The sequence below is a fragment of the Python bivittatus genome, unplaced genomic scaffold (assembly GCF_059951505.1).
Source record: "Python bivittatus isolate LINGU-HERP-01145 unplaced genomic scaffold, Pbiv_v1 ctg000570_np1212, whole genome shotgun sequence".
Lineage (NCBI taxonomy): Eukaryota > Metazoa > Chordata > Lepidosauria > Squamata > Pythonidae > Python > Python bivittatus.
In genome coordinates, this window is record NW_028277097.1 from 10,084,192 (window position 1) to 10,156,280 (window position 72,089).

At 39.6% G+C, this 72,089-nt stretch overlaps 1 protein-coding gene across 1 annotated transcript; it reads left to right on the forward strand.

Moving 5' to 3' along the window:
• Positions 1-6,916: 6,916 nt before the first annotated feature.
• GOLPH3 (golgi phosphoprotein 3) lies at positions 6,917-31,476 on the forward strand. The gene is made up of 4 exons (XM_025171857.2): positions 6,917-7,533; positions 18,627-18,758; positions 24,194-24,308; positions 29,390-31,476. The coding sequence occupies exons 1-4, from the start codon at positions 7,297-7,299 to the stop codon at positions 29,812-29,814; spliced, it is 909 nt and encodes a 302-aa protein (XP_025027625.2). The 5' UTR covers positions 6,917-7,296; the 3' UTR covers positions 29,815-31,476.
• The last annotated feature ends 40,613 nt before the right edge of the window (positions 31,477-72,089 follow it).

Sequence of the window (72,089 nt, forward strand, 5' to 3'; positions counted from 1 at the left end):
AATGGGGAGAGGGAAATTCTACTTTTGTGTGATTGGCCAGGAAACATGTATCTTCAGGAGTAATTAAACTTTTGATGCTTGCCATGTCTAGCATGAAGTTTTCCAAGTTACTTGAATACAATCAGGTTTTAGATCAAAGATCTTACCAACAAAAATTACCTAAATGCTTTATGTCAGGTCCTTTGTCCTAAAACATTATGTTGCTAAGAAGCAGAACAGTATGTAAAACAATTCTAAGATACTCATATTGTTTGCTCGATAAAAGCTTCTGTCCCTATGTGTTTTAATCAAATATTTCAAAACTCATTTATTTAAATAAATATTTGTTTTACACACATACACACAGAAACCTAAGAGTTAGTGTTATACAGTATTTGTGTGTATACATGTGTGGTGCGTGTGTGTGTGCACTGTCATAATCCGTATGGACTCCTGGCGACTTACATTCATAAAAACAGACAAACATCTACAACAGCAAAACTAAAACATAAAAAATACTAGTAAATTGCAAAATCATACATAGCTACAGGTAAATAGAGATACAAGGGGTAACCATTCTTCAGTCTACAGCAGTGTTGTCCAAACTTGGCCACTTTAAGATGAGTGGACTTCAACTCCCAGAATTCCCCAGCCAGCATGGCTGGCTGGGGAATTCTGGGAGTTGAAGTCCACTCATCTTAAAGTGGCCAAGTTTGGACAACACTGGTCTACAGCTATCATCCAGAACAATTTCATTTTCATCAGTTTCTGGAAGGTCAATAGTGAGGATGCTTGCCTGACCTTAAGAGAGAGGCTATTCCAAAGTAGAGGGACCACAAGTGAGGACCAACCACCTTTACCTTGCAGTTCTGGGGGACTACCAAAATGTTTTGCTGGGATGCACTTCCCGACTAGGTTGGCCAGGATACTTCTGTACAATAAAGATGGTCCTGCAAGTAACTAGTCATTTTATGTGCTCAAGCCAGCACTCAAGCCAGAAACCTACTTGCAGCCATGCAGCTGTACTCAATGGGTGTTATGTGATACTGCAGTATCAGTGTTATGCAACAATGATTCACCAATTTGCAAGCTGTTGCATTTTGAACTTATTGCCATTTCCAAGTGGTCTTCAAAAGTAGCCCCATGTACAGCACATTGCAGTAATCTAAGTGGGTGACAGTGCATCAGTTACTGTCTTCTAAAGTCATCCTTCCCTTAAATTTAGCATTTTTATTTATTTTACAGGGAAAAAATCTTTTGCAATTTTGTCTACGTGCATCAACACCTCACCAAGAATGGAAGATTTTGAGGTTGGGTTCACACATTGAATTAAGCCATAATGCTTTTAATGTGGTGCACACCTGTTAAACTGAGATTTTCCATATATGTGTCCTAATATTCAAGGAATCAATGCATATATGTAACATGTTTCTCATGCTGTGTTCATTTGTGATTTTTATTTCAACAACTTTTGTTTATTTTGAGTGTTCTAAAAGTGTCAAGGTTCTTTATGAATTTCCCAGCTTTATCATAATTACTTGAGTTTGTTCCCCCAGAGAAAATCAGTGAAGGAGAAGTCATAATCATGGTATTCCCCCTGCCAGCTAAGTATATGAAGGAGAATATAGGCTATATTGTGAGAGATTAGTCCTGATATATTAGAAATCTCCCTTGTTGAAAAAGAAACTAGATTCCCCTTTAGACCAATGTCTGCTGAGCAAACAGCCTACTTTTAGAAAGGCTTCATTACTAAAAATTACACTGGTAGTATAATTACTAGTTGAAACTGATCATTTCTGGCTGAAACAGAGATTAAGACTTGCACAGATTTAGAATCATCCCTGATTAACATAAAGAAACCATGTCTTCTTGCCTCTGACACAGAAAAGGTTTATACTGATAATATATTCATTTTTTGCAAGTGCTGACAGTAAGCATTTTAACTTTTATATATTGTGGTGTCAAATAAGACAATAGGAATCTATCTTGATGATAAAATCCTTCAGCAAGCTAATAAAATGCAAGAATGCTTGCTCCGCAGCAATACATCTCATTATGTAATCCTACCATTTCTTGGGTTATTCTGGAGTATATTTTGCTGACATCTTGAAACCAGACTATATATCTGTTAGTGTTTAACACCAGAAGACTCTTGTGTTTTTGCTGCAACCAACTTCTGGAAATGTTATTAACAACTGCAGGTTCACAGAATAACAGCTCTGAAGCAGTACACCATATAAACATATTGAAAGGTTTGGAGGGTCACCATTTCTGAGGAAGAAACCACCAGCGGCTAATAAAGACCAGGTTTGATGGTGCTGCAGTTAACATTACTCCACATTCTTGACACTGATGGAACCCTTACAATTATTTATGTATACGTACAGATGTAAACAGTAGGGATATCCATTGCTTCAAAAACCATTTGGAAGAATTGCAATCACAGCCCTTCTCCGCTATTCACTTAAGCCACCCCTCTTTCGTCAGACTGCTCCCATAAGGTTCAAAACATTTTCACAATGCTGATAAACAGTACTTTATATATAACATGTAATACAATCCTAACTAATAATAATAATTATTTCACAAGTGCATTAACTTCTGCATGAAATGTAGGATACAAACTTAATAAATCAATAAATAGAAATAAATCCCTAAATAAAAGTATACACACATGGAAATCTTCTGCATGGCTACTCAGAGATAACCCTCAAAAGCTTCAGTTGAGTTTAACAATAAGTACATGTTGGTCTTTATTTTTAACGTTTATTTTTAACCTTTTGTAGCACCTAAAATGGTAGTTCAATGGAACTACATCTTTTCAAATGTGTGCTTAGGTACTGTGTTTCTCAAAGCTGCTGGGACAAAGGTTGCAGATGGAACTAAATGCAGCACGAGATGAGCCAATTTGAATGTCTACAATGAACTCACATTCCAACTTTAGACTGTAATTAACTTGAATTGCTTTGTTTATCCTCTTTCCAGAAAACATTATGATGAATTCAGAAGCCTGCATGCTATTTTTGTAGCAAGAACTCTGAAACTATTCTTTGCATCTTTTGGACGGCATCCTTATGCATAATCTTTACTTAAGTCAGTCTGCTCAGTGAGGTAACACTGGAACCCACAGTGATGGAGCTTGCATATAAATCAGGTTTAGTCCCATGAGTGTCTATATGTCCTTGAGAATATGAGCATATACATGTATGCACATATGCAGGAGAGGTTATAATTTGGTTACTTATTAATTATAATTAATTACTTATTAAGGGCTAGAATATATTACTTTACATATGTAGAACTATTCAAAATGAAACACAAACTGTTTAGTTGAAAAGGGCTTACAAAGATAAGAAATTTTAGTTAATTTAATTTTCTAAGAGTGTTCAGGAAGGGGAAAAAATCAATTGTGACACTAACTCTTAGCTGCAAAGTTATTCTAACTCACCAGAACAAAAGTAGTTCAAGTAATGAAGAAGCCAAAAATTGATGATTGCTATACCAACTACTTGTTTCTCCTTCAGCTGCAGTCTGAGAGAGTAACTGCTGATGGAAAAGTATAAAAGAAAAAAACTACTATCATAAGTTTCTTTTTTTCTCTCTGCTATAATTTGATGATTTAAAATCAGAGTTAATTTATTTTATGTACATATCATTTCAATTTCTATGGCCTTCCATTTGCCAATCACTGGTCTATCTGGCCTTTCCATGGGGTGCCAGAAACTGCCCATCCAAAACATTTATATGCTTTATATTTATATGCAATAAATAAATGCATATTTGTTATATTTAATTTTAATTTAAATATAAAGTTAAACATAACTAATTTTATTTACAGTATTTATATGGCCACCCAACTCAAAGAATGTGACTCTGGGTGGCATATGAAAGGGTTTTATTATTCTCTGGTTCAGTTCATCATTTTCCTCCTTTTGGGGCTCATATTAAAAGTTATTATTGGTATCAGCTTTTGGAGTCTCTGGAGGTACATGGAAGTCTTTGGGGACCATAGATGGATCTTACACTGCAAGTGGTATATTTCTGGTTAACATACCACCTTCAACTATATTGTCCAGCTATTTGAACTACAACTCCCATGACACCAATATAAATATAGCCCTGATGGTTGAGGATGGCAGGTATGAGTCATCAAGATCCCACTAATGTATTTACCTGATTCATTTATCTTAATGAATTATTTTCTGAAGTAGCTAGTTTTTGTTATCAGTGTTACATCTCTGCAATTAATTTTTTTATGGAACCAGAGTGAAATACTTGGAAAGAGTACATGTATGGGCACCCCACCACTGATATGGAAGATTTCAGGCAGAAGTGCTAAGCCTTCCAATCTTTACCAACTACTTTACAATGACCCAACACATATACTGTACATGTAACTCAGCCACCAAACTCAGAGCAGATAAAATGATATCTACAGCATCTGCAAACTTGCTCTACTTCTTGCGTCTTTATTCATGGTTGTCTAATTCTTCCTACACTGAGTCCTGAAATGGGGCTCAAAGAGATTAAAAAATATCAACTGCTTGGAAAAGACAGTGGAAGAGGCCCAGCATTCTCCTGTCCAAAGTTGTGAATTTTCTGGATGGCTTGTGTGACACAGGATGTTGGACTAAGGAACTCTTGACCTGACCCATCAAGGTTCCTATTTGTTCTTATTTTCACTGCATTAACTGGCAAAAATTTCTGTGTTTTAAATCAAATAATAATATTTCTGAAAGTGTCAAAGTATTTTTACATTAATTTATGGTGGTCTATGGCTGTAATAAAGATTTGATTTACATTAATTGTATAGTTCCTTATAAGAAAATTATTGCAGGTAGACATATTCCTGACGATGCAGTCAGATATTGAAATATTCCAGTATTTCCTCTACAAATAAGAGTTTACACCTGAGTTTGACCATTAGCTCATCAATATCACAATTTGATATAATCAGCAAACACCGTATTTACAATAGATGGAAAATCTCTTGAACATTTATACCAATAGTACAGTATGTAGTTTCCTGACGCACATAAATTGTGCGTATTTTCCTTTAGTAGTATTCCACAAATAACACCGGTAGCATCATACCTTTGAAAAATATTGTACTGAATAAGGAACAGAATCCACAATTGCTCAAAATACCTTTAATCAAAATAACAGGATTTTTAAAAAAGAAATCCAGTTTCAAAATATTTTTTGATAGGCTTTGGAGGTTGTGCAGATTTACAAAGATGGAAAGATTTGGCAATACCTACAATGGAGGAATGGTTGGTGAAGATGACAGAACTTGCTGACATGGCCAAATTGACCTGTTTGATTAGAGAAAAGACAATTATCTATGTTTATTGCTGACTGGAAACCCCTTATGGACTTTTTGTGTAAAACAGAAAAAAGTGAACTTATGATTTATGGTTTTAATTATCAGACAGGATACATTATAGAAAGAAGAGTCATGATGTAACTTTAGAGAAAGAGGTAAATTTATAATTGTACTTATAACTGCTGTAAAGATCAGAAGCCACTTGTTTTTTTTTCTTTTCTATTTTTCTTTTACCTTTTCTTTCTTTCACTTTTAGCAGGTGGACTCCATTCAAGGTGTAGAAACAGCTCAGCAACGATCAAGAGAAACCTGAGCTAAATTTCAAGTGCTGTTGCAAAGGGTCTGAATACTTATGCCAATGTGATATGTCAGTTTTTCCTTTTTCATACATTTGCAAACATTTCTAAAATTCTGTTTTCATTTTGTCATTACGGGGTACTGAGTGTAGATTAATGAGAGAAAAAATGAATTTGAACGATTGCAGTATCAGGCTGCAACATAACAAAATTGAAAAAAATGGTGTCCGAATACTTTCCGAATGCACTGTATAAAAAATTAAAAGACCCTGAAGATTTGCGTCTCACTCAGATGCTTATCCTTGTCCTATTTAGGCGCTAATAACTACCAAATCTGGGACTATTGTGGCTGGGTGCCTGAAAACAGGTGATTTCCAGTGGATCCCATGTAACAACTAGATAATCTTTAAAGAAAAATAATAGTTTGATTTTGTAGAATCTTAGCACTCAAAACTGCGTATGTCATTTTTCTCTGCTGAAAATTTGGCTTGATGAGATTTCAGGCAAATGGAGTGAAAAAACAAAAGGATTCATAAAAGCCCAGTCCAAATTCTTCGGGCCCTGGTGATGCCCCGCAACTGTGGTGGTAATTCTGGCTGGTTCGGCGCCGCGGTCCGTTTTTCTGATAGTGATTTCAGCTGGACTGGATGTCAAAACCATCCGTGTCTCACATCCAAATTTTCGCATCGCGGGGAGGCTGAAGATGGTTGGGTCTGGGGTGGCAACGGCTCATTATGTGCGGCCAATTCTGTTTTGTGATGTGGCTTCATGTGGATGCTCCGTAAAAATGCAAAAACTGCCTCATGGCAGAGCCCGGAGAAGACAAACCCGGCACTGCCCTGGCCTGCCTCAAGATCTTTTCCTTGGGGTTGGTTTCGGGTCGTTCCCGGGTAAAAATCGTAGGAAATCAGGGGGACCCGTGTTGGATGACGAAGACCCCTTTACGCTTTGCTGATACTTAAGCAGAACCATTACAAAGGAACCCCAAGAATTACCCCGGACGGTATTCTGAATTCCGCCCACCGAGACTCACTGGCTCCGCGGACAAAGGAGAAAGAAACCGCGTCCCGTTCTCTTCTCGGCCTGCTCGGCTTCTTCTGCTCGCTCGGCCCGCGCTCCTTTCCCGCGCTTCGCGTCTCTCTCGCGCGGCTGAGGGCCCGCGGGGGAAGAAAACGGGGACCGGAGAACGAGAGCCCGGGGCCCCTTCGGCTTCCACGGGCCTCGCCAGCCCCGCTCCCGCGGAGGAAGGAAGGAAGGAAGGAAGGGCGGAGCGATCCCGCCACGTCCGCCACGCAGGGCTCTCCCTCCGCGGACCGCCTCTGTCGGGCCGGCGGGCGGCGCTCTGAGGAGCCCGGCCTGCCTCCGCTCCTTTCCTCTCCGCCTCCTGCTGCCACATCCTCCGCCTCCGCCGCCGCCGCCGCCGCTGGCGTCAGCCGAGCGAGCCCGCGCCGCCATATTGGAGGAGAAGCCGCCGCCAGTGCCGCCGCCGCCGCCAGTGCCGCAACAGGCGTAGCCGGCCCGCCCATCCCGTCCCTCGCCTCCCCGGGGTGCCGGCGGTGGCGGGCCTGCGCCCTGCCTGCGGGAGCCGAGGCAGACGGCCGCGGCCGCTCGGGGCTCCCGCCGCCTTCCGCCCGCCGAGCGGGCCCTCCGCGGTCGCAGGCTCCGTCCTCTTGCCGCCGCCGCCGCCGCCGCGCCATGACTTCGCTGACCCAGCGCAACTCGGGCCTGGTGCAGCGCCGCACGGAGGCCTCGCGCAGCGCGGCTGACAAAGAGCGGGGGGCCGGCGGCGGGGGCGGCGGGAGTGGCGGCGGCGGCGGGCCGGAGGAGGAAGGCCGGCGAGACGAGCAGGGGGACGAGGAGAAGGGCGACTCCAAGGAAACGCGGCTCACGCTCATGGAGGAGGTGCTGCTGCTGGGCCTCAAGGACCGGGAGGTGAGGGGCCCTCCGGGAAGGGGGGGCGGCCCTTGTCGGATTGTGAAAAAACGGGGGGGGGGGGTGAGGTGGCCGTAGGGTGGACATTCCCAGCATAGTGCCAGCCAGATGTGTTGGACTAAAGCCTGGGTTCCCCAGCCGGCCTACTTGGGGAGGGTGGGAGTTGGAGTCTCCTGGGGCATTAAATGGGGAAAGGCTGTGGGGGAGGGGCTCGAGAGCCGTCGAGGGGCAAGAGATTTCTTGGGGTAAAGGCACAGGCTGGCGATTCGGAAGTCCTCGGGCCCAGGTTGTTTCTGTTTGCATAACATAGTTGACTGGATTGCCCAAATTGCTTCGTTCCGCACAATTCCTGGGACCACAGGCGGGGCGGGGGGGGGGAGTATATGCTGTGCCACAAACTGGCCACATTTTAGCCGCTGGACCCGGCGGATTTGAGTGCCGGTCTCCCTTCAAAGCCATCCTCTTCCCTTTATTGCTTGTAACAGTGAAATCATTCAACAAGAGATTAATCATTTCACGGGTTTTAAAAAAATGAAGGATAATTATAAAAAATAATGAAATAAATGAAGGAAGTGGTATAATGGTAATAAGATTTGAAGGGAGGAGTGGGTATTACTTAAAGGTGAGGGAGCTTCTATTAGCATACCAGGAGAATGCTCACGGTTGATAGAGCTTTTTTCAAGTAGCTATAATTGGCTGGAATTGAGAAAGCCAGCAATTTAGAAATGTCTTTAAAGAGATTTTACAATGGGTATAAAAGGGTGTTTAGCAATACATTGGGGAAGGGGATTCCAGCTCTAAGCTTTGGGATACAACAGGAAAATTCAGCAGGTCTCTAATTAGGAGGTCATTTAGCCTAGAATTTCCTCAGAGGAGCTTTTACTATTGTGTGTGTGTATGTGTGAGATGGAGCTCACTGGTTATTTTATTTGGTTTCTTATTTTAGTTGCCTTTTAGAATATAAAACTGACATGTCAATTTTTGCTCTAAGATGCTGCTAGTGTAAGTCATAACACTGAACCATAAATCTGCCATTTGTATATTCCTTTCCTGTTCCCTCTCTTTTATTCATATAGGCCCCTTGGTTTATGGGTTAGAAGTTGGCAGGGGTTGTGTGTGTGTGTTACACTAATGTAATTAGTCTGCCTAAGAAAAAGAATGGAAAAGTTGTAAATTATATGGAAAAAATTGTTTCTTTTAAATTACTATTAGATATATGGCTATTTAGAAATGTAGAAAATGCCATACACAACATATAAAGGCAGTTTTCCCCAGAAAGGAAAGGTTTATCAAGTGTGTTTACAAACTATTAAAAATTATCTTTGAAAAAGCAAATCTGGAACCTGTTGCATCAAACCAAAACCAATAATGTCTTGTGGTACCCTAAACAATAATACATTTTATTATGGCACAAGCTTCATGGGTAAGAATCAACTTCTTGTGATGAAGTAGGGTGTAGGCTGCAGTTTTATGCTGTGATATCATTTGTTGTTAGGAAATTCAACTCCACTTGAATAAAGGCAAACAGTATGTCTTGTCGTGTCATCTTGTCTTGAAGTTGGTAAAGCATTTCAAAATCTAAGGTGGAAGATTCAGTTGTCTCCTCTGAATTACATCTTTAGATTAATGTTCTGTAGCTACCAACTGATAGTTCTGTTGGAAAGAGACATTCAGATAAGGTACAAACTGAAGGAGAGATTTTACAAAAAGTATTACCTTCAAAGAGCTGTTACTCTCTTGCTTAAAAGGTGACTGACTTACCAATTGTTTTCTGCCTACAGATATTCTCAAAGATAGGGAAACTATAAACTAATGATACTCACAGAATATGTTATGCAATATGTGCAGCAAAACTACAGTTGTAATCCTTTTTTTTTTTACAGTTCTCATATGAGTATTTAATTTTGTTTTGTTTCTGATCTGTTGATTTGCAGGACTAGCTGCAGAACCATTAATAAAAGATTCACAGTCACTCCTGGCAGTGCAAAAGGCAGGTGGAAGGCAGGGTTTTCATCCAGGTGTGATAGAAGGATTCATGGTGTTAGCCTTCTCTACCTCTGATGAGCTTAGCAGTGATTCTGAATATGCAATCGGAGAGCTTGATGCTATTTGGTTAAAATTTTTAGAGAAGGAACAGCTACATAGTGTTAATGCAGCCATTTTTGCAGGATATTGAGGTACATATTCTGCTGGAGAATAGAAGAGAAAAAAATAAGAAATCTAACTTTTGTGCAGGCAGGGTACAGTTTACCATGCTGCCTCATATATAGAGAGAAAGTTATTGTTAGTGCAGTTCTGCCTCAAAATGAATTGCTCTGTAGACATTTTAAAATATTTAAATGTAAAGGCTCCTTCTCGGTCATTTTTCTTAAAGCAACTTACAGTTAAGTAGCAGCATTAAAAAAGCATAGTTAAATATTTCAGAGTTCAGAATTTTAAAAGCATTTGTAAATGAAAATCTTCAACAGGCACACTTTTAAGTACAGTTAGTCTTACTAATCTTCCTTGGGACACACTTTATGGAGGCAGGCAATAAGAAGAGTTGTCCTTTTTCATTCATGGTGTTTGAATTAGCTATAGAAATTCTGGCTTCCATAATTCAGAATAACCCTGAAATGGGGAATAGTTATAGTGAAAAACAGAGTATCAGCTAGTTTATAGATTATAGACTTAATTTTTTTCAAACCTGAAGATCATTTTGGAACTAAAGAATTTTCAGTTTCAGGCTATGGCAAGTCAGCTGTATAATTCAATATCATTGTCTGTTAATACTTGATGTATTAAATAACAAAAGGTTTTAAAATCAGTGCTTGAGTATAACCCAGAAAATAATAGAATAATTTTAATTTGCATCTAAGGCAAGCCATTCAATATTACGTTAATCCAAGACTATACTTCAGCCAGTGCAAACTGAAGCTCTGTGATGATTTGAAACATTTTTCCAGCACAACACCCAAAAAAGATGTTATACTAATTATGTAAGATGGGAATACTATAGTTGGAAGTAGAATAGCATCTGGACTAACGGGAACATTTAGCCTCAGTGTACAAAACCAATAGAGCTTGCCAAAAAAATTCAGTGTTATAGCAAATACCTTCTTCCAGCAAACTGCACTGTGACTCTACACACATATATTACCAGATGGACAACACTGAAATCAGATTGACTATTTACTCTGCAAGCAAAGATAGAGAGGCTTTATTCAGTCAGCAAAAATAAGACCTCAAGATGACTGCGGCTCAAATTATGAAATCCTTCTTGCAAAATTACAGCTAAAGAAAATAAAGACTAAGATACAATTTCAGCAAAATTCTGCATGATTATCAATTGAAGGTAAAGAATAGATTTAATAGATTAGATATGACACATTGAATGCTTGAGGAACTCTAGATTGCAATTTAAGACACAAAAATGAAGCAAACAAAAATATCCCAAAGGAGGAAAAAAGAGGAGAAACTGTTGTCTGGTGGCCTGTTGAAAACTGGTGAAAAAGGGTAAAAAGCAAAAGAGAAGAAAATTTGCCTAATAATTGAGTTTCAAAAGCAACATGAAAGGTGTTATATTTAAATATGCAATGTAAAGAAATTGAGGATAGCTATCAAATGGGAAGAACAGAAATTTTTAAAAAGAAAACGATAGAAATGAAAGAAGGCAAAAACCTACTGGAAAAAGAAGATATAAAGAAGAGATGGTATTAATATATGGGAGAATTGTACAAAGATGGTCTCAGAATTAATAATAGGCGCAAAGCTTTATACACTGACTAGAACCAGACATTTTGAAAATTGCAGTTAGAAAATATTGCTAGCAACAAAACAGGAATTGATGAAATACCAGCGTATCTGTTTAAAATCCTACAGTGTGATGCAGCTAAAGTGCAATATTAAGTTTATGAGCACATGTGGAAAACAGTTACCAAGGGTCTAGAAAAATAAATGTATATTCCTGTTACAAAAAGGGACAGTGCTAAGGAATGCTAATCCTTTATAGATTATATGTAAGATTTTGACTCTGTAAATGACAACAAATTGTGGATCACACTTAAAAGCAAGGGTATACTGAGCCATTCCATCTGTATACTGAAGAATTTATATGATGGCCAGGAAGCATATCATGAGAAATGCTGGGCTAGAATAAACAAAACATTACAATCAAAATTACTGGGATGACATCAGCAAGTACAAAAGTCACTCTACTGTTCATTGTTAACAAACTAAGATATCAACAGGCAGTGCCAACCCAATGCAGATAGGCAGAGAAGAAGCTGAACTGGTAACAGATTTTTCTCTTCCTAAGCTCTAGATTCACAAGGGATGGCAGCTGTAGCCATGAAATAAAAATACATCTTCCGTTTGGGAGAAAGGCTATGACAGATCTAGACAAAATATTAAGTGCAGAGAAATCACATTAACATTAGAGGTATGTATTGTTAGCTTTGAATAGTGGTGCTGCAGAAAATTGTTCAGAATATTTTATACAGTGGGGCAAAAAAGTATTTAGTCAGCCACCAATTGTGCAAGTTCTCCCACTTAAAAAGATGAGAGAGGCCTGTAATTTTCATCATAGGTATACCTCAACTATGAGAGACAAAATGAGAAAAAAAATCCGGAAAATCACATTGTCTGATTTTTAAAGAATTTATTTGCAAATCATGGTGGAAAATAAGTATTTGGTCACCTACAAACAAGCAAGATGTCTGGCTCTCACAGACCTGTAACTACTACTTTAAGAGGCTCCTCTGTCCTCCACTCGTTACCTGTAGTAATGGCACCTTTTTATCAGTATAAAAGACACCTGTCCACAACCTCAAACAGTCACACTCCAAATTCCACTATGGCCAAGACCAAAGAGCTGTTGAAGGATACCAGAAACAAAATTGTAGACCTGCACCAGGCTGGGAAGACTGAATCTGCAATAGGCAAGCAGCTTGGTGTGAAGAAATCAACTGTGGGAGCAATAATTAGAAAATGGAAGACATACAAGACCACTGATAATCTCCCTCGATCTGGGGCTCCATGCAGGATCTCACCCCGTGGGGTCAAAATGATCACAAGAACGGTGAGCAAAAATCCCAGAACCACACGGGGGGACCTAGTGAATGACCTGCAGAGAGCTGGGACCAAAGTAACAAAGGCTACCATCAGTAACACACTACGCCGCCAGGGACTCAAATCCTGCAGTGCCAGACGTGTCCCCCTGCTTAAGCCAGTACATGTCCGAGCCCGTCTGAAGTTTGCTAGAGAGCATTTGGATGATCCAGAAGAGGATTGGGAGAATGTCATAAGGTCAGATGAAACCAAAATAGAATGTTTTGGTCTAACCTCAACTCGTCCTGTTTGGAGGAGAGAGAATGCTGAGTTGCATCCAAAGAACACCATACCTACTGTGAAGCATGGGGGTGGAAACATCATGCTTTGGGGGTGTTTTTCTGCAAAGGGACCAGGACGACTGATCCGTGTAAAGGAAAGAATGAATGGGGCCATGTATCGTGAGATTTTGAGTGAACACCTCCTTCCATCAGCAAGGGCATTGAAGATGAAACGTGGCTGGGTCTTTCAGCATGACAATGATCCCAAACACACCGCCCGGGCAACGAAGGAGTGGCTTCGTAAGAAGCATTTCAAGGTCCTGGAGTGGCCTAGCCAGTCTCCAGATCTCAACCCCATGGAAAACCTTTGGAGGGAATTGAAAGTCCGTGTTGCCCAGCGACAGCCCCAAAACATCACTGCTCTAGAGGAGATCTGCATGGAGGAATGGGCCAAAATACCAGCAACAGTGTGTGAAAACCTTGTGAAGACTTACAGAAAACGTTTGACCTCTGTCATTGCCAACAAAGGATATATAACAAAGTATTGAGATGAACTTTTGATATTGACCAATTACTTATTTTCCACCATGATTTGCAAATAAATTCTTTAAAAATCAGACAATGTGATTTTCTGGATTTTTTCCCCCATTTTGTCTCTCGTAGTTGAGGTATACCTATGATGAAAATTACAGGCCTCTCTCATCTTTTTAAGTGGGAGAACTTGCACAATTGGTGGCTGACTAAATACTTTTTTGCCCCACTGTACTTCAAGAAGAACAAATCAATATTAAATGAAATAAAACAAGATTGCTTGTGAGAAGCACTAGTAATGAAACTAAAACTTAAATTATTTGGGCATATAATTGTGCCCAACTGAGGCTGGCAGAGAGAAATAAGGCATTTGCAAGTTTGGGTGCTTTAATTGGTCTCTCCTAAATTTTTTCACAGAAACCAAGGCAGAGAGAGGGACAGCTATTAGACAGAAATTCTTGTTGTGTAAATTATGTCAGTGGAGCAAGGTTGCTTGCTGAAAGGGATTGATGGCAGAAAAGCCAGGTCACCAATTAACAGTCCATGGGTCAGGAGCCAGAGAGATCCACAAAAGGCTATCATACCAAGGTTCATTCATAGAGCAGGGGATAGGAAGTCACAGAACATACACAGAAATAATTAGTTATAAGAACTCTTAATTTCTTATCACATAAATGGGCTTCAAAACCCCTTTAAAAGGCCATCAAAAAGCTCCATGAAGTCTTAAAACAAACATTTGCAGCCCCTTTATTACTTTTCACCTGTTTCTGCATTGCTCCTGTAGTGAGTGGGCAGGCAAGCATTCATCTCACATTCACTGATAAGTACAGTAGCCATATCAGTTCAGTCCATGTTCAAGGAACTACCAAGCTGCTACCCAAGGTAGAAAGTGGAGCTAGTGTAAACCCAGAGGGCTTCTGGAAGAGGAAGTTTGAGACTTCCAACCCTACAGGCTCAGTCATTCTGCTGCACTCTCCATTTATAAAACCTGATAAATTCCCAGCATATGAACAATGGAAAAGTAGTATGAAGCTGTGCTAGGAGGAAAACCTAAGTATGAAGGAAAGAATTAGTGAACAGCTATGGGGATATAAGTTCTCCTTGCCAATGTACTGGCTAAAGGCTCAGGTCTAATGTTGATGGCATAGGACAGTTGGGTTTTTGAACTGAGACAAATAATGGTAAGAAAAAGTGAAGTTATAAGTTTAATTGATACATTAAAAATAAATCTCCAGGTATATAAAATACCCATCCAAGGATTCTTAAAATAATTATTTTATAATAATTTAATTATTTTAAGAACAATACTTTTAATAATTTTAATAAGTATGTAGACTGGGATGAACCCATAGGCAATGCATAGTTGGACTTTTAAAAAGCCTTTGATGAAGTTCCTCAGCAGAGGCTTCTGAGCAAACACAGCACTCATGAAAAAAAGATGATTGCTACTCATGGATTTGTAACTGGCTGAAAAACAAGAAAGAAAGATAATGAATTTGTATTTTTTCAAAATGGGTGAGGTTCCTCAGGAACTGGTACTTTTTAATTTGTTTATCAGTAATTTGTATGTAAAGGTTTGTGTGTGTGTGTATGGGTGTTTAATTTTGGTGATGTTTTAACAGTATATAGTTTGATTATATTAATTGCAACTGTATTGTTTAGAAATACAAAAACTAGAGACAGTTCTGCAATTTTCTGAAAGCTAGTTTATAAATGATAGCTTGCCTTGTAATTTCATAATTCTGGGAACTTTTGAGAGAGATAACAGAACTTATATTTGAGTATTTGAATAAATGTGAAATCCAACACTTCAATAATGTAATAAGTTGTTTTGATTTTCAGCATCCTGTTTGTGATACTTTATTTATTATGAATGGTACTAAGAGAAATTAAATAATTCATCAGGGACCTAATTTTGGATAAGACCATGGCTGTTAAGAAAAGGAAGGGACTGCTGATACTAGAAAGGTTGCTTTTCGGAAAGATTATTAATATCTAAAACTTAATTGCATTCTGATTTGCAATATAATCTTATCTACTTAGAAATATGGCCCACTGAATTCATAGGGCATTTTTTCATGGAAATATGTAGAGGAACGTATTCTAATGTGTGAATTTAACTTTTCATAAGACCAACAAGTTAATTGACCATATAAATATCTCAAAGTGTTTATTCCAATAGGCAAAAGTACCCTAAAAAGCTCATTTAATGTAACTTGAAACACATTCAAAACTTTACTTGGTAATTCTTTTGAATATGTGTACATTTGAATCATGACAGTGCAACAATTTGTAATTTTAGGGGGGTTGAAAATGAAAACATAAAAAGCAGCTGATATTAATTATGGTATCTCCAAAGGGTTGTGCATTAGCTATGTTCCATACCTATGTGGGGGCTACTACTGAGAAGGCACACTTCTGACTCCCACTCTTTTCACCTTGCGAAGAGTGAGGGCTCTCACCAGACACTGTTAGGATACATGCCTAAACCAGGCTAAAAGTTGGGTGAGGCTAAAAGTCCTGTAAGTAATGAGGTGCCAAGCCATAGAGAACTTTATAGGTGATTGCCAGTAATTTGAATTAAACTGGGATGCCTGTGGCAGCTATGCAGTGACTGAAGAACAGGTGTAATCCTGTAAAACCTATTGCTTCCTGTTAATAGTTGAGTTACTGAATTTGGACAAGTTGCAGCTTTTAAGTCATTTTCAAGGGCCATAGTCTAAAGATATATTTGAATCCATGACTTCTGGTGACTACACTACATGAATACATCCATGGAATTTTCTTGGTAATGGTACAGAAATACCGTATTTTTCCGACTATAAGACGATACTTTTTTCTAAAATCCTTACGCCAAAAATTGAAGGGCGTCTTATTTAAGGAAGTCAGCTGAGGAGAGAACCGCGCGGTTGCAAAACTGCCCATACTTTGTCTCTGCAAAGAGGCTTCCTCCTATTGCTAGCCTCCAATCACGAGTGAAATAGCTTGAGTCTGCAAACAGACTTCCTCCAATCACGAGCCTTAAGTAACTGATGTCAGCTGATGCTGAACAAACCAATTGGAGGAAGTCTGTTCGCAGAGACAAGCTATCGGCAGTTTCACTCGTGATTGAATGTAATCAGTTATGCAAAAGAGCATGGAAATAGAGCTGCAGAGAGATGGTGTGGACCTCCTCCCACCGAGTGTATCAGGTAAATGGTAACTAATTACTAAATAAAAATGTGTTCTGCACTATCTTTAAAATATTAATTTCTTAATTTTGGATTGGAAAAGTGGGGGTCGTCTTGTACATGGGGGTGTCTTATTGACGGAAAAATACGGTAGTTTTCCATTGTTTTTTTCTGGATATTTTTTCATCTTCCCAATTTAGCCTAAAGCCCTGGAATTCTCTGGTGTTTTCCACCCAAATCCTAATCCAGCCTGAACCTGCTTAACTTCCAAGGTCAGCCAGGTTCTGCCATGATTTCATAGATGTAGTCATCTGAAGAAGAGTACTTTGAAACTGTTAGACTGATTATTAATACATCCATTTATGGTATTACAAGTTTTTGTAACAATATAATTGCTGAAATTTCATATTTTCCATGCAAGGTATGTTTTTTGATTCTCTAGTTAAGTCTAAAGCTTTGGTATTCCCTGGTGGTCTCCCATATAAGTACTAACAAGGCCCAAACCCCTTTAGCTTTCAAACCCAGACAGATTCATCCTGGTAGTATATAGGTATAACATTCTGCAGTGACTTCTGTTACGTTTCACTGTTTTGGCTTGTTTTTTACATGAGTAAATGTTTCTCATGTCGTAGCTCTATATTATAGAATCTGTGGAGAAAAATGAAAGAGTAAATATACTTTATTTTAGAGACAGAGAATGATTTATCTGAAGGAATTTCTCCACCCCTCCCCAATAGATTATGATTATATTTACTTAAAATAAAAACATCTTTCTTTGTTTTTAGCATCAGATTAAAGCTTGCCTTTCTTTTATCTTTGATATCTTCAGATACCTAACTGGACACAATTCAGTTCATTAATGTCATTACAATAGTAACTTGTGCTAGCTGTGTCTAATGCAGATAAGATCTGTCCTTTTGTGCATTAAGATTCTTTTTTGAGTTCAAAAGACAGTCACTCTTATATTTACAACAGTTTTATATTGTTGACTATTGCTGTCATGTCAGTATGTGAAAAGTTGAAGGGCACAAATTCAGAAACAAAGGGTTTCCAAAGGCTTGTTCCTAAATTCAGGACTTAATGTTCATATGTATATATTATGCCAAAATGAAGCTTCTAGGTTGAAAATGCATGTTAATGTGTCAATTCACAGCAGGAAGGAGCACTTTAGAAAATGACATTTTGCAACATATTAATAATTTGTCATAATGAAATACAGGTAGTCCTTGGGTTACAACAGCAAGTAAGAAGAAAGATTATCAAGAAATTGTTGATGTGCAAGAGAATGAAAACAGGCATTTGATGCCTTATTGGTGCTTTTTCAAAAGGAAAATACTGTATAGTATACACTTGATGTAAGCTCACTGGGTGGCTTTATTCACACTCTCAGCCCAACCCTGTTTCACAGGGATGTTGGGAAAAGTACAGAGTGGCTATAGAAAATTAATCCTTTAAATGCCTAGCAAAGGTACTTTGCATGTTAAAAAGAAGTGTAATATAACTTAAATTAGAAACCTCATTCCATATGGACAAGTTTAAAGAAAGTTTAAATCCATATGCTTCCTTATCTGTTAATAAGATCTCAGTTTTTATACCTCTTTCTGGATTGTTACAAGTCAATACAAAGTATGGAACTAATTATATGTAGACTCAACTGTTAATGCTTATTTGCAAATGGGATGTTTCTCTGTGAGTTTGTAAATAAAGGTAATAAGGGTAGGTGCTTGTAAATTCAACCATTTTACCATTTAATTGTGGTTTGCATCTGTTTAGTTAATTTATGTGTACATATACATGCATGCAAACTTGATATGCACACTGTATATTAAGTACACGCTGCCTGCAATTGTAGCAGGAGAGGATTTTGTATCTATTACAGACCCAACTTAAGAACATCCCTGTAAAATCCTCAACAGAAAATTTTTTGGAAAGGAATACTTCTTCATTAGTATTTAGTTTATTTTTGCTGTAACAATTTTTGTTGCATCAGGAGACAACAGAATTTTTATCTAGGGTTGTAGTTATATGCTTATTCTTGTAATACATTTCCAAAAAAATCACATATACATTTTTTTCCCATCAGGGTTATACATCATTTTGGAATGATTGCATTTCGTCTGGGCTCCGTGGTTGCATGTTAATTGAATTAGCACTGAGGGGGCGTCTTCAGCTGGAAGCATTTGGAATGAGACGTAAAAGTTTGCTAACTAGAAAGGTAAGAGGAGCAAAGTAAACCTGTGTACTTTACTTAAACCTCTTTCCCTGACATTTTTACATATGGTGATATTTATAAACCTACATATTTATATCAGCATTTCTAAAGACTGCAAGAAGGTTAGTGGTTAATCAATAAGTTCAGTTCTTTAAGTTGCATAGCTTAAATATTTGGGCAATTTTGTAAAAGTATTTAGCATATGAAATTTGTTAAATCCAAGGCCTAGTTAGGGAATGAATCACTCAATGTTACTCTTTCAGTTTGATTTTACTGGCATTATGTGAAAGCAGTTCTCCCCCTTCTCCCTGGAGAAATCTTGTGAATAACACTGCTTCATTCTCTACCACAAATCTGGTTGCATGGGCAAACTGTTCTGTCAATATAACATTTTACTTACCTATTTGAAAAGCAGGTTTGAAAAGTTTCTATGCTGCCCTGCTGTTCAGAATTAAGCTTTTGTACAGCAAGGACATATTGCTCATGTACAGCTGTGCTTAGTTATGATTAACTTTAACTGGATTTCCTTTCTCCCTTGTAGAACACACAGAATTCTTAGGTTTGCCAAAAATGTAGGAATGTTCCTTGAAATTCAACAGCTATACAGTAATAACTTGCATGGCCTTTTCTATATTTTTTCATTTTGATACATCTAAGGAAGGTTTGATGTTTAGAAAATATGAGCAAGTAACTTGCTTCAGGGATAGCAGGGACAGGAACCTGTGGCCCCCAATGCTTTTAAATTACAACTCGGTAGATGCCTAATTACTGCCTATGCTAGTTGGGTCTGTTGACAATTGTAGTTTAGCAATACCTGGAGGGCCACAAGTTCCCCACCCTTCCTTTATAATTCAAAACTATTTTCAAATGAGATACAGACACAGTAGAATCTGCTCATGGTGGGAAAACAGGATTCCTCATTTCTAGGCCAATGAGACATTGAATCCAGCATATGTACACTCAAAATCCAGAATGCTTAAAATTTTCACAATGAAATGGTTTAACCTATACTCAGTGTATTTCACAGTCCTTTGTAAACATTACATTTACTTGGTGGATGGTAGAAAAATGGGCATCCCTTGGGGAAATGCAGTCCCCCTCTCTCCTGGTAGAATTTGACCTGGGTCGTCTCTTAGATACTCCATTCTTCTAGTACTGTTTATGATAAGGTTATTTCCTACAGTTCTGGTAACCAGGTCATGATGTAAAAATACAAAGGTGTTATTCTCACTTTAAGAAATATCACATAACCTAGAACAGACATGTAGACTATTAGAATCTATTCTTTTTCCTTTTTTTCTTATTTTAGTAGAATTTGGGGTTCTTCTAAAACAATCGAACCCAGAGTGGTAGCTTGGATGGCATGGCCTAACAGGTCAGCCCACATGGCATTCAGAAAAAGCCTGTTCAGTAAGCTGTACAACTGTTCCATGTGCTTAAAAATATAACCAGTTAGTGTAATCCACCCAAGCACTAGAAGGACAGTAGTTAATTTAAATTCAGTCCAGCACTATAGTACTTGCACATAGAGCTTTCAGTCCTACTCTTTGTCCATTGGCATGGATACATCGGTGTAAAAAATGAAAAAAAAATTTTTTTAATTGAGAGGAGCATTCCAGGTCCTGGATAGTAATTTGTTATGCTAAATTTATGGAACAGTCTGAATCTTGAAATTTAATCTCCTTAACCTTTAAGGAAATTATTTAAAAGATTATAAAATGAATGTTGAAGACAATAACTAGTAATAAAGCGAGTTAAGCTAAGAAGGTGCTTACTAAGAGCACTACGCATTAGGTCTTTGACAATTTCAGTTGTCATATCTGATTAAATGCCATACTTTATAAACTAAAAGATTGCTTCTAGTCACACAAGTCATTGGACTCATTGAAAATATCCTGATGAAAGAAGAAGGCAACTTTCATACATTCCTTCGTGGCAGACTCTTGTGCTTTCTGAAATATTAGGCCTTCACGGTTCTTAAATATTTGTTGGCCTCAGCCCAGTGTTTGTTATATGAACTTCTAATTGCAATTAGAGATAATTTAAAATTAACTATTTCCTGAAAGTTGCAAAGCAGCTCTTAATATTATATTAAACTAGGATTGGGCAATTAGCCAGAGGGTTGCGGGGACCAGAGACTTCACTTTTTCAAAAACAATTCCTTGGCTGAAGAGGGCTGGGCAAGGATGTAGTCTTGGATTTTTTTTTTAATTTTTAATTTTTTTACTTTTTTCACCTTGGGGAGCTTTTAAAAAACTTTTCTAGATATATTAATTGTATCTAAGACATAACTCACAATTCTTGTTTTTCCAGTATATCTTTGTGTGGTACCAAAAATCAGAGGGAAATCATGCCATTGGTGACATTGGGGAAGTCTGAGACAGCTTGTGAACTGCCAGTTGCCTACCCTTAAAAACAGTTTGTTTTAACCATGATTTCAATTAACCATTGTCCTAGGGATCAAGTTTACAAATAACAAACTATAAAGGGGAGATTTACACATCATATCAAACAATGAAGAGCCATATTATTATAGTGGCTTTCCATTATGTGTGTACTACTGTAGTGCTTAAAATGTTCAAATTCAGTTACTATCCCCATTCGTCCTTTCATTTTAACTCCCAGTGCTGTTTGAAGTGCCTGCAGTGTCACCTGTTTCCGGGCCCTTTCCAAGACACATGATCTCTCTACTACTGCTCTGAAATGCAGTGAGCTAATTATACAACGTCCGATAGTTCTAAGCTCCATCTTAAACAGTCATTTCACTGTTGTCCATAACAACCTGTTGTTCTGGGATTCTCAGTGGACCTGCCTCATACTTGATTATCCATTTACCTCTATAGTTATTCATCTGTTTTTGTGACTATTTCATTTAGACTTGTACTTTGTTGTGAATGTTCCTCTTCTGGTTTTAGTCTACGTCCTTTATATTGAATCTTAGATATATATTTCTACCTCTTTTCTAAACTGTAAGCATCTACAATATTCTATTCATATTTAGGTTTGGGATTGTTCATTTAGTATGGCATGAATTGGCTCTGGACAGCCCAGGAGAAAAAATGACTACACAGTGAACAGTAATTGTTTTAATTATAAATTGTTGAGAGACCTCAATAGCCAGCAATATTTTAATTAAACTAAATAAGTGATGCATTTTCATGGAGCTGTATTCTCTTCAGGTGTGTGAAATACTTCAACCTTGAAGCAGCTGTCCCAGATGTTCCATGTATAAAACAAAATATTCTGTTTTGTCCTAACCTCAGAGCAAAGCTTGATCATTTCAAATGCTTCATTTTGAGGTCAGGTAGTCCCCAGTTTAAGAATAAGTTCCATTCCCAAGTCTGTCCTTAAGTCGAATTTATATGTAAGCCAGAACAGTATTATTGTATATAATACTGTATAAGTAGTATTGTGTAATGAACTTGAACCATCGTGTATTTAACTTGAATCATTGTGTATTTAATTCAAATTTTGCTGCAGTAGACTCTGTTCTTAACTATGGGTCATCTGTAACCTGGACCTTCTTAAGTCCCTTCTTAACCGAGGGACTACCTGTATTGCAATTGGACTTTTGTGTTGAAGCTTAGAATTTTTAAAGAAAATTCTTGCCTAATAATATAGCAGCAGGAGGTGCTTTACTAATCAAATTTCAGTGCCTGCTCTAATCCTGACCTAGGAGGTATATTTAATGTATTCTAAAATAATTTAAAAATAATCCCCTCACCTAATTTTGTGCAAGTTTAATGCCTGCTGGATGTCAATATAGATTGTGATCTCACCTGCCTTTGTGGCTCTGGGATAAAGAACAGAGTTCTTGTTTTGAATTCTCATTATTTCCTATAGCTGGAATACCTAAAATGCTTTGAGTTTTATTTAGTTGGGATGCAGCCACAGGAATCTTCAGGTATTATTGCTTTGTTTTGTGTTTCAAGCAAAATGTTTGTTTTGTGCATATTTTCTCATATATTCACTTATTCCTTTCATATGCTCAGTTTAACATTCCCCCAACTGCTCCAGCTGATGTGGCAGTTTGCTTTTTAAAACTCTCTGCTTGTATCTATGGAAACTCTCCCCCCATTCTATCTGTGATGAGGGTACACTTCCTTGGGCTGAGGGGGAAGATTAGTTCTTCCTTTCCCAGTAATGCCATTCTGAAAAATACTCTATCTACATCACTCTGAGATATTTAGAAGCTTAGCTAGAACCAGTGGAGGACTTTTAAGTGTGATTATAGAATAGCACATCAGCAACTAATCAGAAATTAGATGTTTTTCTTTATTTAGGAAGAAAGATTGGCCCCATCAAAAATGTTCATAAGGTGTATGGGGAACATTTGGATCCTATTCACCCTGTTGGAACTGTAAATTCTCCATACCTGGTGTAATAGTATGTGACAATGACCTTGGGAGACAGGAGGAAGAGCCGCAAAATAGACAACTGTCATGCAAAAGGTATCTTAGTCCATGGAAGCAGAGACCAGTTTTCTGGAAAGTAAAAGTGAAGTAGGGGAGAAAGGCTTTCAGACTTGTAAGATTCTGTTGCTGTAACCGTATAATACTCATGGTTTGTGCTTCTTGTCTGGACTACCTCAAAGGGCTGACACCTGGTCTAACATTAAAAGGAGGGTGGGTTTGGCATTGAACGGAGTGAGGGAGGCCATTATCCATACTTTTCATTCTCTTTCCATAGCCAAATAATTGCCAATTACTTATACATTCCTTTAAGAACCATATAGCTGCTGCTTTTTTTTTTTTTGCACTTACTACTAATGGTTTCCTGTGTCTTTTTAATCTGTGGTGACTTGATATCAGTGGCTATGATTGCATGCTTCCAATCTTCTTTCTTTATCTGATCAATAGAGGATGTATCTGAAAGAATCCCATTGATTTTAATTATCCTAGCCATTTTTTAAAGTGTTTTTTATCCCAGCTTTATTATTTTTATAAATAACTCAAGGCAGTGAACATACCTAATACTCCTTCCTCCTCCTATTTTCCCCACAACAACTACCTTGTGAGGTGAATGGCCCAAAGTCACCCAGCTGGCTTTCATGCCTAAGGTGGAACTAGAACTCACAGTCTCCTGGTTTCTAGCCTGGTGCCTTAACCACTAGGGCAAACTGGCTCTTTCAATGTCTCTGCACTGGCACAGATTTCTGTCTCTCAGTTACTGCTAATACTACATGATAGTAATCTCGAGTAATTATTCTCCATTTAAGTGCTTCATGTGGTCTACAGAATGAATTGTGTCATGAATTCCATAGCTCACAAAAAGTATTGGGTTTGGTTGTGAAAGGTGAAAAGACATTTGTCACAGTCTGCTGTCTTTGAATCTTTAGATGTAAAAAGTTGTATGGTGTTTAGCCATGTTCTTTATACTTGATGTTAAGTTAAGGTAAAGTTTGAGATGCCCATTTGATCTGTTGTATTTCCAATCAGGTGATCTGCAAATCAGATGCTCCTACAGGAGATGTTCTACTTGATGAAGCTTTGAAGCACATTAAAGAAACTCAGCCTCCAGAAACAGTGCAGAACTGGATAGAACTACTTAGTGGTAAGAAGCTACTGTGAAAAATTAACCTATTTGAATGCTTTCAAATTTCTTTGGGCTTCCATTAATTACTGGTGTTTATGGAATGGGTTTTCAAATTGTGATCTTGGCATATTCCTACTCTGTGATGTCATCTGGCCATATTATGCTGACCAGCTTTCAGTGTTAAGGCATTGGTGCTTAGTCACCTACATTTGGGGTAGTAGTAATCATTTAAAACTCCCCAGAACATGATAATCCAGTAAGAAATATGCAGTGCTATCTGTGGGACGGGGAGTTCTATCATGCATGTAGTGCTGTGTCCCTAATATTGTTTAGTTGCAGTTTAGAGTGGTTTTGCTCACTTGACCCAGTTAATCGTTTCTTCTTTTTGGCTTTCAAACTGTTTGTATCTGGAGATGCTCTTATTATCTGTCCTTTCTTGTTTTTCACAATTCTGTTTGTGTGCTTTGAGATGTTACCATTTTTTCATGCCTAAAAAACTAGCTACTGGGATGATTATCTTTGAATCTGATATTTTCTAGTTTATGGGAACAGAGACAGGACTCAGAAAGGAATGATAAGACTTCAGTTCAGATTTAGGGATGTCATCATGGAATTTAATACAATTGCTCATACAGCTCACATACAATATTCATTATTATCCTAATTTCCCCAAAAGCAAGGTGAGGACAAGCAATTAATAGCTAATTTGAAGAAAGTTCCCATTATTTCTATAAATCATTTTCATGGAGTAAAAGAGGCAGTTCCTACCCTTTAATGGTCCAGGGGAAAAAAAAAAAACTTATTACAAAAATTGGGGCTCCCTGCTACTGTCTTTACCCTCAGCAAGAGAAACTAAAAATGTTTTAACTTTGCCTAACCTGGTTCATGGACAACATAATAACAAAATTTAAATATTCAAAAAGATAACTTTAGTACTAGGGAAAAGTATCTTCCATTTATATTGGTGTATGCTTGATTAATTACTAGTAAGTGAGAGAAACTAGGTTAGAAATCCAGATTAGAAATCTACCAATCCTTATGCAGGCCAGATTTCTCTTTCTTCTACATTTCATCCAAAGACAACCTTCTCTTTTAATTTAATACCTATTCAGACAGTTGCATTCACACAGGATTCCTGGTAGTGTGTGTTTCTTTCTCACAGGATCAATAGCACAGGTTTACAGAGATTTCCTCTTTGCCTCATGGCTGTTTTTTCAGAAGATCTGGCCTAGCTCATTGTGGGTGAGATTTTGCCTATCCCCAAAACCCGTTGCTTTGCACTGCCCTGAGACGGCTTTCAGTTCCTTTTCCCTCAGGATATGCTCTTATTGCCTTTGTACTTCTTTTTTTTCCCCCCAAGGTTTCGGCCAGTCTGGCCTTCATGGCCTTTCACTTCTCTCAGCTGCTGTCCCTTTTCTAATCACTTTTCCCTCAATATCAGTCCTCATCTGATTTATGGTGCAGCTTCAGGATCCAGCAGTTTCATTGACTCTTAAGCCCACTAACAGACCAGTGCCTGCATGTTATTAGATATCTTTGCCTGTTGTTTGAAAACTTCAGGTTTTCAGTCCTCAAAATTTGTATAAAAAGACGAGTGCAGAACCCTTTAGCTAGTTCATTTTGCTCTCATCACATTGTCTCTTATGAAGATTGACATTAGAACCCATGAAGCTGTCTCTCACCAAACTTGGAAGAAAAAAATCCTACTATAATCCTGCCATCACCACAGATAGCTTAGGTAGTCTTCCATAAACTTGTGTCATTCCATCAATCTTTACCAGAGTTTCAGATGGGAAATCTAGCCTAAGGCCACCATTTTTGTCCATCACCAAGCCAAATTTTGAAACATTTATGTGTTATCCCTGAGAGCCCTAGAGTTTTTTTTTTAGCAGTTAGTGAACTTTTCATACCATATTCCGGTCATCCATTTGGAAGGTGCTAAGAGCCACTGGGATGAAAGTTGAGAAAATGAACTGGCTTTGTTGAGGAACAACTATGTGAGATATTTCTGATGGTACTATGTCTTAGAAGAGTACGAGTTATTCTGGACTTAGAAAGTTGCATCTGTATAAAAAAGATCAGTTAGCCTTCTTAACTGACAATAAGGTTAAATATGTTGGGATCTTCTTATCAGAGCAAAAGAAAGGATTTCCATTACTGTACTGAATTACAATTTTTAAGTAGATTTCTTTGCCTCTTTAGTTAATAAACTAAAACTTTATTATCCTTGGTGCTATCATGTTTTTTCCTCTATGAAGTAATAATATGTTGCTATCTCTGAAAAAAAATATTCCTACATGAATTCCAAATGTGTAGTTTAGTCAAACACTATAATAGACCATTTTAATCTACTTCTGCTCCACAGTTCAATGCAATATGGCTTCCAATTTTGTTTTTCTTTCAGTCTGCTTATTAAATTTCTCCTCCTTAAGTATCTTTCATAGGCAGCATAATGTTTACTCATAATTTCAGTGAAATCAGTGGGAGTTAATCCCCTGTAAATAGTAGACTTAAATCTTGGTGACAAGTGTCTGTATTATTAGCTACTATCCTTGCTGTGCGCTAACAGGAAAGAAAAACCAGCATTGAATATGAGGCAAATGTGGAGCTTTCCTTGCTAGTATACTAAACAATGTATTCACAGTTTCCAGAAAAATGTTTTGCATAGGGGTTCAGAAAGCAAGATAAGCCTTAGAAGACTGTGTTTGTGACTGAAATATCAGTTCAGCCACATGCCTGTCTTTTCAGTCCTCCAAGCTGTAAATTGGCTAATATTTATTACTCAGTTAATATTGTCCGGTATGTTAAGTGCTTAAGGGAAAGCATATTAAAATGCTATTTATATGTATATGCACATATACATAATTCTGGTTCAATAAGGAGAAGCAGAAAAGAAGATATATCGCTGGCATTTGTGTGGAGGTTGTTGGCCAAGAAAACTAATTTGAAAAGAAACAGGAAGTTGCCTTAGACACTAAAGCTCCAGCTGTGACTGTTAGAAGCATATACAGTTTTGTGATGGTTTCTAATATACACTAGACTCTCTGCTGGCTTTCCAGCCTGTCTATCACTATATGTGTTGAAACTTTAACTCCCAGGATTCCCAAGGCAGCATGGTTTGCAGCACAAATGGAGAGAGACAGATTGGGGAAAACTCCTTTATGTATTCTCATTCCCCCCCCATAAATTCTTTGTTTAAAAGCTGCATTTCCACAGTTTCACAGGTTGTATCATATTTCCACATATGTGCCTAAATAGATCAGATTACAGGTAGTAGTTGCTTAACAACGGTAATTGGGACCAGCAACTCCATCGCTAAGTGATGCAGTCATAAAGCGCGAAGTCACATGACCGTGCCAACTTACAACGGTTGTGTCGTTAAGCAAATCCTGTGCAGTTAAGTGCAATGTCACATGACCATGACTTAAAACCTCCTGCTGACTTCCCCATTGACTTTGCTTGTCGGAAGGCAGCAGTGAAAGTCGCAAATGGCAATCACATGACCATGGGATGCTGCAACTGTCGTAATTACGAGCCAGTTCCAAGTGCCTGAGTTGCAATCACATGACCACGGGGACTCTACAACAGCCACAACTTCAAGGACCCATTCTAAGTCTCCTCATTCAGCACCATCATCACTTCAAATGGTCGCTGAACAAGTGATTGTTAACTAAGGACTACCTATATTTGTATTTCTTTGTATATAATAAACTCCAAACCATAACATGTTAAGTACATTCTTTGGATAGAATGGCATACTAGTTCCTACAAGATGATAGATTTACTTCTTTGAATATCACTTTGAATGAGTTCTAGCCTAGCTTTCTTCTTGGATCTTCTAGTTTGGGACAGTAACTTGTTTTAACTTATTGGTATACAGTATGTTCAGTCATGTAAGGCCATACTTCTAATCTGAAGTACTATATCTCATTTACAGTTTTGAAAAGAAATGTGCATTAAAATCCCCTTCTGTCCTAACACATATACTAAGATATAATAGAGCCCCAGATTACTTTGATTGCATTGTGAAGTCATTCATAAGGGAAGTTACAAAATATTCATAAGTCCCCAAAGAGCTCTGATATATGAACACATGGTAAAATAATTGTCCAAGTTACTTCTTTAAACTTGTAGTTTGAGGGTTTGGTCACAAGGTGTCACCAATATACCAAGAAAATATCTAATTCAGTGTTCCTCAACCTTAGCAACTTTAAAAAGTGCAGGCTTCAACTCCCAGAATTTCCCAGCCAGCATGCTGGCTGGGGAATTCTGGGAGTTGAAGTCCACACATCTTGTTGTCAAGTTGTCGAGGTTGCAAACCACTGATCTAATTAAATGGTCACTGTATATTTGGCAAAACAAAAACAATTTTTTTCTTTCATAATTGCTTGGTAAGACTTTAAGAGAAAAGCCTTTGTGTTTTCAGCATATTTCAAGGTTTTGGTAAATATCATTTTATTAATAAGCTAGGCAGTGGATTCTGTCTATGGTAGACTTTTCAGTAGATATAGGCAATATCTGAGAACAGTAATGAACTAGGCCCATATGGTATCAATATATAGTTTAACTAATGTTTAAGTTATTCAAGAACCAACTTTTTGAAAAGAATCTAGTAACTACAGTTATTTACAAAATATTGATGAGAGAAGGGCATTGCTTTCCCATTTTTTCTTACTGATGGGCTGTATTTTAAATGTTAGTTGCCTTCACTTTCCTTATCCTACAACATTTGTTACAAGGTTTACTTAATGTATTTGGTAAATCTTATTGTAGAAGGTTTCATATTTTACCAAGAATAACCACTTATATATTAATCTGACATGGACAGACTGTACTGCTTAGGAACTTCTTGGTGTGCAAAGAAAATGTCATCTTATGACATTAAAAAATGTGTGTTGCCTCATTCACTGGAATATTTTTGAGGTTGTTTATGCTTCTAGAGGGTGTTTATATGATCCAGAGATGCTGAGTACATCATTGTGAAGTGGATCACTAACTCCTCTTCCTCTGTATCAGAAATGACGGTATTATATTTTTGTGTGATGTTATCAACAAAATATCTGCTAAATGTTTAGAGCTTTTTTGTTTGTTTTTTTCAGGTGAGACATGGAATCCATTAAAATTGCATTACCAGTTAAGAAATGTCCGTGAACGGTTAGCCAAAAACCTAGTCGAAAAGGGGGTTTTGACTACGGAGAAACAGAACTTTCTCCTCTTTGACATGACCACACATCCCCTCACCAACAACAACATTAAGCAGCGCCTCATCAAGAAAGTTCAAGAAGCTGTGCTTGACCGATGGGTGAATGACCCCCACCGCATGGACAAGCGCTTGCTGGCTCTCATTTACTTAGCCCACGCATCAGACGTCCTTGAGAACGCTTTTGCCCCCCTTTTGGATGAGCAGTATGATCTTGCCACAAAGAGGGTGCGGCAACTCCTGGATTTAGATCCTGAAGTTGAATGTATGAAGGCCAACACAAATGAGGTTCTGTGGGCTGTAGTAGCAGCCTTCACAAAATAACTACAATCAGACTGCTCAAACGTTCTTTTTCTCATTTCATGTAAATCAGTTAATCTTCTCTTGATGATTCATGTTTTCTGTCATCAGTACCTCCCCTTATGTGATGAAAATCAACTCCTGATCATAAGAATGGTAGGTAATGTGTTCTGAGTCCCCATTCCCCACTGCTACCCCGTGTGTGTGTGTGTGTGTGTGTCTACTACAGGATTCTGCTGGTACAAGAAAGCTGCTTCCTGTTCTTAAACTGGTTGGCTGTCATATTGTCATTCTGTTGTATATCCAGTTTAAGTTACTTTAGATTTCTACTGTGTACTTCCTTTTCTTCCTCTGGAATGTGGTTATACAAAAAAATGCCTCCCAGGAGAGAAGCAAGCACCTAATTTCCAATGGATTTAGCTCTATAATCTGCCTCAGCAGCAGGGCATTTTGGACTAAAGTCACAGAAGCATCCTGACATCGCAGAGTTAGTTATATTGAAGTCTTGAGAAAGTGGTTTTACAGGTATTGTTACATCATTGAGGCTTTTGTGGGAAACTTATATAGAACCAAACCAGCTGAAATGGAGCTGAGATAAGCATAAAAGCAATATTTGGTGAAATATATTTTCGTTCTTTATTGAAGTTTGGATGCGTTCAAATAATTCTAAAACCTTGAATATCCCAAGATGGGCTCAGTAACTTTTGCATGTTGCTGCCCATGCGAAACTATATTGATTTTATGCTGTATTTTTCCCTGCAAAATATCACTGCAAAATCTAAGACTAGTACAGAAAGGTCCAGTTGTTTCACAAAGCGGTTTTGTGATGGGATACATTCCAGTGTAGTCTGTACATAGTAAGAATTGTATATTAACACACGAGCACATCAAATAATTTCAGTAAGATTCCAAAAGTGAATGGATGGTACACCTGGCGTTCTGTTATTTGCTTTCAACTGCTGCCTTCCCCCACCCCCTTGTTTTGGGAAGCTGGGCCTCCTATAAGTGAGTGAGTGAACGTGTGTGATACCTTTCTGACGTGCCTGGGCTTTGTGCCATCCAGGTACAATCTGCCTATGCATTGCCTTGATAGTATTTGTAGTAGGATGAAACTACTTTATTATAATTTTTTAAATCTTACTTTCAGAAGAGGCTTGTGACCAGTAAAATTCTTTGTGCAGTTTTCAGTTTTAGTTTATTCACAATCTAATACTGTGTCTCATGTCATTAATCTACTTAACACTTCAAAAAAAAATCAGCTGTCAATCTTAGCAAGTGTTGCATGTAAATTGTTAGCAGGTGAATACTACAGTAAAACCAATTAAGACTTCTGTAGTAGGACACTCTACTATGTTTTAATTTTTATATACAATTATGCTGATTAGCACATTATTGTAAAATATATAAACTGGCTTTTTAAAGTTTATTACCTCTTTACTGTTGCTTGTCCTTGCTTCACAATGTAAATATTATGCATTGAACAAATTAAAAAAATGGTTTCCCCCCCCTTTTCGGTTCAAATAACAGAACAGAGTAATAGTGGGGCAGGTATCTAGAAACCTTTCTTTAACACTGAAAACAGAGAATACTAAATGACGTATATAACTGTAGTTGAAAGTAAAGGGGATTCCCAATCTGTATACTAGCTTTTTACCTACAGTAAATAAACCTATGATCTTGAAAGTGCCTGAAACAGAGCAAGCATATAATTTTGTATTTTGTGTTCTTAATTCTGATCATACAGTAATCTGTCCTTTGTACAGTTGAGAACTAAGTAATCCTTTTTGGTTTGGGGATTTTTTGCAAGGGATGAAACCTGTGTCTGCTTAGATCAGTTTCTTCTAACTATCCAGCTTGATGATAAATAGAAACATTTTTATGATCTGAGATTTTCTCTTATTTGGCAATAAGAAGTAATCTAGGCTTTCCTGGAGTGATTCATTAATTGGAGCAAAAGATGGGATCTCTTCCTTCCATAAATATTACACCACAAGAAGCTGACAATTATGGACTGTGCTCTAGGATTGAGTTCCTAGCACCTAAAAGAGAGGGATTAGAATCTAATACTGTGTGAAATGTTTTAATTCATACTACAGTTTTGAGACATAATTACATGTGTCACAGATTTGAGTTCAACTTCTTTGTATATACATAGTCATGTAAACTGAATGAATTACATTTGATAATTACTCAGCTTTGCAAAATGTTATGTGGCCATTTTAGCTGATCAAAACTAAAAGTTATGAAGTGGTTCAGAACTTCTTCAGCATCACTTTTCTAGAAAGTTCATCCAAGAAGGACAAGAGTAACTTAACTAAGCCAGTGCAGACAGTAACCCTCATGGATAGCAATGGCCAGTGATCTCACAGCTGTAGACAGATCCAGTAAAACTGTGGGATTACACTCCCATCATCAGTTCCAGTGAATGTCATATAGGTTAAATTGGTATTGGAATGGATTAAAAAAGTTTTCACCAAAGCCACCTAGAGATGAGAAACCATCATTTGCAGTAACTTACTCCAATAGGAAGGATTCAAGAATGAGTAGTTCAGATTCCTAGAATCCTTTAGCAAAAGTTGCTTCCCTTAGGCTAAGGGGAACTACACCCTCTCCTAGGAAAGCATTTGTGATGAGCAAAGGGTAGTGAACATATAGTTTTAAATGTTTAAGCTTGTCCTCTGTCTCCAACTACACAAGCTGAAAACTTTGGTGGGAATATAAATAATTTTGCATAAAAATGGGAAGCAACTTGTTCACAGTGAGCATTCAGGAAATACACCACCTTTGCCTTCCTTTTGTTACCCAAAATAGCTCTAATGGTTGGTTTTGTGCAGCTCTAATTGTAGTGTTAAAGTAACATTTCTTTATGTCCACGGCCACCACAGAGTAAGTCCAAAGATGGATTCTCACCTGCATATAGTCATACCTCCAGCATTAATTATTAGAATTTATATAGTCCCCTTATATTTCACAGTTTTGTTTTAATTAAAAGTCCTAGTTAATTAGTGATACCTTCATAATGATATCAAAATATTTTTAAAAATTGCAAATACACCAGCTGACTAAATCTTAGTCCATTTGTGATAGCCTGAGATGATGTTAATTGGTGGCTGGTTGCTAGACTTTTGATAGCTGACTGCAAGTTCAAATGCCTGCTCAGACTTGTATCTAGCGAGTGGGTGGGCTGTGTGAATTGTTATCTTGTGAGTTTCACTCTAATAATGATCTAATCTTGGAGATTGCGTGACAATTGCTGAGATAGAGAACTCATCTCTTGTGCTAAGCCCTAAGCCTTATATATTTAATAGTGAATATTCAGGATTTCACACAAACACACACAAACCAAGACTATTCACTCAGTGAATAGATTAAGGCTTGGATACTCACCATAATGTAGGTCATTGAATAATATTACACATCATCTTTCCCAGGAGGCTAAAACTAAACTGAAAGTCTGTAGATGCAATAATGTCCTATTTTCCATAAGTAGTGAGTTGAAAGTGTGTTGCTTTTTGTTAGTTTGTTACCGTGTCATAGCTTCTATAATGGGGAAGAAACAAATATTGTGTAAAACAGAAGTTTGATGGAACTTCAAAGCATGTAGCTTTCCATTTGCTTAAGTGGAGCACTTTCTTGATCCTAGTCCTTCAACTGTCTTTGGTAATAATTCAAATAAATTGCAGAGGAATTTGGAATTCCTTGCACACAGGCCATTTGCTTTTCTGCTGAACTATATTGTAGCACAAATCTGAACTAATAAAGTGTGGACACTTACCCATCAGCAAAGAAGGATGCATATTTACATTAAAATGTTTTATAATATAGAAACATTAAATAATTACAATTTAAACTAGCCTTCCTCAACCAGGTTTCTTCCAGCTATACGTATGAGTATGCAAAAAGCTAATTTAAGTGCAATTCATAATGGTGAAAAAGACTAAGACCACTATCATTACACTGAATGTGCACAAGACTATCCCTTAACTAGAAGGGATGCCTTCAAATAGTTGTCCTCCATAAACTAGATAACTATTACATGTTTCCTCTGTTCATGGAGCATTGAGGCAGCAAGGAAGGGACAAGTACTGAAGGAGAAGAAAAAAAGTAAACCTGGAGCAGAAATGGAATATGGACTCTCTCAGGACTAGCTTACAGGAACAGGATGGTGGAAATGGATTAGATCAGAGTGCCAGCTAGAAGTAGCTGCTGGTGGGGAGAGCTGCTCCAATATATTAATACGTTTGTTTTTAGGAAATTGAGAGAGGAAAAGGGAGTGGTTGCACACAAGACCTAGACCTCCACTCTTTCCTGGATCCTTGGAGACCATGTGGTAGGGGCATCCCTCTTGTTTGCAGCCTCCAAGGGTGGTTGAGATGCTTGTCGGAGTCAAACTGGTGCTGTGTCCTGCGTGTTCTAAGCTACCTTTTCTACCTTGTTGCATCCTTGGCCCAAAATGGAACCAAGAAGAAAAGTCACTGCTGCTTCTGGAACCCAGAACTAAAGATTGAAAGGGAGGGATTTCTTCCACAGAACAGGAAGAAATCCTACCCCATCCTTTCTAACCAGAAAAGGTCAAGTTAACCCTTTCCGGTCACTCCATCTTCAATGACTGAGAAGGGCCAAACTTGGCAAACTCAGTTTTTTAAACAAGGAGTTTGGGTAATTCCCCCTAATTTAGTGAAGGGCTCATGTGAGCCTTGTTTGAATAATCTCCAATGCTCCCCAGCTGCTGTTATGATTGAATAGGTGGTTGTCTACCGCAGCATCTGCAGGGGAAGGTCAAAGCAAGCAAGACAGGCCAGAGTGTTGTGAATGAAGCTACATCCCTTTTCTATGTGGATCAGCATTACATATGGGTATAAAGGAGCAGAGCTTCAACTGTGGCACAGTGACTGCTGTCTTGTCTGTCTTGACTCCCCTGCAGATGACGTTGGCTGTATGTGTTCTGTGTTCAATATAAAATTTAATAAGAAATTCTACATTTTATGGAGATCCCAAGTTTCTCAGAAGAAAAAAGGAAGTACCGAGTCCTGACTGGAGTGGAAGAAAGCTTTTCAAAACTAAAACATTGGCAACACTTGGTATGAAAAGGCTTTGAAAAGGTTTCTTTCCAGATTTTTTTTTTTAATCGGTTCAGTCATGTCTGATTCTTGGAGACTGCCTGGACAAGCCCCTGCAGTTTTCCTGGCAAGGTTTTTCGGAAGTCGTTTGCCCTTGCCTCCTTCCTAGGGCTGAGAGAGAGGGACTGGCCCAAGGTCACCCAGCTGGCTTCGTGCCTAAGGCAGGACTAGAACTCCCGGTCTCCCGGTTTCTAGTCTGGTGCCTTTAACCACTGCACCAAACTGGCTCTATTATCTTTCCAGATTAACAAGTATGAAACAATATACTTAGGATTTATTGCATTTTGATATTCAAAGGATATTGTAAGTGGGTCATAATCTACCCCGGTTAAGTGAAATAACATAGGAACAAACACTGCGGAAGCCCTGGAGGTTTTCTCTATGAAAATAGCATGAAAATAAACTTCTGACTACTACTATTTTATGTATTTGGGGAAAATAGTCTCAAAAAAGAACAGGCATATAAATTAGTTGCTGTAGTGTAATAGAGCAGGGGGCTGGCAGCAACCTTTTTTATGGCAAGAAATCTCACAGTATCATCCAAGCTGAGGATTCTAGATCAGTCTCTGAAGCCTCTTCTCTAATTTCACACAGGTTCAGCTTTCTCATATATGTTCTTATGTGAGAATGTGGACACCTTTTGAGATTTGGTGGTCTCGTGTGATTTCAGCCATATTTAAATTTACTTTTAAAAAAGCGTTCATTTGGACATTCCATGGATGCTAACTGGGGATATCATGGATGCCTTGATGCTACGGGCACTGTTTTGCTGATCCCAGGATTAGAAAGATGGACCGATGGAGAGAGTTCACATCCTAGTGTTTTATGACCTCTTCAATCACTCATGGACTCAAGCTACATCACAGATGGAGTGTTAAAATCTGATCACCTCCTAGACAGGATAACAGTACTACCAAAGTTCTCAAGGACAATTTCAGTCCCTCAATATGCATTGACAACAAACTCCTGGATGAGTACACGATATCTTTCAAATAGAGCTTTAACAGGAAATTAGGTATTGCTTTCTTTACTCTGGAAAAAATGCAGAATCAGAACATCCTGAACATTACTTAGAACTGACAGATAGTAAGTATATCTGCAAACTATTGAGTAGCTGAGGAAGTAATAAAAATAAACATAAAAAGCCATTGTATCAAACTTTTCCTGTGTTTGGATGTATCAGATGGAAGAGCAGAAGGAGGTGTTTTAAACACCATTTCTTTTCTCACTGTTTTTTGATTGTCATTCATTTTTCCATTCTCATGTGTGGCTTTATCATGTCCCACTTTATAAAGTAGACCAGAGTTTCTTTCCTTAGTGTTTTGATGCTATCGTAAAACAATGATCTGTGAATGATTTGTTATGGGAGTCTGTACTTAGGAAATCAAATGTGGTTTTGTGTAACATGGAAATGCCCATGCCTTTTGGGTTTACTCTTTAATAATATCAGAAATCTTATCCTGAATCTTCTTCCTGAAGTATAAAATAGATGAAAAAAATGTAGTTAGAGCCTTGGGTGCTTCCTCTTCCAGCTTCCCGTTCAATGGATGATTTTTAACACAGAATGCAAAACTATTTTTCTGGGCTCTTTCTTACTGAAACTCCAGATTTCCAAGGCAGTACACACCCAGGGAAGGATATTTGATTTAATAATTCCAACAAAAAATAATCAGTTTGTTTCACTTCTAGCAGCTTGGATCATTAGGAAGTTTCTCCAAATGGATTCTACTTCTTGGTTCCAATTCTGCCATCCTGAGCCACTAAGAAACGTATCATGCTTTATCTTCTGGATAAGAGCCCTTCAGCTATTTTAATATTATTACTGTATCTCCCTTTATCTTGTATCCTCCAGATGAAACACATCTAGCTCTTTCCAATGTTCCTTATGTAATTTGGATTTCAGCCTCCGCTCCACCCACTATCCTGGTCCCCTCCTGGAGTGAGGCCCCTGCTTTTAGCCATTCTGCTTAACATTCAGAAGCAAGAACTACAATCCATCAGATATAGCCTGTCAACAGGAGACTATAATGAAACTTTATATTTATTCTTGGTTTTTGGACAGGATGCTTCTGCTAATGCACCCTAAGACCATGTTCTTGTTTTAGAAGTTGTGTTCTGTTACTGGCTCGTGTTCAACTTGGATTCAGTTATCAAGGTTCCTTTTGGACATGCTGTGCTAGCTAGCCTCCCTCATCCTGTACCTGTGCCTTGTGTTCTTTGGAGGGAGAGCACTTTAGGTAAATTAAAATAATTTTTTTCTTCATCTCAGCCTGTAATCTAAAAGGAATTGTTACAATTATTATTTAATTAGTTGTTTGTAAGGATTGGTCCTTTGTTATTCCCTTCTGGCTGATCTGATCAGTAAGAGAAGCCTTCTTCTAAATTCCATCCTATTTGGAAGCCGCCTTAGGAGAAGCAGAGCCTTTTCAGTTGTGACCCCACTTCTCAGAAAGGTCCTCCTGTGGCTGGTTCATACAGCCCTATTGTTGTCTTTTCAAGGGAGCTCCAAGCTGTAGGAAATGTATCCTATAGATCAGGGTTCCTCAACCTTGGCAACTTTAAGATGGGTGGACTTCAACTCCCAGAATTCCCCAGCTAGCCTTGCTGGCTGGGGAATTCTGGAAGTTGAAGTCTACCTGTCTCAAGGTTGCCAAGGTTGAGGAACCCTCTGTAGATGAAGCTCGCAATGATGGATGCATGTATGAGTGTGACTGCTTTTTGCTTAGTTTATTTCAGTATCTTCTGGCAGGCTGGCTTTCTACTTCTGAACTGGTTATATTTAAAGTTGGGTGCATGGTCGTGGCAGTCTGACTGAAAATATCTTTCGCACAAAAAGTTAAATTCTGCAGCACAAAATATATGATGCACATTTTGCAGACTATGTCTTGGTGTGATTTAGCCTATTTCTGATTGCCCTAAAATAGGGAGTTACATAGTGTGGTTAAACTATGATGTTTAAAATCTTGCTTAATATTGTAGTCTTCACTTGGCCCAGACACCAACATTAGAGATAGATATTAATCAGAAGAGCATTTCTTAGGAATCATACATCCTAGGAAGCTGCCCTCACCTAATTTGTTAATTACAACCTGAGACTGTCAAAATGCTGACTCCTATAATTACTTATTTGGAAACTACAGTTACCAAGCACTGCACTGTAATATATACATTTTCTTTTATCAAATATTTTAAACATAGTGCAGTACAGTATTGCTTCATCTAAATAGTTCTTTTTCACTGCAAAAATACTTGGATTACCTGATATTTGCACAAAGGGAGTGCTGTTAACAAAGAAGGATGCAGATAAAGATCTACCTGGAGGACACAAAGGGAGTTCTGTTAATGAAGAATTATGAAGATAATGCAAATAGAGGCTAATTGATTTTAATGCAGCATGACATAAGCTTTGCCAGACAAGAATTTATTTTTATTGAGATGCAATGGAATTTTGAACAGGTTGTCTAGATACTGTGATGGGGTTTGCACTAAATTCGCAACGGATTTTTTGGGGAACAGAGAAATGGTGGATTTAAGAGCAGGTAATGGTTTATATTTTGGAGGTCAAGTGTTTTTTTTTTTCACCCACCAGGACTTCACTGATTGATGTGATTCGTCAGTGTTTGAATTTTTAATGCTTTCTATACTAGACCTTGCCTTTCCTCGAGCAGAAGTAACAGCTTTCCTTTTTTTAACCTTCACATTTTCAAACCACAGCTCCACGCCAAACATTGTTTGCCAATATTTATTTACATTTGATACTTGAATAAAAGGGGGAGGGAGAGTGTTCTGAATTCATAAAGATTTCTTGGGAAGGGTAAAACAGTCTTCTGCAATCTTGGCTCTCCAGAAGTGTTGGAATTAGATAATAATATGAAATTTGGAGAACTGCAACCCAACAAATTTGGATGGTGTCAAATTTGACGACATCTATGAAACCAAGAGAAGAAGAAGCCCCATGTTAGAGGCCTTATTATGATACCATCCCAAAGGTATGTAGAACTAGTTGTTAATGAATAATACTCAGAACCTTTGGTTTGATTAATATACCACTCCAGAGTGTTTATAAAACGTCACAGTAGACTTCACACATCCTGCTAAATCAAAACCAGACTATATTGTGACTTAATGCAACATGTGAGCCTAATAATTTGGTTTTGGTTAAGTAGGACGGATGAATGTGTAGGGCCCTTGAAGCCCCCTTTTTGTGGCCCATGAAGCTGCTTCCATCTATTCTACCTAATAATTGGTCAAAATCAGCACAAATACTTATATGGTACCACTTTCTGTGCCTCAAAAGTGTTCCATTCTGAAACAGGGAACCCCCAAATAAATGTAATAATCCTTAAAGAAAAATGTCTCCTACAAAACAGAAAAAACAAGATACTGAGACCTACACCCCACCCAACTGTTGTCCTGTCCCCCTACATTAAGTACAGCCATCAAAAGCATGGCTACCTCTTACTTTATGGCTTCATGTGGTGCAAGGACCCAGCCAATTATTCAACACACTTGTATAAAAGAATGTGGCTTAGTGTAGATGAACCCGCATAATGTCACAGCTAACATTAGTCGATTGTGCTAATGCCCTTCAGTCATTCTGTGACTCTAATCATAGCATGGGAATGCTACTGTTTATTCCAGGGTTTCTCAACCTTGGCAACTTTAAGGTGGGTGGACTTCAACTCCAGCTGGCTGGGGAATTCTGGAGTTGAAGTCCACATGACTTAAAGTTGCCAAAGTTGAGAAACCCTGGTTTATTGACTGCAAACAGCTAAGAATGTTGACTTCTCAAAAACTTTGATATCTGTAAGTAAGCACCTGGATGGATGTGCATTCATCTAACGTTCCCTGTTGGAGCCCATAAATTGAATGCATTATTCATAGAGCATGCTGACAATCTCTGCCTGCCTATATATTAAAGATTTTGTGCATTAACTGGAGAAAGAATTTACTTAAAAGCTCAGAATTTACTTTGCATGGTATTTCGTATAAAGAATGCATGCAGTCTTAAATGTGGTTGCAGCAGCAAGACATAGTATGAGCTAAATTAGACTGGTAGCTGTCAAACAACACCCAACGCCTTCATTTCTATATGTTCCTGTTGCTTCGAACATCGGATAGAGTCCTCCTTGTAGAGAGTTCTCCATCCAGGTTAGTACCAGCATTAGTCTCTCTCCTCACATTCTGGGGAAGGAAGTTAACTTGTGTTACATTTATGGCAATCCTCATATTTTATATCTTTTAGAAATGAAAAAGATAAGATATCCAGGAATATTGGAACTGCCTTTTGGCAGTTGATTAAATAATGACAGAACTGTAATTTGGGAATCTGTGAGTGTATACATAATTCTTAGCCCAAAAGTTAGATAAAGGCAATTTCTTACTTTATATAATATTTTGACTTTCAGTTAAGGAATTTTACTTAGAAGAATGTACTATTGATTTCTATGGATTGGATCAGTGTACTTCAGTATCTTTTACTTAATAAAAACCAGTGGACTGATTCTCCCACTTTCCCAATAGAAGAATAATTAAAATAGATTTTAATGCTATCTGTAGATTAATGAGGTGCTATCTGTAGATTAATGCTATCTTTAGATTAAGGATAATGTAAAACAGACAACTGCTCCTTTTCCATGTTTCCCATAGACTAACCTTGGGAAAGGAAGCAAATTTTAACAGACAGCTGGACTGCTGGGTTTAGCCATATGTGAAAACCTGGTACTAAGACAGTTGATTCATGGAGTAGCAGAGGCTGCTTGATGAAACAGGAGGGTTTTTGTAATGGTCATTCCCCAGACTGATGGAGGATTCAGCAGATGGTTTTGTAATGAGAGTTTGCTGGTTCACAGAGAGGCATGAAAGAAACAAAATGAGAAAGATTCTGCCATACAGTAACGCATGTTGGGTATGTGTTGACTGTAGATGTGAAATAGTTCAGTTGCTGGACTTCTTACAGCCGCATCCATTCTTAAAAGCCTTGCCAAAGAGAAGATGTAAGAATTATGCTTGGAAAAGGAATTGCTTTGGGTTCTAGGCAGAGGTGAGGAGCCCGACAATTCTCCTGCTTGACTAGGCAGTCCCATGGCTATGGGGTGGCATAGTTGCTCCACTTCTTACACAGGCATGGCAGTAAATTTTGACACTGCAAATACTCAACTCAGTATTTAGAAACTTGCCTACAGTGAAGTTTCACAGATGTGGCAAAGCTAGATAAGTCGCTTTCTTGCAGAAAATGAAGATGTCAGAGGCATGAAAGCTGGCTGGGTGACTTTGGGCCAGTCGCTCTCTCTCAGCCCAACCCACCTCACAGAGTTGTTGTGGGGAAAATAGGAGAAGGAAGGAGTATTAGGTATGTCTGCTGCCTTGAGTTATATATAAGAAAGGCAGGATAAAAAATATAATAATAATAGTAGTAATAATAGTAATAATTCCCAGAAAGTGAAGAAGCTAAAGTGCTCTGGGACTTTAGCATTCAAACAGACAAGCACCTGCCACACAACACCCCAGACTTAACAACCGTTGATAAGAAAGGCAAAAAAGTCTGGATAGTGGACACTGCAATATCTGGAAACAGCAGAATAGAAGAGAAAGAACTGGAGAAAATCACAAGATAAAAGACCGGCAAATAGAAATAGGACAACTGTGGCAAAAGAAAGCAAAGATAGGACCAATAGTAATAGGCACCTTGGGTGCAATCTCAAAACATCTGGAGCACCACTTGAAGACCATCGGCATTGACAAAATCACCATCAGTCAATTGCAAAAGGCAGCTTTACTTGGAACAGCTTACATCCTGCAACAATACCTTTAACACCATCAAACAACATCTGCCTTCCCAGGTCCTTGGGATGGACTGGAATGGTGGGTAAAAATGCCAAATCCAGTCTGGCTGACTGTGTGACCAATAGTAATAATTCCCAGAAGATCCTACTAAAGATCACAACAATCAAGCCATATATTTCCATCTCTAGCTGTTTATTCCATAGTTTAAATTCTCTGGAATTTAAACTCTGGAATTAATTTTTCTCCTGTGTTTTAGACCTTGGGTCATTCTTTTCTTGACTTGAGAATTGGAGATACTGGCTTAATGTGTACATCAAAGTCATGGGACTGGGCTCCTGGCAGGTAGATATCCATCTCTCCCTACTTCTCCTGCTACCTCTCCCAGCCCTGGCAGGTGATCTCACTGCTGGCAGGGATAGTAAGGGTGAAGTTGAGCTACCAGCACCTGTCAGCCACCCCTGAAAACAGCTGACAGGTGTAAGGAGGGTTATAGGTTGAAACAGGAGAAATCTTATTTCACATGGCCTCCTGGCTCCTATCTGCTCTTTTATGGGCTACTTTAGAAATGGATTTACTGTTCTTCTGAAAGACCACTAAACTTGCATTCAAGCCGCTTCTGAACAAGGATCTATTGCTCTTTTAGAAGAGGGCTGAGCACGTGTTTAAAAATGCCCGAACAGTTGTCAGTGGCGGGGTGGCTGCCTGATGTAGTGAGACAGCCATCTTTTGATTCATCTTGCAACTGCTGACTCATGTTTCTCAGTTGTTTTTAGGTTATTTTTAAACATGGGTTTAACACTTTTCTGAAGCAGCAGTAAAAGCCTGGTCAAAAGCAGACCACACAAGAGCTGATGGGGGTCAGGCAGTGTTGTGCTGTGGAGAGGCAAAAAGAAAACCAACTTTTTCACTATGCAGTTCCCTGTCACCGCTGGCTAGCTGCTGTTCATGTTGATCCAGGTCTCAGAGCCTGGGATCCACCTGGAGACATGGAAGATGGAGGGGAAAGGCTGCTTTTAGGGAACCAGACCCTCCTGCTGCACACGTACCCAGGGCCAGGAGACAAAAGGCATGCCCATGCCAAGTAAAGCAGCCAATAGGTGCTGGGCTGATCCCTCTTGGATCACCTGACTATGCCACCAACAGAATGGTTTGTCAATGAAGCATGTCACATTGTATTCACAACAAAAATTGTGTTGGGATAAAAGGGAAAACACTAGCATCAGAACAGATAAGGACGACGTTAAGCTGTTTTAGGGTTGGGAATGAGATGAAGGCAACATCTGAAGTCATGACAGAAAAGAGAAGTTCCCAGATATATTTATGTCATAGTTAGGTGCAAGTGGGGAAAGGCCCTAGGGTGGAATGTGGGAGTAGTGGCCTCCATATGATGTTCAGTTACTATTCTTAGCAACCCTTGGTATTGGCTAAACTGGGAACTGCCATTCAGCAATATCTGGAGGACCACAAGTTCTTGTCCCCGCACTAAAGAAATGAAAAACAATAGTTTACCTATGTGCTGGATGAAGGATTTCCTAATTTCCTACCTTTTTGTTTCATAGCATGATCTTAATTATGGTGTTATTTTTCATTCCAAAAAGTTAAATATAAATTAATCCAAAGTTTACTACCTTAAATTAATCCATAGAGGATAGATTAAGTATGCAGTTCTTTATTGGAAGCAAATTAATAATTGATCGGCTGTTTTGAAGCCAACGAAGAGCCATATATCTTTTCAGTCAAAGCCTTTCATATCTTGAATGTAGCAGCATGGGGGAGTTGACTGTGTTTCCACCAGATAATAAACCAGTCTTCCATGATTCATGTTTATTTAGACTAAGTGAACCTTAATGGTGATCCAGCTTACATCTTCTGGTGTCAAGGGAATAGTAAATCTTACTAAGATCCGAAATAAGTCTACAAAGACAGAGGACAAGAGGGGTATTTGCAGAGCTCTTTATTCTGTTAGCTTGTTAAATGCCGTTCTTTTTAGAGATGGGGAGGGTAAAACCTGGCTTTTCCAAAAGTTGCTGGACTATAGATTTCATCAGCCAAGACCAGAGTATGGGCCAGAGTCTGAAAGATGAGAATTAAAATCCAGCCAGCATTAGAGAATCCACAAATTCCTCATCCCTGAGTTAGAGCAATGGTTTTCAAGCTGCTTGTCAGAAGCTCATCTGAGATTCTTCCACGAGAAGAGGAATAAAGGAGAACAAATTTTTCCTCATTTTATTACACAACAATTCTGTGTTGTGGATTATAGTAAGGATGCTCACTGGACCAAGGTTATCCAGTGAACTTTGCTGAGCGGGAATTTCTGCCTTTTCCTATTTCTAATCTGATTCTATAAACAGTATGTTGCACTGCCTCTACTTACAAAACAGGATAGATGTGAGGATTCAGAAGTAATTGTGCTTAATATTCTCTTATGTAACAAAATTGCAGTAAGCAAAACTATTGTAGCATGCGTGGTCTAACCCATTTCCTATTTTTCTGCATTTGTCAACCCAGCCTAGCTATGGGTCATTTAGGGTTGTTTGATCTGGACTGCAAAGATCCAAATGACCACTAGATGGCAGTAAAGAAATATAGAAAGCATTATTTGCTGCCAGCTAGTGGTCATCTGGAGTTTTGCAGCTCTTATTTGATAGCCTTGCAAACGTTTCACAAGAATTCAATACAGCAGAAGTACCATTCAGGTGTTTTGGTGGATTCCCATCTATTCCCAAAGTCCCAACCAGCTGGAATTGTAAAGGCTGCAGTGAGAAAAAAATACCAGGAATGGAACAGATCACTTACCCAGGCCTTAGCAGTCAGCAGATAACTATTCTATTTCTCTGTGGATCAGACAAAATGAAAGTATTATTCTTAAGAGGCAGAAACCCTGTGAGCAGGTCTTGTAGGCACTTGGTAGAGCAGACATGAAGGCCTTGGAGAAGATATTCAAATGATGTATCTATACTTATAAAGATCAGAATCATGCAAGTCATGGTATTCCCTGTGACACTCTATGGAACCAAAAATTAGAATCTGAAGAACCAGGATAGGAAGAGTATTGACACCTTTGGACTTTGTTGTTGGAGAAGACTTCTGATAATACAGAGGACAGCTAAGAAAACAAACAAATGGATCACTGAACAAATCAATCCAGAGTTCTCCCTCAAGGCACAAACATCCAGGCTCAAATTATCCTACTTTGAACATATTATGGGGAGCATAGCTCTCTGGAGAACACTGCAACTGCATAGTCACTGGAAGTCAGGCAGCATATAAATTTATTATTATGGTTGGTCGCACAGTCAGCCAGATGTTTAGACTGGATTTGGCATTTTTGATCACCTATTGAGTCTTTCCTAAGGACCTGGGATAGGCAAATGTTGTTTGATGGTGTTAAAGGTATTGTTGCAGGATGGAAGCTGTTCCAAGTAAAGCTGCTTTTTGCAATTGACTGATGGTGATTTTTGTCAGTGCTGATGGTGTTCAAGTGGTGCTCCAGATATTTCAGAATTGCTCCCAAGGCACCTATTACTATTAGTCCTATCTTTGCTTTCTTTTGCCACAGTCGTTCTACTTTTATTTGCAGGTCTTTGTATTTTGTGATTTTCTCCAGTTCTTTCTCTTCTGTTCTGCTGTCTCCAGGCATTGCAATGTCCACTATCCAGACTTTTTTGTCTTTCTTATCAACGGTTGTTAAGTCTGGGGCGTTGTGTGGCAGGTGCTTGTCTGTTTGAATGCTAAAGTCCCAGAGCACTTTAGCTTCTTCATTTTCTATTGCTTTGTCTGTTTTCTGATCCCACCAGTTCTTGCTTGTGGTAAATGGTATTTCTTGCAGATATTCCACTGCACCATTGTTGCTACTTTGTCTATTATGGTTGGCTGCACAGTCATCTACATGTTTATTATTATTATTATGGGAAGAAAGAGAAGAGGATGACCAAAAGCAAGGTGAATGGACTCAGTTACAGTGGCAATAGGTATGCTGTTGGGAGAGCTGAAGGACTAGGTTAGGGACAGATCATCATGGAGAACATCTATCTATGTGGCCACTAAGAGTTGACAATGACTTGACGGCATATAATTAATCAGTCAATCATTCAATTTATTTATTTAGGATGTGTATGTGTGTGGAGATTTCTTCTTGACTGGTTTGTACAGTATAAATTATGCAGGAGCTAATGTTAGCTTGGTGAAGGAGGAAAGTTCATGAATAGAAAGTGTCCTGTTGTTATTTTGAGCTAACGAACTATACCCATAAAATGTAGACCAGCCTTCAGCAACCTAGTGCCTTCCATAAGCTTGGGCTGGGGATGATAGGAGTTGAAGTCCGATAGATGCAGACTTTACCAGGCTGAGAAAAACTGATGCAGGTGAACATTTGCATTGTGTTATTTGCCTTTTCCTGGCATACTACTGTGAATATGCCACAAACCAACAAATATCCTAAATTAAACCAAAACACGCAACCCCAATCAGCACGTCAAGTATTCTGGAGGTGTCAGGATCCTGGCTTTTGTGCGTCCTCCAATGGGGGGTGGGGGGGGTGAATGTTGCGGTTAGGGATTGGTCATTAGGTTTACCTGAGAACCCTTAGAAGTCTTTGCTCTGATCTGAAGGAAGTTCCAAAAATGAATAACCATATCCTGCCTCTGCAATTCTCCAGAAAGATAAATCGATTTCAAGTGACAAGATACTGTAAAACCTGCTTTCCCACTCCCACGAGTTCTACAGCTGTGCAGCAGGGGTGTTTCTACCCTCTTACTTTGCAGAGGAGAAAACGTAACAAGCAAATCGAGTTCTCCCATCATCATGTTCCATTGGAAAGCAGCAATATAGTAAGTCCAGACCATCTTCTCTGAGTGTTTATCAGGAATTATGATTGTACTGAGCATGGGAGGGGGGCTAAAAGAATCATACTGAGAAATTGGAAATGTGATGTTGTTCCAGATGTTAAGGAATGATTTTCGGAAATGTGTGATCTGTTTTGGAAAAGGCGATGTTTTCTACTAATCAAAGGATGCAGCAATATGTGTTACTATGGCAGGGATTTTGTGATATTTTACAATAATAGTAGTGTATTTAATAGTAAACTAGGGCAATTGATACTATTAAAAGATAAGGTAGGTTTTTTTTGTTTTTCTTAGTTTGTATTTTTAGTTTGTTTGGGGCTGTCTCTTTTCTAATTATTTTTGAAGTTTAAAGGTTTTGTTAACTGTGTATGTATACCTTTTTTATAAAAAATAAAAATTAGAAACGTTATTGATTTTTCTTAATTAAGTCCAAGCTGTTGGTGTACTTGGTGGTAACTGATACACCCAGCATTTCAGCTTTCTTTGGAAAGCAGCTATTAAACAACAAAAGATTCCCCCCTCCAATTATTTTAAGTGTGATTTGTTACTAAGTTGTCATAACTCATTGGTGTGGCTAAACAAGGACAGTTTGTACTATTGATGTGGAATTTAAAACTTGTTTTGTAACTTGTATAAGATGTTAACCTATTTTTTTTTATTTAATACAATTTAGAGGCCACCCGACTCCAAATGACTTTGGGTGGCTTACATTAATTTGAAAAATAAATAAAAAGAAATTGAGCCAAATCATAAACACCAGCAGGCAAACTCTATGTAATAACAAAAAACATTCTACAGAGGCTCCATTACCATTCTGCTGCAGGGCCTGGGAGAACAGCCACATTTTCAGTGGCTTTCTGAACATCCTCTGGGTGGGAGCTGTACAATCTCGGGCGGGATGTTACATAACTCCCTCTTAAGAAGGTAGCAGTGGTTTATAGTCCTTCCCTCGATGGACGGAAAGAAGGCCTGGACTGTGAAGGACAGGACTGAGGAATATCACAGTTCCTAACTTGGAATCAAACAAAGCAAAAAAGGTGGACCTAAATTCCAGTTTATACATTCAACAGCATCAAGGAATCAAGCATTCCTTTGTGATTTTCTCCATGTTGCTGGTGGGAATGTAGACTTTTCTAATGATCTCCATCTTGCCTGCAGTGGAATGGTGTGTCAGGCAGAAAGTTGGCCCAACAGCCTTGTAGACATTCTGGTTTTTTAATATGCAGGGAGGGTTTTTTTAAAAAAATAAAAAAATAATGGAATACGTATAACACCTTCCTGTCATTTGGACGGGCCCAATCTAGGATAAGCTTTTCTACTTGATTTCTGCTGAATATATCAAGATGTTCCTCAAATCTTCCCACAGAAAGTGTCCTGAATGTGCCACAATGACAGGGCTCACGTATCACAGTCAGCCGTGATTTGCTTAACTATAGCAGTCAAATAACCGCAACACACTCTCAAGGGGTTAGCCATATATCCATAAGCTGCCTGGCACCTCCAGTTCCACTTGTATGCTCAGAAGGTCATTGATTGGGTGGCACGGATTTGGCACTCTTGGTGACTGCATTAATAACTGCTCATATCTTAATCTGTCTTTAGTCGGAATGATGGCCCGATTTTGTATGGGTGGGTATTTTATTCATAAATACTCCAAATATTTGTGCTGGGGTTTTGGGGTGACATTTCCTCCCCAAGTCCCTCAAGAAATTGGCTGAACGTTTTGTCTGCTCCCTTGCAGTGACACTGCCACATTGCCATCACTGTCAAGCTTCTGTGGTAATACTAAAGGGAAAGGGGAAATAAAGTATAGCCCCCGAAGGAGTGAGAGTTGCCCATCTTGTGCTACACTATAATCCATGATTTATAAACCCCATATAGCCAAAATCAAAGAACCCCGATCATGGCTAAGTATAATATGCAATAATCAGGTCCAAATAATTATTTTCAGGCCCACAAGTTTTCTTATCCTAAATCAAAAGAAGTGTTGGATGAACTGTACTCTGGAGTGAAGTATGTTTTTTTACGATTTTATCCATGGTTCAATTTTGGGAGGAATACTACAGGAATGTCCAGAGGGTATGGTCAAAAAAGTCAAGATTGCACCATCATGGCCATCATCTTGACTTTTTCAACAATACCCTGTGGACACCTCTGCTTGTTTACTTTATGAAACTGTACAGTGGCTATTTTATTGTTGATTGTAACCTGCCAAGGGTCTCTTGTTTGCTGTGGGCGAAAAAAAAAATTCTCATCATAGTAACATTAATAGCAACCCATAGATTTCAGAGGTGTGAAAATCATGCCTCATATAGATCATACAGTAGTTGAATCTGGGGTTAGGCTGGCCCTAAATCAAAACTAGAAGAGGAGGGCCAAGGATGCAGAAAGACTTCAGAGAGTTTTGTGAGGAAATGGCCTCAGCCTTTATACAGTTGTGTTCCAAGCACACACCCATGATTATGTGAGTCTAACCCAGGATTTCTCAACCCTGGCAACTTTAAAATAGGTGGACTTCAACTCCCAGAATTCCCAGCTAGCATACTGGAGTTGAAGCCCACCTGTCTTAGAGTTGCTAAGGTTGAGAAATACCCTAATGTTCTGGGCTCACACACATGCACAACTATAAGCTAGTTACCCTGTCTGAGTTTATACAGCCTGTAAAGCTCCAATGCCCTTGTTGGGATTCTGGTGGTGTGGAAAATGTCTCCCTGTAGTCAGGGCCAGATTAAGGCCAACCGATGCCCTAAGCACCGCCCAACAATGGTGCCCCTCAACGGAAGCAAAACTCTCGCGCCATGAGACAGAAACAAATGGGATATCTGACACCTTCAAACCAAACTTCTAAACTTCGGTCACTCAGCATGCCAAAGAAAGTTTTTTGTTTTTTTTAAACAATGCAGATTAAAGTCGAAGACGGCAGAGAAAGACCATTCCAAAACCACTGACTAAGGTTGAGCGTGGCAGTGAAAGAGTTAAGGGCACGATCGCCAGGGGTAGAGACTCCTTGGCGCCCGAGGCAGGTGCTTATTTTGCTCCGGGGCTCACCCGGGGCTGCACTGAACAGCAGTGCGGTGACGGGGGGCTGGCAGAGCCACGAATCACTTTGCGTTCATCCAGCGAAGCAAGCGCTGGCAAAGAGTGAGGCTGATTCTAATTAACCCTGACTTCTCCAGCGCCTCCACTCCCTTCTCTCTCCCCCTGGGCCGTTCCCGCTGCCAAGGCAGTAGCGGGAGACGCGGGACACCCACGGAGGCCTTCAGGCTGCCTCGCCCGCGGGCTCGGGATGAGAGGAAGGCATCCCCGTGGGGCACCACAGAGAGAGGGCGGTTCACCCGCCAGGCTATGCCGACGACCGGCTTAGGTGCAGGTCCCTCTCCAGCCGCTGCCCACAGCATTCTTGGTGGCCGAGAGGAGGCCCGACCCCAGTGCGGCGACCCCAAAGCAGGGCCTGGGGCCGCCCACTGCTTGCGACCGCCTGCAATTCCTGCGACGCGTCCGGCGGCTTTCACGCCGTCCGGGCGGCCGTGCCGTCTTCGAAATGAGGACGGGGGCATCTCCGCGAGTCCCTCGCATGCTAAGTGATGCAACGGAAGCCTTCAGCTCTTGACTCTCGCGGGGCCCGCTCCTTACCGGCCTTCCCTCCCTCGTAGCCGCCAGCGGGGCTTCGCGCTTCCCCTTCCTGCGCGCAGCGATTCTTTCCAGCACGCTAAAGGCAGCGCTCGCGCCTGGGGGGTGGGGGGGGGTGGGGTGGGAGATCGTCAGCGTGTTTCCATTGCCTTTTAAAAATCTGTGGCGATCACCCGGTTTTTACAGTGAAGACGTTCAACCATTAAATAAAGCGCCGCCCGCGGCCGCTCATCCCTCGTCCCCAGATGTGCGGGCGCCCGCGGCCGGGCGGTGGGAGAAGCCTCGCTCCGGAGTGTCACTCAAGGAGAGTTTCCCCGCCCCACCAATGAGGACTCCTCTCCCCCTCCAGCCTCGGCGAGCGCCCGGCGATGGCTCCGCCTCTCCTCGCTGGGGCAGGCGGGCCGTTCTCGCCTTGAATGAACGCCGAGGGAAAGGGGAGTAGGGAAGCGCCGGATCCGCTCCGAAGACGCGAAGCGAAGCGAAGCGCGAGGGGGTGGGGCAAGGAACTCGACGCTACCAATCGGGGCTGCCCTTTCACCCCTCCCACCTTTCGCTGGGAGGAGAGGTGGGCGGCTTCCACAGCGCTTCCCTCGAGGGGGGCAAGCCGTGGAGCGAAACTGCTGGGGGTCTCGCGGCTTATCCCGGCTTGGAAGGCGCAAATCTCTGGGTGCCCCTGGACCGGGCGGAGCAGGTGAGAGACGCCGCCGAGGGTCCGGGAGGGAGTCGGGACGGGAGGCAAGGACGCCGCTAAGCCGATGCTTTCGGTGCGCTGGGACCTCTCGGGCAGCAAGACCGGTGCTGCGTCGGATCGGCGCGCTGGAGCGCTGCGGCTGGCTTGCCCCTGCTAACTGCCCCTCCGCCGCCCCGCTCTGAGAGAGTTTGCTGGAGCCCACCGGGTGGCGAAGGAAGGAAGGAAGGGAGGACCCCCGACCCCCCTCCCCGCCCTCGCTTGGAATCTGCCCTCGCTGTCATCTCGGGAGCGGGTGAAGTCCGGCGAGGGTTGGCAGGCTCGACGGTGGGGTATTCTCTCTCTCTCTCTCTCAAAAAAAAAAAAAAAATTATTTTAAGTTGCGCGCCACAGACCCAGCCGCCTGTGGGGACGGGGCAGCGGGCTTTTGGGGGCAGGAGAAGCCCCTCCCCGCCCGGAAAATGGGCTTCTGGGTCAAGAAGGTCGCACCTCCCCCTCCCCTTCTCTGGCTGAGCGGAGTGCAGAGCCTCCTGCCTTTCCCAGCTCTCGCTGTCTCAATGTGTTAAACTTTCAATGTCAGAAGCCATGTGGCTGTCTGGGGATGATGGGAGGTGAGGTCCAATCCAGCTGCAGGGTTGGGAGAGGCTGTGGTAGTCCAGAAGAGCCCTCCCAGCTGGGCAAGACTTTCATTGCAGCTGACCCTGAAGTGACAAACAGGGACCCTTATGCTGGCTGTGAGTGATGGGAGTTGCAGTCCAGCATCTGTGGGGCATGTGGGACTGGGAAAGGAGGGGCAGCCCACTGCCCACCCCCTTTGGCTCTCACCCAGGCGAGGGCGTGTGAGCGCCAAGTGGCTGGCTGGAGAGAAGAGCAGCTGTTGCCACTTGTCAGGATCCGAGGCAACGGCTTGGCTTTCTCCCCCCCCCCCCCCGTGAGAAGAGCGGCAGCTGCCTGTGGCTCTTTGCCCTTCTTTGCCCGCTCAGCTGCCCGCTGCCATGGAGAGCTGGGTTGCCTCCTTGGGCAGGGAAGGGGCTTGCGCTTCTACTGTGCCGTTCTGTAGAGAAGAATGGCGGGGAGAGAGTTGATGGAGGTGAACCTGCCCTTCTTCAGACAGATTGTGGGTTGAGCCATTGCAACTCACACTCCCTTTCTGGGACTTTTTCTAACCTACCTGGGGTGCCAGGACTGGACCTCCAAACTGGGACAATCCTGGTCATCTGGTCACTGAAAGCGCTAAAGTCATGAATGAATCTTTAGCCTAACCCTTCTTGCAGGAGGCTCACTATCCATGATCCAAAATGTGCCTTCTCTGAACCCAGCTGGTGGGTTGTCTCTTTCCTCTTACAGCTGTTGAGGAGATTGGCCTGGTTTAGGTGGTCTCATCTTTCGGACTTCACCAGGTATTACTTGGGCAACCAAATGAGGAGAGACCCACCAGTGCCATCCTACTACAATACAGACAGAAATATGGCAGGGTCCATATTGAGCAAATCGGGGAAGGGAGCAGCCAGTGATTCCAATATCTGTGAAGCAGAGGTGCTCCCTTGCTGCTGGGCCTCCAAGGATGTTGCGTTGAAACACCCATCCACTTGGGGTGGAGGGGGCTTTGCATTGCTGTGTTTATTTTTGTGTTGCAGATAAATCAGCACAGACCACAGCACACGCAAGCCGCAGATGAAGCAGGCTTTGGCTCATTGAAACTGGCCCTGTTATTACTACATACTTGATGTAATGGTATGTGGGAATGACCTTGGGAGACAGGGTAATGAGACGCAACCAGGGAACAGTCAGATAAAAGGCAGCTTAGCCTGCAGCAGGAATGTGGGTGGGGCAAGACTCAGAAGAGACCCTCCTAGTTTTTGGCCTGTAAAGAGGAAGGAGGGAGATAAATGCTTTCAGACTTTCAAGATTCTGTTAATGTAACCTTACAATAAAGTAGAATTAGCTTATCTGATCATGTTTCCTGTCTGGTCTACCTCCTAAGGCAGACATTTAATAAGTACAAAAGGTGATAATGGTGGGGTAATAGATTATGCAAACAACCTAAGCCAGTCAGCTCATTGTACAAACCATAATTTCCCAGTGGTGTAGTGATCCTGATTGCTCCACTGTGGATTTTGGATTTTATTTATGAATCATATTTGTGTGCCACCCAACTTCCAACAACTCTGATTGTTGCTGCCCTGGCAGGGAGAGGGGAATGCCAGGGACCGAGAGCGTTCTCTGTGGTGGCTCTGAGCACTCAGAAAATGGCTGGTTTCATATTGTTTGCTGAGGGGTCTGCAGTTGTGTTGCAGCTGAGCATGTGACTTGGTCGGTGGTGTTGGCCAAACATGAACAGTGTTTGCTTGATGTACTCTTGATCGACTGATTTACTATGTGTAATAAGGCATTGGTATTTTAATGGGGTGCATGGAGAAGGAGCATAAGATATGGAATAGCAATCTTAAACTATAGCTTAAAATGCATGCTTACTGCCCAACTCTATCAATTTTTGAATGCAAGTTTTCCTTCTCAGTGTCCCCTTCAAACATAGGTCCTTCTGTATGGTGCTCCCACTGCATGAATTTACACTGCAGGGTGTAAGTATGGCCTATGTGTTCCATTGTGTATTAAATTGTTGGGATATGTGGAACTGCAAGCTGCAATTCGGATAGCCTTTTGTAATATATTTGGGTTGGATTTAGTGAGAATACGGAAAGAGCCCTGCTAGATCAAGATCTAGCTAGATCTGTCTAGTCAAGCATTATCATGCAGTGCCCAACCATATGCATTTAGGAGGCTCATATGGACATGAATGTACAACCATGTGCCATTGTTGATTCTAGTAGCTGGTGGGGAAATTGCCTCTATGGCCCAGAATTTTGGACTACTTGGGTTTATGGCCTTATCCAGCAGGTTCTTCTGATGCTGTTCTCAATCAACGCAAGAGTTTTAATGGAAACTAGACAACCCTGTGACCCGTTGGGTCATCCTTTGACAGAAAGGTAGTACAGTCTGATGTGACCAGAATGAACATTCAATTTTAGGCTGACCATATTGTTTTTACCCTAATGCTGGACAATCCCATGATCATCTAAGAAGAGTGTATATCATAAATAGAAAAATAATTCTAGTGGTAAACAAATTTCAATAATAAGTCAATATTTACTCACCTAAACAGATAAACAGAATGACCACAGGTGGGCAAAAAAGCAGTGGGAATGGGAGTGACTTCCACCTTCCTGCTGGCTTCTCCATTGTCTTTGCTTGTGGGAAGCTGGCAGGGAACATCGGAAATCATGATCACATGACTGCGGGGACGCTGCAACGGCCACAACTTTGCAAATAAAAGTGGTCTGAACATTGTGGAAATTTCAATTCCACAGGAGTAATGGGTCCTGGATTTTTTATGTATTCTTTAAGGATTTTAGGTACCTTGATTCAAAAATTGTTGTGGTATAATACACTATTTGGGCTAACTTGAGGGGACAGACAGACAGACAGACAAAGACAATGAAAGTTTTAATAGTTTGTAGATTACCCTAAAGTAATGCCTCTCAACTGTATTTTTGTGCTTTTTACAATGAAGAGGCCATACTATCCTATTTTAGAGGGCTGTAGTAAGATTCATGAGAAAATAATATGCATGAAGGATTTAAGGTAATTTAAAATATTTATAGAGATGGAACTGGTGGATCTTTAGGTAAATGGAATAAAGCATACACAACTGTAAAGAATTGAAACCCTCATCTGAAAAATGAGAAGACAGTTGTATAATTCTTGAAAAGATCAGAATTGCTGTTAAAATAAAACTGCTGTGAGTGGTTTATTCACAAGAGATTAGCATCAGTTATTTTTAAAGATGCGTGAACTCACCTAGACAATAACCCTCAGTCGGGACTTGAGGTCAGATTAGTGAAGCTTCCAGTCACAGAATGGCAAGAGCTAGAACACTGCCCAGATGTGCTCCTCTCTTGTATGGAGAGAACAAGAGAAAAAATAACAACTACAGATCTTATGCAAAATAATAAGACGGGAACATAAATCTGACATTAATCTATTGATGTGATGTCTGGAAAATATTTCAAAGTTCCGAACCGTCTGCGTCTGACCTGATTCTTCAACAAAGAGTCCCAGAGGGACACCCAGCAGCAAACTTGCAGAAACAAATTTTTATCAACTGACTTGATAGAAAGGAACTGTTCTCCCATTAAAAGTGCCAGATTAGCATAGCTAAGTATTAAAGATTGTTATCACCACTTACGGTCACCAGTTAGGGTGGATGTTGTTATCTTTTCCATAGTTTAGTTTTGTGTCTCCGGCCTACTTTGTGTCTCTTACATCTGAGGCGCTTTTAACCTTGCTTTTACAGTATTTTCCACAATTCCACAGAAACAGCCATTTAGGCCTCATTAGTTTTGTGCCATTTTAAAGATTAACAAATAACATTCCACTTACCAGAAGGTCAAAACCTGTGCTGTGTTCTCCCAAAATGCAGGACACAGAGTAACAGGCTTAAGTTACATTCTGACTGAATGCTAGAAAAACTTTGTACATAGTAAACTAACTTCCGAATGGAACCTGTTACCCAGAGAGATGGTGGGCTCTTCTTCACTGACTGTGTTCAGGCAGAAGCTGGTCAGCCATCTGCCAGAGATGATTTAATTTGGATTTTTGCACTGAACAGGGAGATAGACTCAGTGCACTTAAATGTACTTTCCAACTCTATATATCTCTGTGATATGTACTGTTGAGATAGGCGAGTGTGGCCTGGTTCATGCAGTGTTCTCACATAACAGGGTTGGCTTGTTTTTAGCTTAATCTCTTGTGCAAAGCCTGCCAGTTGTGACTTAAACCATGATAAAGTAAACCATGGCTTAACATGAAGGATGAACTTCATCTGTCTGTCTGTATGACTAGATGAGTTCAGACGAACAGGAAAGACAGAACGTATAGACAGTTTTTGGATCTGACCTACTAAAATGTTTGCAATGAGTACATTATGAATGAGGATTACAAATGAAGTCATTTTCCATGTCTGTACCTTCTGTATTTCATCTTCACAGTGTCATCCAGCCATCACGAAGTGATATTTATCTTGTCTTTCTTTTGGTATAAAAAGGGCTGAATGACTCTAGAAAACACTGGCAGACGTTAATGGGGAAATGACACAGAGGCTCATGGATTTGGGAAGTTTCCAAGCCTCTATTGGAAGGCAAGACCCACCCCACCCCACCCCCCCCCATGATCACTTCTCAGCAACCAGTATTTAAGGCTTGCTGCTTATGATTCCAGCTATTCCTATTTGTACCCATTAATAGCCTGATTCTCCATGATCCAGCACAGTCCTTTTTAGAACCATCCAAACCAGCTGCTGTTGCTACAACTGCTAGCAGTGAATTCCAACAGTTTTACTATTCAGAGGTAAACCCTACAGGCTGACTTCAGGGCTAGCTTGTTGGTTTGCATGAATCCAGTCAGTTTACTAATGTATAGTTTGTTTTGCTGTGCATACTTAAGCAAATGGATTCATGAAGTAACTCTTTATTCATTTAACCAATGAGTTAACCCCACTAGCATGAATGCAGATGATGGGTTCAGTGGGGTTTACTCTCAGGTAAAAACGTCAAGGATTATGGCATTGGTGCATCTTAACCCAGAGACATCTAATTTACAACTCGGCTTTTTAAACAACATACTAATGCTTGCTTCTTGATAGTCACGATTTCTTAATTTTGCAAATAGTCAGCTTTTGTTGCTCGTGACTTCTTAAGATTTGAGAGTTTGAGAAATGCAAAAAAAAGGAGGGATAGCCAAAATTGCAGCGCTTTTTCTATTTTATTTGAAATACCCAGTAGCTACAAGGGTAGTATTTGTAGACCATTCATTTCTGTGATTTGTTAAGCTGGGCCTTTAATTGTTGCTTGCTACATTTATATTTATGTTCTGAAATGTTGCTTTTATTTAGAGCAGTGTTGTCCAAGCTTGGCCACTTTAAGATGAGTGGACTTCAACTCCCAGAATTCCCCAGCCAGCATGGCTGGCTGGGGAATTCTGGGAGTTGAAGTCCACTCATCTTAAAGTGGCCAAGTTTGGACAACACTGATTTACAGAATGGCTCGAAGTGCATTTTTCCTTCTTTCTCTGTTTATAAATATTGAAGCAAATAATTACTTTTAACCTTGCTGCTACTTGTTTTAGGAAAAGACAGAGGAAAATTAAAACTGGGGGTTTCTTCCTTTCTACCAGTACATTTCTACACCTGAATCATTCCCCTGTGTTTAATGGAGCTTGTTCCCAATAAATGTAAATATGCAGCCTGACACAGGTTTATATTTGGAGTTATGCATTTATTCATATCAGACATTTCTGGGACACAGTGGCAAATATGTGCATCGTGAAGCACTATCAGGAATTCTGAAGCAGCGTTAAGAGGTCATGATTGGGAATTACGATAACAATAAGACCAGACTGGATAACAGGAAAATTTATCAGACTTTCATAACACTCTGAGCATTTTGGTTGTTACTTTTCCTGTCTTGACTGAACGTGGCTCAGAGACCTTTTGCATAAGCCAGAGTCCAACCACAGCTCTGCTTTTTGTCTGATTAATGAATGGCTAGTTTATGTGCAACAATGATTAGTTCTTCAAGAAAGTGAGGTGGGCTACAGATATAATTGCAAAATGTAGCTGATCTGCAGCATTTAAACTGCTCCGTGCTGGCTTGTTTGTAGGTTGGTGGGCATGCAAAGGATGCCTTTTAAAAACGAGGAGGCTGGGGAAACCTTAGCTTCGGGCACAAAGGCTGGAACTAAAATTGGTACCAGATTTTTGCATTTTAGTTTGAAAATCAGCCCGATTGTGAGCATAGTCTAGCAGGTTGTGTGAACACGTTCCATTAATGATGCCAGTATTCAGAACTCATCTCTGTAGCCATTGAGGCCAAAAGCTTAATTTTTGGGACTGGAAACTGTTGTTAATCTGCATTATATTCCAAATAAGTAGGGTTTAATGGGGAGTTTAATGACATTATATTAGTGGTCCTGAGCGTGTTGGAATCCAACTCCCATAAATCCAAGCCAAGTGAGCCAACTGTCTGGGGTGATAGGAATTTTAATACTACAACATGAAGTTCCCCAGTCCTTTAATTCAAGTCCCAGAGTTCATAGAATTCATAGATTGGGAAGGGACGTAAGAGGTGTTTGCTTTGGCAGCACATATACTAACATTGGAACAATACAGGGAAGGGACCCAAGAGATCATCAAGTCCAACCCCCTGCACACTGCAGGATTCACTACACCATTCCCAATAGATAACTATCTAGCCTTTGTTTGAAAACTTCCAGTGAAAGGGAAGAAACCAGTCCATGCGGTAACCTCTTCCACAGATTGGCAGCTCTTGCTGTCAAGAAGTTCTTCCTAAGGTCTAATCTCTACCTACATCCTTGAAGTTTCATCCCATTAGTTCTAGTCTTACTTTCTGGAGCAAGTAAGAATAAGTCTGAACCCTCTACAACATGACAGTCCTTCAGATATTCGAAGACAGCTATCATGTCCCTTCTCAACCTTCTCTTCTGCTAACTAAACATACCTAGGTCTTTAACCGTTCTTTGTAGGACTTGATTTCTAAGCCTTTTCCAAGTTCTTCATTCATATTCTTATAATAGATCTCTGATGCTGTTATGGATATCCTGTTCCTGTTGATCATGCCAGTGATAATTTAAAACTTAACTCCACTCTCCAAGCCAAGATAAAGTTAAGTTTTCCACATCTGAAATTTCTCTTGGCTTCAGGAATGGAGTTAATTTTTAAATTATCACCAGGATTATCAACTCTGCTTGGGGAAGTGGAGGAGGCTGGGGAAATGTGACCAGACAGAAAATGGACTTTTTTTTAAAAAAAAAAGGATGACGTGTACCCTTCTTTCCGTAGCAAGCTAATAAAATCAGACAGCATGAAACATCTGGCAGCTTTTTCATGGGAGAAATATACTTCAGTGTATCATTAAATACATCCACTTCATAGGGTTTGATATACAGTGCCGTAAGCCTAAGAGAAATAGAAAAAGAGTAAGTTGCCAGCAAACCACCAAAAGCAGCTTACTGTCTAAAACCAAAATGTATAAATTAAGGGAGGGGTAATGTTAAGGTTCTGAAAGGCAATTATCTGGTTAGAGCCTATTCTAAACCACGGTTTGTGAATCTGGGTTTGTCACATTTAGTGGATTCCCACATTGCATTAAACCAGTGTTTTTCAAACTTGGCAACTTTAAGATGTGTGGACTTCAACTCCTAGAATTCCCCAGCCAGCTGCTAGAGCATGGCTAACAAACAGCAAAGTCGGGGTTGAGGGGGTTTGAAAAAAGAGCTAATGTGTCTACAAGAAGACTGTATACATCATCTTAGCAAGGTTTGACCAATTAAGTGGGTCACACTGAATTGGCTAGGCCTCCAAAGATGTCTGTAAGTTCTTGAAACTTAAGATGCTCCTTAAAAGTAAAATATTTCTACCCATGTGAGAAGAATGTAAGGTTCTGAGTTCAGGATGATGAACTAATTTCTGCATGGATTATTCAAAGATATTTGTTCAGCACAACTGAAGAAAAGCATTGGCATCCCTTTTCATTTTTTTTTCATTCATTTACATTTAATCACATTTAACATACTTGAAATGAAATCAATGTTAGCTTTTACCCTGGCCTCACTGACTTTGTATATTACTATGGGTTTGCTTCTATAGTTTCTTCCTATAGCACTATACTAACTAATATGACAGGTGGAAATGTGAGCCTTAGGACTCTTAAAATGGATTTTCTATTATGTCTGAGATGTGTAGCAAGGGTTGGGTGAGTGGAAATCCTAATACAGTCTGTTCAATTATTTTTATTTTTCATAATATATAAATTAAGAGATGAAAGAAGAAAAGATGACAGTGAAAGTATGAGAAATAGAAGAATTACGAAAGGAGAAAAATAGTAGAAATGTAGATTAGAAAATAGAAAAAAAGAAAAACAACAGGAGAAGTTGGCTTCCCTTTTCAGATCGGCCTAAAACCTTTGGCTTTTATTTCATAGTGAAACATAACCCATTTTTGTGGCTAGAAAGTGTTGCAAAATTGAGAAAGAACGTTTCTTTTGTCAAATTGTCTTTATTCCTTAAATTTATGACGGCTCTATGACTTCATCAGATTTGTAATTAGAGAGTTTATTGTGCTAAGTCATAGTGTACTTGAAGGGTTCTGGAGGCAGGTGGATGTTCGTGGGTGGGTGTATATGTCCTTGTTGAAAATGCTGGCTTATGTTAAAAATTCTCTGTATTGGGAATAATCTTCCAATCTATTTCTTGCCTTAATGGAATTACCTGTATATACCAAAAATTTAAATAAATTCTGGAAAACAGTAAATTCTCTAAAAAACAGTAATCCTCACATCTGTAGTCTGAAGCAGAAAAACTTACTCATAAGTTTATGAGTCTTAGTATGCAAATGCTAAGCAGACTTGCTTTGGAAACGGTTAACTTGAAAGCAATCCAGTTTGGATATTTCTAGCCCAGTTCATGGGATGGAACTTTTTCCTAGGACTGTTGCTCCAGGTGATGATCTTCCTGTAGTGGAATGTGGATAAATAAGACAAACTGTCTTGGTCAAGATAAATTACTCTGAATCAAAGGTGAATTTTTCCAGGCATTCTTTGATTCCACAATGAATCTATTGCACCTCACAGTAATCCAGCTGTCTTCTCTGAAGGTCTTGTATCAGGACCTACTCTTTGTGAGAGACTTCACATAGAGGAGATGTCTGGTTGTATTTGATCATGGTCAGAACCTCCACTGATTTTTATTTTGTTGTATTTGGCTTTTTTATGGGTGGTTGAAATATACTTTCTTCTCCTGCTTATGCCCTACAGCCTAACCTTATAATCTGACATTTATTTAAAAGATTTCCTGCTGTTCTTTAAGTGTGTTAACAATAGAAAGTCTAAATTCCTATCATTATGATCCTATAAACATATTTATTTGAATGCAAATTTTAGTGGAGTTCCCTGGGATTTTTGGCAAAGGAAATGAGGAAACTAGAGGCTGCCAATCCAGACTTGTAGGGTTCAAGAGAATCTTCCAGATGCGTGGATTTTCAGTGCCCATAAAGGAATGGAGCTTCAATCATGTGGTTGTGGCAGCTATCCTGAAGTTTTTGACCCCCTGCCTCCCCAGCAGACCCCCCCCCCCAAATCCCTAGTTTGTATGGGCAATGGGACCAAATTGAGAAAGGTTGTTTTACAATTGCCATGACTCAACCTCCAGATAATTCCACCTGGATGACTGAGAATCTTCATCAACATTGTTTTACAATCTACTTCAAATGTCTAATAATACCCATGAACAATTATGTTAAATGTTGGTAGGCTACCTTGTAGCTCTCTCAGCATGAAGGTTGGTGGGATGTTCAAGTCCACAGCAGGACAAAATCACTACTTCAGCACTTTAGGAACCTGTCCAAAATAATTAATAACTTCAAACTGGTGAATAAGTCATGTTGACATTATGCTGGAGAGAACGGTATGGAGCTAGAATCTCGCTGACTAATCATGTAACATGGATTGTTAGGCTAGAAGTAGAGCGATAGTTTGGAAAGTAATTTCGTTTGGAGCATGAAGATCTTTGAGGAGCGGCCAACAGGCTACTTTGCTTCCTGGTTGAACCTGACAGTTTTTGTTTCATCTGCCTTCCCAAGGAAAGGAGAACGAAGGAAGGATCCACAAGTCTCTCATTTGGCTCCTTATCTTTCTAGCATTCTTTTAATGCAGGGTTGTGATCACAGGTGAGATGCTTTGTTACCCCTCATTCATGGATTATATTTTCCAGCAAGAGCATGTACCTCTCTTCCTATTTGTAAAACAAAGGAAGTGGGTATGTTTGCCCTTATAGTGTGAGATTTTGCATAAACATCGCTGAAGGGACAGTATGACATATAACATGCACTAGTCTTGATGTTTTTTTAATGGTTCCAAAGATTTCTTTATTCTCCAGCTGTGATCTGCCCAGCATATAATCATATATGAAACTTTTCCACTATTAAATGTAAACATGAACAAAAGTTTAATCTCTTGATATTTTATCTGTTAACATATCTATTAAAGTTATATAAGTCTGGGGAGGTGAGAAAGTGATAAATCAACCTTTTACCCTTTTAAGGCATCCGTACAGTGCCCAAATGTGTTCACTGAGGTACATCTTTTACTCCTCTCCTTCTGCTTCATCCATGCTGCTAATAGATCTGTTTGCCACTCTTGAGAAGGCATCAGCTACCTTGTGAGAACCATAGAAATCTAGGTGAATCTGTTTTGATATGATCTTGACACCTTGGCTAAATAAAAGTATTCTGCCAAAAAAAAAGTTAATTCAGGTTGACATCGGACTGATGAATTGATACACAGTGGATTAGTTCAGATTCCATTTCAGTGAGTCTTCCTGATAAAGACCTAGCACTGAATGAGAGGTGTCTGCAGGGGTGCCATCCAAAAAGTTAATGTTGTGACCACGTGATCAATCCTCTTTTATCTGCACTGCATGATTGCAATTACCATCTTGACCCTCCCTGCAAATGTCTCTGCCCTGTGCTGGGTAGTAGATCAATTATATTATTATTTTCATCCACGTTTTGATCAAAATTTGTTGCACCGTACAAAAGACAGCTCTTTGAAGATCAATGCTTATGAACTGGAGCTGGGCCAAACTCAAAATCTGCTATCAGTTAATGAATAGCAAAGTAGCAGAACTTGGACTTTTATGATTGTTCAACTTGTCAATGATTTTGAATGCTTGGACTACTCAAACTCTTATTCTCTAAAAACAGTTGAGGATTTTATGATGGTTTGACATAGTATAGCTTTCATCCATGGGAATAGAAATACATTTCATAGACTTACTTGGGAGTGAGTTTACTTGAATTTAGTGGAACATCTGAGTAAATGTGCATAGCTTTGCACCACATATTTTCTACAGTCTGAGCTTCTTGTGGTTTTATAATGGCAGCGATGACATCAAGCTGAAATTAATTTTCTGAGGTGTTTTTTTTTTCCTTCCTGGCCAATGGACCTTTTTTTCATTCTTTAAACTTTCTCTGCTTTTGTGTATTTGAGTTATATACAAAGAAATAGTTCTCATGTCACTTTTTCATTCACAATAAAAATAAAAGCAAGAACATCCATATCTGGTGACCTCTGAGCAAATTTTTATTCTGGGGCTCCTTTTTTATCAACACTGAAACACTGGTGCAGATAACTTTTGAGTGGTATTCATTTAAAATAGATTGTCTTCTTCCTTATATGTTTTGATTTTTGAAAGATCCTTATCCATCCAGAGTTCTAAAAGTTTTAATAATGAAAAGGTTTGCATGTGCTATTTGGCACAAATTCCCACTTTGGGATGTAGATACTTGATTTCTAGAGGAAGGGGAAAGACTTGGCACAGTGTGAAAGACATGAATTGATATAAATTATTAAGATAAATATAAAGTGGTTGAAGTACAGGAAGGGGGAAAAGGACCGGTGAGTCATACTTTCCTTTTCAACATTTTATTAATATTTAAGCTTTCCAATTTTTGTATTGTGCCTTCTGAGATTTTGTGACAGTTTTCTCATATAATTAAAAAAAAATCATACAGGAAATTATGTTGAATACAGTGGGATTTATACTAGGAATAAAGAGAAGGGGAGCACTGATTCTTTTATAAGAATTTTATAAGACATTACTTATAGAAAGTACTAATATTTGAGGAAAAATAGAAATATGAATAATTGAGGAAAGATCTATGGTAGAGCACTTGCTTTGCATGAGGAAGGGTGGGATAAATTATTATTATGTATCAGCCTTCTCCATTCTACAGAGTATCAAAGTTATGGGCAAGGAATATTGGCACCATTCACTGGCCACACAAATTCCTTGCACTTTATTGGAAAAAAGACACACCAACTTGCTAGGCAGGACAGTTTTGTTTTTCCTGCACTACTAATGAAGAAATTGGCTGGCTTCACATATTACACTTCAGCCATGATTTATTTAGTTGTGGTACATTGACTGAACTGTAATTGGTGAGATTTATGTACCATTGATCAGTTGATTATGTGCCAGAAGGTTGGTGTTGACTCTCAGTGACCACATAGATAGATTTTCTCCATGGTGATCTGTCCCTAACCTGGTCCTTCAGGTCTTCTAACATTGTACCCATTGTCGCTATAATTGAGTCCATCCACCTTGCTGCTGGTTGTCCTCTTCTTCTCTTGCTGTCCACCTTTCCCAGCATTAGAGTCTTTTCTAGAGAGCTGGGTCTTTGCATAACGTGTCCAATGTAGGATAATTTGAGTCTAGTCATTTGTGTCTCTAGTGAGAATGTTGGGTTCAATGATCCATTTGTTTGTTTTCTTCACTGTCCATGGTATTCTCAGGCATCTTCTCCAACACCAAGATTTATGCTAAGTCATAAACAGTGATTTGCAAAGTCTAACCAAGCTTCATTAACCTGATTTGCACATCATTCCAGGCCATATAATGTAGCTTGTCTACTTTTGGTTTGGATGATGTGTGACTCCATACTAAGTCATATTTGGTCAAGGTTAGTGTGTTGTGTGAACTGAAACCATGGGTCAAATTCTGGTTAAAATACTGTTCCTTAACCACAAACTATAACCAGTTTGATATAGAATCACTTTGATGTAGAATAAATTAATCACAGAGTAACTTGTCATTTTAACCTGGGCTAATGGGTGGCTTTTGGTTTAATAGCCTTTAGCTCTCGGGAAAATTAGATGTTGTGTTGGAGTGGATGAAACATGCACTTGCAGGAGCCTCTTCATTTCTCTTACTTATTTTTCACACCCCTCAAAAAAAAAAAAAAACCCTCATCAAGGATTTGTTAGAAAACAAATAAGGGCAGAGCCATTGATGTTCTTTCCAGTTACAAGAGGAACAGTGGGCTTATTTGTTTATTTGCAGTTTTTGTACCCTGCCCCAATCAGAAGATCCTGGGGATTGTCCATGTCTACTCTCCCTTCCATTACTTTCCAGCTTCCCCACAGTTTCTCAGAGTGCTGCCTTCAAAAACCGATTCTCCATTAATACAGACTATATTACTTTCCCGAAGAAAGAAGAGAAAATTGAAAATGAAATGGAGAGACGTGCCCAAATTCACCCCTTTGCATTCTCTTGTTTAAACAAGGAAGCTATTTACTTTCCCTAGAAAAGGTTCCTTGTCACTTGTGGTCTTTTGTTTCTATTGCAGGAAGGAATATCTCCTCCAATTCAGGCAGTGCTAATTTTCAAATGTGAAATCTAGATAGCATCGTATTGTCTGAACCAGCTGTTATGTCTCCTAGGAATTAAACAGTTAATCTGTTTTTGTGTTGTGGCTGGCTTTGTCCTCCAGCCTTACACATTTTCCTTCCTAACTTGCCCAGAGAAATCATGGACATAAACGTAGTCTACAGCAGGCCCTTTTGGAAGAAAGTTAAAAGTTTGGTTTTCTTAGGACTGAGATAGGCCAAGTTTTTAAAGGAAGTTGAAAATAAACTGAAGGGTTTCCTATGGTTGCCTCTCCTTGAATGTGATGAGTGGGTTTTTCAAGTAATATTGAAACTTGGTTAATCAGCCACACTTTCCAAACTTCAGTTTAGTAAACAGCTCTTGTCAATTTTTTAAAGCAGATTTCCTTATACATGTAGTCCCCGGTTTAAGAACAAGTTCTGTTCCCAAAGTCTGTCCTTAAGTCGAATTTGTATGTTAAGGCAGAACAGTATTATTGCATAATACTGTATAAGTAGTATTGTGTAATGAATTCAAACCGTTGTGTATTTAACGTGAATTTTGCTACAGTAGGCTCCGATGTTAACTATGGGTCATCTGTAAACTGGGCATTCTTAACCCGGAGATTACCTGTATCAAGCTTTACCTCTTGACTGTACTTTTTTGTGTTTTGTTCTTTGATCTCACTGTTCATATTCTTTTCTTGCATGTGTTTAAGACATACAATGCTATTCATGTGCCAACACACCTGACCTGATGTGTATCAGAGATCATGAGAGTTGTACCATAAAAAATAGGTTAAGTTTTAAGTGGCCAGTGTTGTATATACTATGCAATGGTGGTGTTCCTATATCACAATGAGGCCCAAATTCTAGCCAACCATATTTTAGCCCAGTATGGTATTCAACCCCCCCCCCCATTTGATTGAGCAAACAGTGGTTTGGTTAGCAATGGCTTAGCATATTAGGCAATCTGTTTGATGAAATAGGCTTTGGACATGATAGGAAGAAGTGGTTTGGCATCTCTCTACTGTGAATGAAAGGAGCCTGACTTTTTTCATAAGCCTGAAAAAAAGATACTGAGTTCAGGAGCCTGCTGTTAAAGCAGCTTCCATGTTTTTCAGGTATGTGGTGGATGCTTAAAAAAATCAGTCTGCTTTAGTGACTAGTAGGGAGTTGCTTTCCTTGCATGAGGCCCAAAGCATTTCTTCTAAATTATTTTTGGACTGAGCACAGCCTTCTTTTGCAGTCACCTTGGCATTCTCAGCTAGCAGACTGGGTAAAAAATGATGCCCAGCAATTGTGTGCTGTAAGAGTCTTTAGTGATCCATCAAATTAATGAGGCTTTTAAATTCACTCTCTGTTGTCTGTTTCTTAAATGTTCCTTTACTTCTCCATTGACATGCCTGTCTACCTCAAATAAATCTCAACCTTGTTGGAAGAGGTGGGTTTCCCTTTTCGTGGAATGGTTTGTATTTATTTTCATTACCATCAAGGCCAACCTTGGTGATTATAATCTTTAAATCATTTCTGGCCAGCAAGTCTTCCTGTGCCAAGAGTTAGTGTCTTATATCCAGAGGTCCTTCTGTTTTACTATTGTTCAGGAGATTAGCAGCAGGGAAAACAAAGCTCTTTGCCTAAATAACCAAATTTAGAGATTGGCTCATATCTCTGATTAAGCTATAATGAGATTTGTTTGGCTTTGGGTTAGCATTCTATGTGAATGCAGCCATTTTATGTTGTAAACCATGAGGATGATTTAATAGGTTGTGTGAATGCAGTGGATGTCAAATTTAGGGCTTTCAGATTGGGCCTGCAGAGATTGGAATGGCCACTAGATGACAGAAGACAGATTTAAAAAAATCTTACTCTTTGCTGCTACCTGTTGGTTGCGGGGATATTCGCAGCCCAGATCTGGGAGCTCTACTCAAATCAGTAAACCATGGTCAAAACATTGCAAGTGATCCTATCCACCCTTTTGTGCAAATGCATGCTGCACAAGTATTTAACACCAGTGTAGGTGTTGTGGTTGTGTTGTTAGTGGACTGTTCACATACGCTGCACTGTAATCAGAAGTGTGGCTTTTTGGTGGTACTGGATAACACAAAAGAGTTATTGCATGATGCTCTTTCATGCAAAATGTTTCAGTGGCAGAGGTTCATGGCTTGAAATGTTGAGTTGGGAAGTGAAACATGTAAATGTGACCAGCCAGAGAGTATACCTTAAAATCAAATCATTCTAAAGCAGTGCTGTCCAAACTTGGCCACTTTAAGATGAGTGGACTTCAATTCCCAGAATTCCCCAGCCAGCCATGCTGGCTGGGGAATTCTGGGAGTTGAAGTCCACTCATCTTAAAGTGGCCAAGTTTGGACAACACTATTCTAAAGGGATAGCTATACTGTTACTGTGGCAATAAAACATCCAAGGTACTTTCCTAGCACTTTGAAGCAGAGATACTGTATACAACCTCAGGCCCTAAGGTTGTATATGGAAACTCAGAATCTTGGACGCAACTCTGAAGAGCCTTTCCAAAACTGTTATTGAATTGGGATTTTTAATGTGACAGAAGGGGAAGATAATTGAATTGATGGAGACTAATTCTATTAATTAGGTTAAAATGGAAACCTTCTGAAGGGCTTTTATGCTTTCAATGGATTAACACTGTCATATTGATCAATGACTTTTGTTGTGTTGCTCCCATGGTGATGTTGACTTTAATTGCTGATTACTTACTGTGTATATGTAGGCTAAATGAGTTTGGATATTTTCTTAGGTATCAATACTTTAATTAAATTTCAATTTCAATTAAATGAAGCATAGTTTTTGTCCTGCCTCTGGAGGGTGGCCGTTGACACTCCAGTCAAAGGCAAAGTGCATCGTTCTCCTTCCACAAAATATTTTGCCCCCCCCCTTAAAATTACCTAATTATTTGCAAGTATGAAGGGTGGAGTAGGCGAGTCAGAAGCAAAGCGGTTGAGAGCAGAGTGGTCCACTGCAGTGACCATGTATGAATGGAACTGCTTCTTCCATGAAGAAATTAGCAGCTGTCAATCTGTTGCAATAAACAGGTGGGAGGAAGGAGATTCACTTCATCCTATGCATCACTGTGACCTTGCCAGTTAAGGCTACAGTCCTAAACTAAGAAGCCCAAAGAGCAAGTTCTGCACTGAAATTTATGTGGCTTACTTTTGGATACATCTTGTGCCGCTGTATAATAAAGCTACTGTATACATTTTATTAAGAAGCACAGTGGTTAAATCTTGGTCTTGCTTTCAGAATTATCAGGTGACTGGCAGTTTAAAGAATTAGAAATCCGTGGATACCCGCAAAATTAATTTGCCGTGTTGCACATCATCGTGATTATTAGTTTTAAAGCAAATCTTTTTGTGTATGTGTGTGTGTGTGTGTGTGTGTGTGTGTGTGTATCAAGCGTGCGCTTTTGAGATGTGGATTAAAGGATTAAGTATGTTGATGTTTGCCTGCTATGCAGAACAGCTCTTTGTATAGGTCAGGTGGTGTTTCTCTTGCCAAAGGATATTCTTAAATTAGTCTAATATCCTATTAAAAATTCCTGCAAACAAACTGGCCTCATTTTATGTAAAATAGCTGTAGGAGCTTATGATAATGCTAAATACAAAACTCTAAGCGGCTGTGTTTCAACCTTGGCTGAGGAATTCTGGGAGTTGAAGTCCACACATCTTCAAGTTGCCAAGGTTGAGAAACACTGATCTAAACTATTTGTTTTATAAACTTCTAGAATCATAAGTTTGGAAGAGATTTTGGAGGTCTTTTAGTCCCCTGCCCTGGGAAGAAATCCTCAGACCATCCCAGACAAATGGCTGTTCAACCTTTGCTTGAAAAACCTTCCATGATGGAGCACCCATGACTGTAGGAGGCAGGCAGTTACCATGCTTAATAGTCTCATGGTCAGGAAATTCCTCCTTATTTCACATTTGAACCCAATGGTTCTTGCCTATCCTCAGGAAATATGGAGAACAGATCTACACCTCTTCCCTATGACAGCCTTTCAAGTATTAGAAAGACTACTATCATGTTTCCCCATGGCCTTCTCTTCTTTAAGCCAAAACATACTCTGTTCTTCATAGGATTTAGCCTCCAGGCCCCGCACCATCTTTGTTACTCTTCTCTGCACTCTTTCCAGTTTTTCAACATGGTGACGAGAACTGGACACAGTATTCCAGCTTCAGTCTGATCTGAATGTTACTATCACTTTAGTAACTAGTAACTTTAGTTACTTTAGTAACTAGTAACTAATAACTTTAAAGTAACTAGTAACTTTAAAGTAACTAGTAACTTTAGTTACTATCACAGTTACTAGCACAGAATGTTACTATCGCTTCCTATAATATTGATGCAGTACAAGATGACATTAGCTTTTTTAGCAACTGCAGTACACTGTTGGCTCATGCTTTATTTGTGGTCTACAAGTTTGCCCAGAACCTTTTCACAAGTACTACTGCCAAGCCAAGTACTGCCTGTCTTGTATTTATGCATCTGGTTTTTTTTTTCTACCTAGGAGCAGAAGCTTACATTTCTAGTCCTTAAACAGCATGTTGTTGGATAGGGCTCAATGTTCAAGCCTATCAAGATAATTTTGAACCCTGAGCCTATCCTCTGAGGTGTTAATAATCCATCCCAGTTTGTGTCATCTGCAGATTTGATGAGCGTCCCGTCTACCTTGGTTTGCATAGTCTAGAATATTACATAATTAGAATATCAGGAACAATCTGTTTAGTTAGAACTGTGTTTTGTGCCCAGGGTGAGTTTTTATCATTTTCTAGTGGTTCTGACATTTTCCTCCATAATGGATTTTCTCTGGGAAGAAAAATGATAAAAGTAGGAGAAAAAAATGGGAAGATTATAAATAGAAAATTCCTGACCTCATACAGTTTCATGAAAATTGTAATATTTATGGAATTGTGTAGTAGCTATACACAATCTGCGAATGGTATAGTAAAAGCCTCACCTTAAAGGCCCCTGGTCTCTTGAAAAGGTTGTATTTATACATTGCCTCATTGATATGCAGCAAAGACGAATCATTTGTCTTTGTGGTCATTTGGTGAGAGACATACTTTTTATACAAATATGGTCTCTATGTACTTTCCATAATGAAGTACACTATAGCCCGTGGATGTAACCCTCCAGAGGTCCAGAGTCAGGACGATGGCTCTGAAACGTCTCCAATTTCTCAGCTGTGCAAGATTCCGAGACCTCAGAATGGGCCAAGGCTTTAATAAGCATCAAGCAGGGGAAGTTTTGAAAGGTCAACCAGCCTGGCCAGCTTTTTAAAGACCTCACGGAGGTGCTAAACCATAGTTCTTTTGCTGAGTAGGCCAGCCTGTAATCCCCCTGAGTACAGGGATTTGATATTGTGAGAACCCACGTCTGTGGTTCTTCCACTCTTTGTGAGTAACCATTTCATCAAGGGCTTAATTGGAGTCTCAGCTAAGCCTACAGATCCAGAAGTCCCCACCCAGAGATTCACAAACTATGCAAGACAATACAAAAGGAATCAGGAGGGAAGAACAAATGCTGGGGTTGCTGTACCATCAGTGGTTGCACCTAGCATGGGATGCTGGAGAAGTTTTAAGAGGAGTAGCCAGCAGGGCGTATGAATGTTGGTAATTGTCTGGCAGCTACCCAGGGAGACGGTGTGGTGATGCCAGGCCCTTCTAAACGGGACACTCATGTCTTCGGCAGCAAACCTCAGGACTCTTTATTCGTGTCTGTATGAAATTCATATTTTGAGGCTGTGCTTGCCCCATTTACTCTTTCTGCTTGTGAATTCAGAGTCAGACTTAATGGATCAGGAAGCTCTGTGGCAGTTTCCTTTCTTCTCTGCTCCTTAATTTGTCTGAGAAGTAAAATCTTCTATGAAAGTGAAGGGGATAGGTTGATATTGGGGGGAGATGGGCGGGAGAGAAATTTAATAAATAAATAATAAATAATATTAGAACTGCCTGCCCCAGAGCAGTGGTGGGGAGGACAATAGGATAGCACATTGAGCTATGTCATAAACTGTGGTTTCCACAATATGCTATGGCACAACCACATTAATTACATAGCTGGTTCAAACGTAAAGTGAGCAGTAGCATGATTCAGCTTAGTATGACATCTTTACCTGAATCATTGGTTAAATGTAATTAAAGTGAAAGTAGCAGAAACGTTGAAGGAAAGTGACAATGAAATGCTGGGATTATAAATTTTAAGGGTCACTGAAACAGCATAATCAAATGTGTATTTTGAAATTCTGAAGACAAGATGATTATAAACTGAAAGCTGTAATAAGTAGGATCCCATTACAGGAGGAACTATGACAAAAGAACTCAATGCGGATGAGAATTCCTAAAGGAGAAGATACTAAAGATACTAAAAATACAAAGGCAAAGAAATTCAATGAGGGGAAACAATGGAGGACAGCAGAAGAACTGGTGTGATTACACAAAAAAGCTTAGTGAAGATCTGAGAAAAAAAAGACATATAAGAAATGGAAAGAGGACTAATCACAAAGGAAAAGTGCAGATAGATTGCTTGAAATTTTAAGCAAAAGTAAAATAATGAGCTAAGAATGATGTTAAGAATATCAAAAAGAGATTATTCAGATACTGTATATTCAAAGTAAAAGGAAAACAAAAGTATAAAGTAAATGTAAAATGATGTTTTACATTTTACATGAACATTGATGGAGTCTGAACTGTCTGTGACTACCCCCCAAAATGATATTGGCGTCACAGCAAATAGCAGATGCAAATATCAGCTGTATAGGTGGCTTTGAAAAAAAGGCAAATTGTGCATTAGGGATAATTAAGAAAGGGATTGAAAATAAAAAAGATCAACATTGTAATATCCTTGTACAAATCTTGGGCTTGTCCATGTCTGGAGTATGGTATACAATTTTGGTTATGCAGAAGAGGACAACCAAAATGATCAGAAG

Bases quoted from the DNA above. Each gene is read 5' to 3' on its own strand.
- GOLPH3 (XM_025171857.2), top strand. From the start codon at position 7,297: ATGACTTCGCTGACCCAGCGCAACTCGGGCCTGGTGCAGCGCCGCACG. The intron at 18,759-24,193 runs GTAAGAGGAGCA...ATTTCCAATCAG, and splicing joins AAAGTTTGCTAACTAGAAAG to GTGATCTGCAAATCAGATGC. The intron at 24,309-29,389 runs GTAAGAAGCTAC...TGTTTTTTTCAG, and splicing joins CTGGATAGAACTACTTAGTG to GTGAGACATGGAATCCATTA.